We start from the raw sequence: 72,089 nt of genomic DNA, 5'->3' as shown, positions 1-72,089 counted from the left end.
CTCATTTACACATAATACCTATACCAGTACAAGATATGGAAACAACCCGCCCTAAACAGGGACATACGGGTGTAAAACATACATAATACTGATGTAAATGTCGCGGAAAAACATAAACATCCATTGGGATTTCTACTAGTCTTATACCAGAGTTCACTAATATATCCATAATTTACATAAATTCGGACTTAGAACAATCGTCATTTTACAACCCTCCAAAAAGGACTTTCATCAAGTTTAATACAAGATTTAGATGCTTATGTAAGCTAACCAAAATAACCTCCCCGGTCCCTTTATCTACTAGGATAGACGCACGGACGGACTTGAAAACAAAGGTTGTAAGATAGGGTGAGACATCTCTCAGTAAGGAAGAAGGAGTTACAACAGTGTGTGACTGCATACATGCATATTTTCATTCAACATTTGGAATGTAAATCAAATATTTTCAATACAGTTATGCATCAGGTATATCATTATTCATATTACAAAATTCCCACATCTGTCTTTCGACCATTTAATGATTTATCAGATGACCAACACCAAAATATCCCTATAACCAGTTTTATCCTGTGGCTCGGGTTGTGCACTGATTACGCGCCGAAACAGCGTAATTGGACGTTTAACCCGGGTTTTACGGTTTATATTTTTAATTAAATGTCCAAAATTGTCCAATATTTTAATAAAGTGCCAAAATCATCATTCCTGAACTTTATTGTACTATTTATGAAGTTTTGGTAATTTTTTGTCGCTGGAAAATTCCCGAGAACCAAAACCAACACCTGTTTGTATTTTGTGCATAACTTTTCCATCCGAACTCCGATTGAGACGATTCAAATTTATGGAGAAATAGAAAATGATTATCTACAACTTTTGTGTTTTAAGTTTTGTGAGATACAGGCTCCAGAAGAGTCAGATTTGCGATGAACAGAGAATGAAAAAAATGAAAAAAAATATAGCAATTCGGGTCTCCTATGCGGGTCTAGGGCTTTCCCCCCCCTATCCTATTTAACCCTTCTCTTTCTCTTCCTGCGTAGGCAGCCCCCATGGCTCCCCATTCTTCTCTTCCCCTTCTTCTTCTTTTTCTTCTTCTTCTTTAGTTTGTTTTATTTGTTCTTTTCAATTCTGCTTTGCTCCTTGTCTCTTCTCTCTTATTCTTCCCTGCTCTCCTTCTTCTCTTCTCTCCAATTTCTCTGCTTTCTCTTGCCTAACCTCCAGCCTCTCTGCTGTACTTGAATCAGCAAACCACCCGTGAGCCTCCACGAGCTGCTGCACAGTCCATAGACCAGCAGCCACACCAACACCAACTGCAGACCCGAGAGCACCAGCAGCAGCTACCAGCAAACACAGCAACAGATCTTCCAGCCACTTCTGTTCCATGCTCCAAAGAACAGCAGCTGGCCTTCTTCCCCGCGAAGCAGCCTTGCTTCCACCCCAGCACAGCCCGAGCACAGCAGCCTGCTGCCACTACCAGTGACCTCTACTGTCTACAGCAGCCGAGATACACTCTCACCATCTATCTCTCCTTTTTATTTTCTTTCGTTATTCTTCTTTCTTCATTAAGTTAATTCTTGTTTTATTTATTGAAAAAGATTGGATTTTGAATGTTATTTTAATTTGTTTACTGTTATTAGATTTTAATTAATTGTTTGAATTCTCAAGTATTTTTACAGTAAATTTTATTCATAGTATTCAATTGATTTAAGATCCGGAGTAGTTCTAAAATAAAAAAATAAAAAAGGAGAATAAAAAAATATGTTTCTATTAAATTAGTCGTCTTTTCCTCTTAAAATTTAATTTCTAAATGAAGATTGGTTTAGTTAGGTCCCTTTTTGTTAAAGTTCATACTTTTACTTTTTGGTATCGTTCAAGCTTAGATTTTTTTTTATGTATTTACATTTTGGTTCGGGTTCTTGATTTGTGTTAAAGTCTTGGTTTTTATTGTATGCTTTGAATCGGATTAAGTTTCCATTACATGCTTTAATTCCATGATTAATGTTACCATTTTTAATTAGAGCGTGTTTCGATGTTTCCTTAGGTAGATTAGAGTTTCCATTCTTGCATGTTTTAGTTCCATGTTTTAGGTTTCCGGTTTTTATTAACGCGTGTCCCAGTGTTTCCTTAAGTAGACTAGGGTTTTCATTATTGTTATTTTAATTCCATGTTTAAAGTTTCCATTTTTAGTTAGTATGATCTAGTGTTTCCTTAAGTAGACTAGGGTTTTCATTATTGTTATTTAATTCCATGAGTGATAGTTTTAGGACTTTAATTTGTGTTTTCATTTAAGTCTCCACAATCTTGAAAACCCGAATCTGAATTGAGTTCAGTACCTTTTTAATTTCGATTGGAAGAAAGTAAAATCTGAGATTAAAACGCATTCCCTGAGGAGACGATCTAGCCCTTGGGCTTAATATTACACGATAGAACTCCTATACTTGGGATAGCTTTCGAGCTGCTCATTTTTTGAGTGAGTCAAGTTTTTGGCGCCGTTGCCGGGGAATGTCGTCTTAGTCTTAAATTTGCATTTTTCCCTTCATTTTTGTTAGTTTTATGAAAAATAAAAAAAAATAGAAAAAAAATAGAAAAAAATCGAGTTTTGAAAAATGGCTGCACTTGCACAATGCACGATAATGGATTTTTTGCAGCTTAAATATGCCACTGCATCCTCTTCCACTGTTTTGCCTTATAACGAGCTTAATTTCATGATGCAGCGCGGGAGGACGTCATTGCTACCTGAGTTCTACGGAACGGAATCTGGGTGCCCATATCAGCACCTAGTAGAGTTTGAATTAACCTGCAACATGTTCTTATCTCATGCTAAAACTGATGAATCTATTCAACTGAATTTATTTCTTGCTACTTTGCAGGATAGGGCACTGATTTGGTTTCATTCGATGAGACCTCATTCTATCACTAATTGGTCTGATATGGAGCGTGAATTCCAGCATACATTTTGTCCCTTACAGAAAACTCAATTTTTGTAGGAATAGATTCTTAATTTTGTGCAACATGATGATGAGACATTTGGGGCTTGCTGGGAGCGATTCAAGGATCTACTACGCACTTATCCACATCACGGGTTCGACTCATGGAGGTTAGCTGATTATTTTTATACTGCTCTTACCCCTGATTGCAAGTATTTTGTCCAGACTATGTCTAATGGAGAGCTCGTCAGCGAGGATCCAGATCAGGTATTATCTTTCTTTGATTACTTAGCTGACCATGTCCCAGAGTGGAACACACGATGCACTCAGGCACCCATAATTGCACACCTTATCAGCACAATCGGTGGTAGAGATGTATACGAGCCACCAAATTGCCCAAACAACCCTTCGCCTCAATATCAGCCACAACAGATCTCTCCGAGCTGTACGTCATCAGACCTTTTCGAGGATAGCATAACACAGATGGCGAACATGCTCCAACAATTCATGCAAACTCAAGTCGATCATAATAATGAATTGTGGGATACCATTAATGCGATAAGCACGCAGTTGGACATCTTAGAAAACGAAGAATTGCCCGTGAAACCTCAGCCTAGTCCTCAAGAGTACCAACAGCCACACCAACAAATACACGATGTTTCTCTTGAGACAACAGAGGCCACCACTACTTCGAGAAGCGAGAAAGAATTTCCCCAACCTGAGATGCTCATCGTCGAACAACCAGTTGTCCCAGCACTAGAAGTCATGGCTGAACCAGAAGAGGTCAAAGAAAAATCAGAGGAAACGGGGCCACAAGCGAAGCAGTTAGTCGATGAGGAGACTGATACTCATACGGAGTACCAACCTATGGTACCTCATACTCCGAGCTTAGAAATCATGAAATCGTCACTCCCTCCTGAATCAGATGTTAAGGAGTCTAGTGTGGAGGCAGACTCTTGTAGTGGTATAATGATATGTACACCCGATAAAGAGGGTGACCAGTCTGGTGAGCATATAATTTTCAAAGAACCAGGTAAAACCTTTAATATTAATGCTTCTGAAGAACTGCAGGTAATTATTCCGTCACTTTCTCTCAACCGTTAGTTCGTAAAGAAGCACATTTCCTGGACACAATGTTGAATAAAGACCATTTCTTATCCACACACGAGGGTCAACCTGCGCACGTATTGTTTGGTATTTTGACATGCATTTATTCATTTAAGGCTGATTTTCGTGCAGGTATGAAGACTGATCCACTGTGGCGGCTCAAATTTGGAGACCCGCCGAAGCAATTTATAGACCTGCGGCCACCAGACGAAATTCCCCCTGAGCCTCCGCCAGACAATTGTGATGTTTTCTTTCCCTTATTTTACTTTTATTTTATCTTATTTTATTTTTAGTTAGTTTTCAGGTCCATTTTCTCGTAGTTCGATTTTTGTTTTCCATTATTTCATCACTCAGGTACGCCTTACTTTTCCCGTGCACAGTATTTTCTATTTTCCCTATGCTTTCACATTGAGGACAACGTTCCACTTTAGTTGGGGGGGGGAATGAGCATTCGCATGTGACACCGTGCACGTACACGTACTAGGTTTAAAAAAAAAACAAAAAACAATAAAAAAAATCCAAAAAAATCCAAAAATCAAAAAGAAAGAGAGAAAGAAAGGAGGAGCACTGAGAAATTACATTGCATTGTGCCATGCTTAACATTACGTATACCTTTCGCATACTTGCATAAAACTTAAGAATGACACACTTGAGTCAATCATGCGTAGTTTCTCTTTATATGATCTTATGACTCCATGAAGAATTGATTGGTAATACATTCGTGTTAATTTGACTATATAATTTCCTGTATTTACACGGCATCTCACGAGACTGAATAAACACATTCACGTGATTCATTGCACTTAGGGTTTCCTGTGAGCACTGAGAGAGCACCCATGGAGACTATGACACCTTGTGATATATCCTTGAGCTATTTATCGTCCTTTTGAGCGTTAATATCAAATCAGAGTTCATGGAACTCAATTCTCTTTTTCTAGATGATTCCTTATACACTAGTCTATGTTTTGATTTGCTAGCCTAGAGGTGACACCTAGTGGGGAGATAGAAACCTAGGTCTTGTAGCCTACTCAAAATGTGAAGGCTGAGCCACCCCTAGAGATAGACTTAATTCATGAACTCTTATTCGAGCTCAATTCCCATTGATTGTTTGAAGATTACAAAAGAAGTGTTATGATTGTCCTAATTGATCAAGAAAAGACAGAAAATAAAGAATGAGCAAAATAAAGAATAAGCAATACACATGCGCATGAAATGAAATGTCAATGCCAGCCCAAATACATATCACAAAAAGTCAAGAACGACACATATTTTCCACGTATGAAGATTCTTTAACCGATTAATGCCTCAGATGTATTCACGACAATTTTGTAAGTAAGTTGATCTAGGGTGGTCTCAGTTGGATATGGCGAGTAGGTGAGAAGATGTTAGGGTGAAGGACCTGACACCTCATAGATAGGCTAGATCCTTTCCAGACTAGTCCACTCCATATACTTAGCGTTGTTCCTTTTAATATGTGGGATGTTTGATCGCGACACTCCTCCTCACATATGATGAGTGAACCCATTTTCGTTGAGTGTTCTTGAGGGTATACCAGTTAGGTTGAGTCAAAACGACCGTTCTGTAGGTGTCCACTGGCGTCCTAGGTGTACTGAGTCACACACATCACACACACCTTGAGAGTTTACCTGTTTATACTCGAACTTATATGATTGCATTAACTCTGAATGTGCCTCTAATTAACTTTATGTGAGTATACTACTCTCAAATGACATATAAACGATGAAACTTGCATGAATGACGTGCTTTGGAGTCGTGTGCATTGAATATGAACGAGCTTGTGTGAAATTCAATTATGTTCTTGTATGTGAAATGGTATAATATTGTCGCATGTGCATTGATTTCATGATTACTGAAGTATGTAGTTGTAGATACCACCCTGACATTCATTCACGTCATTTGCTAGAGACTAGCAAAACGTTAGTTGGGGGTGTGATTACGCGCCGAAACTGCGTAATTGGACGTTTAACCTGGGCTTTACGGTTTATATTTTTAATTAAATGTTCAAAATTATCCAATATTTTAATAAAGTGCCAAAATCATCATTCTTGAACTTTATTGCACTATTTATGAAGTTTTGGTAATTTTTTGTCGCAGAAAAATTCTCGGGAATCAAAACCAACACCTGTTCGGATTTTATGCATAAATTTTCCGTACAAGCTTCGATTGGGACGATTCAAATTTCTAGAGAAAGAGAAAAGGATTATATACAACTTTTGTGTTTTGAGTTTTATTAGATACAGGCTCCAAAAGAGTCAGATTTGCGATGAACAGAGAATGAAAAAAATATAGCAATTTGGGTCTAGGGCTTTCCCCCCCTATCCTATTTAACCATTCTCTTTCTCTTTCTGCGTAGGCAGCCCCCATGGCTCCCCATTCTCCTCTTCTCCTTCTTCTTCTTTTTCTTCTTCTTCTTTAGTTTGTTTTATTTGTTCTTTTCAATTCTGCTTTGCTCCTTGTCTCTTCTCTCTTATTCTTCCCTGCTCTCCTTCTTCTCTTCTCTCCAATTTCTCTGCTTTCTCTTGCCCAACCTCCAGCCTCTCTGCTGTACTTGAATCAGAAAACCACCTATGAGCCTCCACGAGCTGCTGCACAGTCCATAGACCAGCAGCCACACCAACACCAACTACAGACCCGAGAGCACCAGCAGCAGCTACCAGCAAACACAGCAACAGATCTTCCAGCCACTTCTGTTCCATGCTCCAAAGAACAGCAGCTGGCCTTCTTCCCCGCGAAGCAGCCTTGCTTCCACCCTAGCACAGCCCGAGCACAGCAGCCTGCTGCCACTACCAATGACCTCTACTGTCTACAGCAGCCGAGATACACTCTCACCATCTATCTCTCCTTTTTATTTTCTTTCGTTATTCTTCTTTCTTCATTAAGTTAATTCTTGTTTTATTTATTGAAAAAGATTGGATTTTGAATGTTATTTTAATTTGTTTACTATTATTAGATTTCAATTAATTGTTTGAATTCTCAAGTATTTTTTACAGTAAAGTATTCAATTGATTTAAGATCCGGAGTAGTTCTAAAATAAAAAAAAATAAAAAATGAGAATAAAAAAATATGTTTCTATTAAATTAGTCGTCTTTTCCTCTTAAAATTTAATTTCTAAATGAAGATTGATTTAGTTAGGTTCCTTTTTGTTAAAGTTCATACTTTTACATTTTGGTATCGTTCAAGCTTAGATTTTTTTTTATGTATTTACATTTTGGTTCGGGTTCTTGATTTGTGTTAAAGTCTTGGTTTTTATTGTATGCTTTGAATCTGATTGAGTTTCCATTACATACTTTAATTCCATGATTAATGTTACCATTTTTAATTAGAGTGTATTTCGATGTTTCCTTAGGTAGATTAGAGTTTCCATTCTTGCATGTTTTAGTTCCATGTTTTAGGTTTCCAGTTTTTATTAACGCGTGTCCCAGTGTTTCCTTAAGTAGATTAGGGTTTTCATTATTGTTATTTTAATTCCATGTTTAAAGTTTCCATTTTTAGTTAGTATGATCTAGTGTTTCCTTAAGTAGACTAGGGTTTTCATTATTGTTATTTAATTCCGTGCGTGATAGTTTTAGGACTTTAATTTGTGTTTTCATTTAAGTCTCCACAATCTTGAAAACCCGAATCTGAATTGAGTTCAGTACCTTTTTAATTTCGATTGGAAGAAAGTAAAATCTGAGATTAAAACGCATTCCCTGAGGAGACGATCTAGTCCTTGGGCTTAATATTACACGATAGAACTCTTATACTTGGGATAGCTTTCGAGCTGCTCATTTTTCGAGTGAGTCATGCACTGATACTCGTCCAATGCCCTGTTCGTGCAGACACTGCCGAGTACCTACATACGATCCAACTACCTCCATTGGCCCAATATCAGCTAATGGTTTCACCCTGCTAGCCGACCATCTTGGTACCCACATCGTTTAATATGTGTGGTTGCACATGTACATCTAGCTACGATATCGCGTTGTATCATATAACAGTAGTTTATTTTAACCCTGCAAAGAAAGTATTTTTCAACCCTATATCAATAGTATAGAACTAATCCCAGCGGGTTCAAACCGGCGTCTTTCCACTCAATTTACCTGTAACACCCCGACCCCGAGGGGCCTGGAATATTAACTTTTTACTACTAATTTATAGCGGAAGCAAAATAAACTCAATTATTATTAAACCAGAGCACTAATTATCCATATTACAATCATTTATTTCAAAATAAGAAAAATTACACAAGTATAAATATCTGACATCATACTAATATTTCTAAGCAAATCTTTATTTTTCTATCCACACCCGCATGCTTGCTAAGCCTGATTTCCAACATGCTCTTCAGAGTTATCTGAAATAAAAATATGATTGGAGTGAGACGACGCTCAGTAAGTAAATAAGATTATTATTAGTGTGTGGCAAAAATGAGTTTTTTTTAAAAATTTCGTAAAACAATATTTAACATTATAACTTCAAAATTGTCTCTAGAATAAATATAAATTTAAAAATTTCTACATAAAACTTTTACCATCAACTATAACAGTAAAATTTTATAATCATATACTATAACTGTTAAATTAAATTTTTAACTTTAAAACTATATAAATATTTAACGATAAATATACATATACTTTTCCTTATACGTTTTCTTTATATCGTCATTTAAGCACTAAAATGATCATTTTCATGTAAACTTATACTTTTCCTTCAAATCATCAGTAACTTTGTACACGTAATTAAATATGTATAAACATATATTGTAAAAACCACCCTTAGGCCTGTTTATCGTAAGTCATGTTTACCCCCATGACTGGGTTGTGCGGTCTGAAGACTGGACTTAGCTGGCTGGCCGACCAAACTAAATCAACGTACGTAAACTTTAAGTGAGATTTTCCTTATTAAGTCCTGGTCCGGAACCAGGTGTGCACTCAGGAGAAATCCACTAACATAAATAACCACCCTGTAAACAGCGTGGGTGCACTCTGATCCGTATAAACTTTAAGCTGTGGTACCGAGCATCTGTAACTTTGAACTTTCGTTGCCATAAGGGGTTTTAAAATCATCTTATTATAATTTATGTAATTTAAAATAATAACATGAAAATCTCATCTTTACTTATATTTTCATAAAAAAAATGTAACATACAAATAAACTCATGCCACACAATTTTTGTGTTAAAAATATATATAATTTTATTTTTGAATAGAAATAAATACTGAAAATTTACCCGAGAGGATTAGAACATTTCTTAACCCAAAAATAGATGCAAGTATATTAAAGATAGAACTGGTATAATTAAATATGCGTAAAAATAAACTCATGGAAATTTTGTGGAACTAATTAACATAATTGAAATTTACTTATAAAGTAAACTCGGGTATGAATTTTAAATAAAAAAAACTAACATAATCAAAATTTACTTACAAATAAATTCGAGTATAAATTTTGAATAAAAATACTAACATAATCAAATTTTACTTACCTTCTTCCTTACGAACACTGTAACTATCTCTAAGAAATGAGATCGAAAAGAGTGGGTGATTGAGAACTTACTCAAAAATTCTCTCTCCACCATAATTTCTTTCACTCACTAATTCTTCTCTTCCTTGAAAAATTTTTGTGAAAAATGAAGGTTGAGAGCTCCCTATTTATAGGAAAATTTTGGGGAAGAAATGAAATTTATGAAAGTGTGGAGAGATTGGTGAAATTATAATTTAAAAAAAAAAAAAATTAAAGAATGGGCAAGGTATGGGTTGAGTGGAGGCCATTTGGGAGTGCTTGCCACCATTCCCACTAAATAAATTTTTAATTAATTATTTACCTAATTAATTATTTTATTATTTTATTATTTTATTATTTTTCTTAATCATTATTATTATCATTGTTATTAATTTTAAACTACTTTTAGTATTTATTTTATTTTTATTTTTGAACAAGAATTAAATGTAAATTTTGAAAACTTATGTGGGCCCCACGTAATCTTGTGGGCCCCACACAGTCTTGTGGGCCCCGCATAAGATACCTATATTATTATTATTTTATCATATATTTCTACAAATTATATCAGTCAAAACATTATTTTATATACTTTTTTACATGTACAAACAGTGTCTATCCTGTTTATCCTATGAAATTCCATTTTGACCAGGCCAACCTCCAGGGAGCAACTAAGCCGCAATGGTTTCTGAGCACTCGCTAAGACAAGGTCTTTCTTAGGCATCAAACATGGAATCAAGGATCCTAACAGAGAAACACTTTCATTTTTAATACTAACTATTATTATTATTATTTTTTCTTGGGTTATTACATTACCCCTCTTTGTTTACTGATTCAGCTCGGTGTATCACCGGCCTCAATTTTTCACATTCTCAGTATAACAAATTGGAATTTCATTCCCATATTCTATATCAGTAGTATAGAAAAATACATTCATTTCCATTTCAACATATATCACACCAGTTTGCTTCAAAAACCCGCTAAATGATAGAAATTCAATATACATAGTTTAACTGAATAAATAAAGTATTCGAGCCTCTCCTGCTATAGTATAAATACAAATAAACAATATTTTTAAAATTTGGAGATTACACGTCGAAATCCTCGTTTTTACCAAAAATAGTAAAATCGTCAAACCGGCATTTCTACTCTGTAGAATTTCACAAATAAGAAGTTAAATCATACATAATAACATAAACTAACTTTTTAGCAGTTTAGTTTTCCAAAAATGTTGTTGTAATCAAATTCCCTTTACCTTATACTCGAAATGAAAGTTCGTATGAAAACTGTCCAAATCGACAACCCAAGATCCTGAAAACCTAAAACCACAGAACATAATCTTACTATGTTTTCTACTGCTATCCAAATATCCAATGAAAATTAGGATCAAATTCCTACCTCGATTCTTGGGAAAACCCAAAACTTTCCGAAACGACGATCCGATCCACTAAAAGTGTAGAGTTTCCTCTTCTGATCCACGCAGTACCCTCCGTTTTTGGAAACAGACGACAAATGGCGAAGGATCTTAGAGAGAGAGAGAGAGAGAATAAGAGAATTTATAGAATAAAACCTAACTTAGCCCTTAAGTTGTAATGACCCGAATAAAAATGGAATTTAGATAATTAAGCGTAAGGAAAAATAGAAACAGGAACAGAAGGAAAGCTGCCAAGCTTTGTCGACGAACATACGGTTTTGTCGACGAAGGCTTTAAGAATTTCGTCGACGAACACAGGGCTTCGTCGACGAGAAAATACCGAGAGAGAGGCAGCTTGAATTTCGTCGACAAACACAGGGCTTCGTCGACGAATTCATTGAAGGATTCGTTGACGAATCTGGCAGTACAAATAGTGGAAAACCAGGATATTTTGTCATTTTCAGCGCCCCTCTCTCTCTCTCTCTCTCTCTCTCTCTCTACGACTCTCTCTCACTTCTCTCTTTGATTTTGGCCCCACCAGTCGCTGGATAGAAGATTTGAGGCTACCATGACGCTCCTGACGAAGTTCTCTATGAGTTTGCCGGAGCGGATCGTTGAGAAAACGAAGTTGGAAATCATCCTTAAATTGAGGTAATGCTTTTTAAGCCAAATTAGACTTTATGGTAGTTATAGAAATTGATGTACGCATGAAAATACTGAAGTTTAATACTTGGAGTTTTGAGTTTCAGGGTATCGATCAGGAAATCATACGAGGGTTAGCCTAGGATATTTTGGGGGTTTCCTCAGTAGTCAGGTAAGGGAATAAACTAAAGTAGTTATTTTCCATGCAAGTTATTATTAATTATGAGCACATTTATTTTCAGAAAAGCATATGCTATATTTGTTTATCACATATGAAATGTATGTTTGGAAAATACTGCTATTATGATTAAAAAGTATATGTATGTATAAGATGCTAGAAATGATGATTTTAGAATATGAGGTATGACTTTTAACGGCACATGTGTGGCATGAACATTATTTTTATGTGAAGTGAATCATGATATGAATGATTTTAGTAAAGCATATTTTCAGGTATTTTGAAAAGACGAGTTATGTTATATTGAGTTTGATGAATATATGATAAATGAGTTATTTTCAGAATGTAAATACTTGAAATGATTCTAGTGCGAGGCCATACTTATGTTATCGGCGCGAGGCCGTATTTACGATTTCGGCACGAGGCTGTATTTATTATGTTTTCAGCACGAGGCCGTATTTACGATTTCGGCACGAGGCCGTATTTATTATGTTATCGGCGCGAGACCATATTTACTATGATTTCGGCATGAGGCCGTATTTACGAAATTATGTACTATATGTTATCAAAATTCGGATGTTAGTTTAGTTCAGTTCAGGAGTTCGGTAACGTAACTATATGTAGATCAGATATCTACGTTTAGATTAGTGCTAACCATCCCATGAAGGGATGAAAGATGGATAGTCGATGTGGCTTTCAGTAGAGTGTGGACGTCCACCTGGCAGTCCGGACCAAGGTGTGGCCGGTCCATCGTACTTACAGACATATTTGATTCGGCAGTGGTCAGCCAGCCATTGTTGGGTACCGCCTTCGGGCTGCACAACCCATCATGGGGGGTAATACATGACATTACTAGCTATTCATCCTGAGTATATTTTCAGTGCTATTCAGCTATAGCAGACGTTTTATGCATGATATTACTTATTAGAAAATATGAAAGCGTATGATTATTTAGTATGATATGATGAATTTTATAAAATATGAAATGCACTGTATATGTATAAATGCCTTAAATGTTCATGTTGCCACACAGCTGTTTTTAGTTTATTTTCCCTAACTGAGAAGTGTCTCACCCCCAAACTTAATTAATTTTTCAGGAGCCCCTCAGAGACCGGCGGATTAAGGCCGCCGTTAAGTTAGTGAGATTACCCTGTGAGGAGGGTAAGATTTTGTAATAGGATCAGAGTTATTTTGTGTTTGTTCCTAGAGATATTTTGATGTATATGAGGATGTATAGAAGTACAGTTTTATAATGTTATAGAAAGCTCTAGTATTATGCTTTATGGATGAATGTTGGATTTTATGTTTACTGCTGTGTAGATTTTCGCTGTGTTTGACAGATGTCCCCGTTACCCATGGGTTCGGGATGACCATTTTTATTTATTATGTTATATTTTATTGAGGATCACTACATTTGGTATCAGAGCTTAGGATATTAGGTTCTGTAGACTCTAGAGTGCAGCAGTAATAATATAGGAGTATAGGATAAGGGGATTTAAGGTCTAGTTTTATAGTCTAGATGCAGGACTTCCATGGTGGTTTGTGTGATTTTCTTGGGGTGACGATTGTCGTTGTAAACTATCGTCGGGTCGGGTATCTAGGTTGCAGGATTGAGCCTTGAATAAAGATCAGGAATGACGAGTTAATTAGGAGAAAAATATTATATATGTTGAGTGATAAGTATATAGAAGGAGGTTTTGAGTTAAGTTACTTGTTTTTTAGGATGGACCTTGGTGGCAATAGTGCCCACGCCAGTGGGAGTGAGGGTGTTGGACCCTCAGGCGCTGCGGGTAGTGATTCAGGTGCCGTTTTACGCAGCGTAGCACAACAAGTTATGGCAGAAATTGCTAGGAGTTCGAGGGAACAGGGTGGTCCATCAGTAGGCCACGGTAATTCGATTGAGAAGTTTATTAAGATGAGTCCTCTAGCTTTCTCAGGAGGGACGGATCCTGCAGTCGCTGAAAATTGGGTGCATGAGGAACAGTGGGTACTATTTGCCACATATAAACTGACCGGGGAGGCCGAGAGATGGTGGTCAACAGTGAAATTGTTAGAGCAACAGAGGACTGTTCCTGTGGAGATGACATGAGAGTGGTTTAAAGAGATATTTTTCGACAGATATTTTCCAGCCTCTTCCAAGGAGGCTAAGATTGCAGAGTTTTTGAATCAGAAGCAAGGACAGCTGTCAGTACAACAATACGCGGCGAGGTTCATTGAGCTATCTCGCTTCGCCCCGTACATCATTCCGGATGAGACGAGAAAAGTACGACTGTTTAAGAGAGGTCTAAGAAGGGAGATATACAAACAAGTATCAATTCTGAAGTTGCAGGATTTTGCAGAGTTAGTGGATAGAGCCACTATAGCAGAGATTGGAGAGCGGTTTGAGGCTGAGGAGCAGAGGCAGAAGAAAAGGTCTACACCTTCTGGTTAGCAGGGAGTCGGCCGTGCCGTGTGGAAGAGAGGTGGCTATTATAGGGACCGAAGATAGGAGACCAAGAATCGGGGTTTCCAGGGTGTGCAACCATCTCCAGCTTGCCCATCTTGTGGGAAGAGACACCTAGGGGAGTGTCGTGCCGAGCAAGGTGTCTGCTACAGGTGCGGGGAGCCAGGACATATGATGAGGGAGTGTTCGACACAGACTGGTACTGCTCCTGCTCCTAGACTTGCACGAGGAGGGTACCAGGCACCACGAGGTGGCCAGCAGAGGAATACGGCCCCAGCTAGAGTTTTCGCTTTGATGCCGGGTGACGCTGAGGCGGCCGGCGATGTGGTGACAGGTACTGTTAGTATGTTTTCATTTAAAGTTATTACACTTTTTGATTATGGTGCCACACATTCGTTTGTGTCCTTGGAGTGTGTTAAGTTATGTGGGGCAAAAACGCAATCATTAGATGTCGAGTTATTAGTGGCTACACCGACCGGGTCAGCGGTGAGATGTAGTAGGGTACTCTGTGGTTGTCCAGTTGATGTTCATGGGAAGATTTTATATGCTGATTTGGTGGTATTAGATATGCACGGGTTTGACATTATCTTCGGCATGGATTGGCTAGTAGCTAATTCTGCTATTATAGACTCCTGTGCTAGAGAAGTGATATTCACACCTCCAGGGAAATCAGAATTTAAATTTACAGGGTCACGAGTGCAATCCTTACCTCAGATGGTCTCAGCTGTTTAGGCGAGGAGACTGCTTCAGAATGGCTGTCTGGGATTTGTGGCTTTTATGAAAGAAATGTCAAAAAATAAATTAAAGTTTATCAATACGGTTGTGGTGAAAGAATTTATAGACGTGTTTAAACGAATTACCAGGTTTGCCGCCTGATCGTGAAGTATATTTTCCTATTGATCTACTTCCAGGTACATCACCTATCTCTAAAGCACCGTATCGAATGGCGCCAGCAGAGTTGGCAGAATTGAAAGACCAGTTGCAAGATTTGCTTGATAAGGACTTCATACGACCTAGTGTATCACCGTGGGGAGCTCCAATGCTGTTTGTAAAGAAGAAAGACAGGTCTATGAGGATGTGCATAGATTATATAGAGATTAATAAGGTGACCATCAAGAACAAGTATCCTCTACCCCGTATCGATGATTTATTTGATCAGCTCCAGGGTACACGAGTTTGTTCCAAGATCGATCTTAGATCAGGTTACCATCAGGTAAAAGTGAGAGCAGAAGATGTATCAAAGACAGCTTTCAGGACCAGGTATGGGCATTATAAGTTTCTTGTCATGCCATTTGGTCTGACAAATGCTCTTGCGGTATTTATAGACTTGATGAATAGAGTCTTCCACCAATACCTAGACCAGTTTGTGGTTGTTTTTATTGATGATGTACTAGTCTATTCGAGAAGCTATAAGGAGCATGAGATACATTTAAGACGGGTTTAACAGATGCTCTAACTCGAGAAAATTGTGTTTTTGGGACACGTTATTTCAGGAGACGAAATTTCTGTAGATTTGAGTAAGATTGAGGCGGTAGTGAATTGGGTTAGACCGAGGAACGTCCAGGAGATTAGGAGTTTCTTGGGGTTAGCCGGTTACTATTGTCGTTTCGTTGAGGGGTTCTCAGCTTTATCAGGACCTCTGACAAGACTGACTAAGAAGAATGTCAAATTTGAATGGAATGGTAGCTATGAGCAGAGTTTTCAGGAGTTGAAGCAGAGGTTAGTCATGGCACCAGTACTGATCATCCCATCTAGGGGTGAGGGGTACACTATTTACAGTGATGTGTCCTTGAAGGGATTTGGCTGTGTATTGATGCAGCATGGCAGGGTAGTGGCGTATGCATCCAGGTAGTTGAAAGAATATGAAAAGAACCACCCCACCTATGATCTTGAGTTGGATGCAGTAGTACACGCACTGAAAATTTGGAGGCATTACCTATACGGCGAGTGATTACGCGTGCAAACTGCGTAATTAGGCACTTTAACCCGGTCTTTACGCCTTATATTTTTAATTAAATATCCAAATTTGTACAATATTTTAATAAAGTGCTGAAATTATCATTCTTGAGTTTTATTGTGCAATTTACAAGTTTTTGATAATTTTTTATCGCAGGAAAAGACTCGGGAACTAAAATTGACACCTGTTCGTATTTCATGCATAAATTTTCCATCCAAACTCCGATCGAGGTAATTCAAATTTTTGGAGAAAGAGGAAAGGATTATATACAGCTCTCATGTTTTGAGTTTTGTGAGAAACTAGCTTCAGAAGGGTCAAATATTGCGGTGAACAGAGAGCAAAAATGTGACCCGGCCATGCAGGCCGGGTCGGGTCAAGTTGTCGGGTTGGGTTGGCTAAACCGGGTCTAGGGCTTCCCCCAATCTATTTTAAATTCTTCTTCTTCTCCCCCTTCTTTCCTAGGCAGCTCGAGGGCTTTCCTCCTCTTCTTCCTTCTTCCAATTCCCTTCCTCTTTATCTTTTCCTTCTTCTTGGTTTTTCCTGTCCTTCTATTCTCGCTCTCTTTTTCTCTTTTCTCTATTCTCTGCTCCAGCCACAACACTGCCTCATCCTCTACAAAACACCAGTAGCTCCAACTCCCTCAGCATCCCGAGCACCAGCCACCGGCAGACCCCTTGTGGCCACAACACGGCACCAACTTCTCGACCACCACAACAGCGGCTCTTCTCCAACAGCTTACTGGCAGCCAAAGCTCAAGGCTTCCCTTTGCAGCAACCGAAGCTCCATCTCCAGCCCCTCCATAGTACCAGCCGAAGCCCACACCAGCAGCAGAGCTTTGAAGACCCCAGAAGCTCCTCCATAGCACAGCCAGGCTAGCCGAGCACCACTCCAACTGCAACTCCCATGGCTCTCTTTATCTCTCTCTCTTTTTCTATCTCTTTCTTTTATTTATTTATTTATTTACCTTTTTGTATTGAAAGTTGGACATGGTTAAATTAATATTAAGGTTTATTTTAGATTTTAAATAATTGTTAAGTTGTTTTTGCCTTTGGAAAATTAAATTAGTTGTGTTTTTTGTTCAAGATTTATTTTTATTTTTTTGTTGAAACTCAATTTAGATTAGGTTCGGTTTTATCAAAGTTTGTATTTTTCTTATGGTTTTTCGTTTTATTGATGCAGTGAGCCACCGTGGAATTAATTTGACCCGGAAATTGTATATTGTGAGCATGAGTGGCTAAATTCGGTAACTCGGGTTGTGGGTCAATGTCGTTTGTTTTCCATGGTTTATTAGTTCTCCTAAGAAATTATTATTAAACTTTTATTTTGTTAAAACCGAATATTGAAGGCATCGTTGATAAATCGCTGGCTCTTATTTCTTGTTTTGTTGTTGACGATAGGCACATCAAAACCTTGATTTAATCTAGGATTTTAATCAACTAATTTTTACATAAAATTCGGTCATTGCTTAATGAGATTTTTTATTTTCTTCCGTTTGGATGTGGCCAATTTGCTCGATCTTTAGTAATAAAATTTCATCTTATTAATGCCTTGATTGGATTAACAAGAAGAGGAGTAAGACCTAGGAAATTAGTAAACGGTGGAAGCAAATAGACGTTGAACCCGTAACTCGAGTGTTTGGTAAAATTGTTTCAATTAATATGTTTAGTTTTAGTTGCGTTATTAGATTTACATTTTTGGAAAATTGATAAAATTTCAGTTTCATTTTGATAGTTTACTCAAGCTTCTCTCACTTTGTTTATTGTTTTCAAAATCGTAAAAGACAAAAAAGATTTTCAAACTCCATTTTTCAGCAACAGGATTTCACTAAACTTGCATAAATAGTTTGATACTCAATGGTCCCTGTGGAATACGATCTTGGACTCATCCTTGATACAACTTGATACTTTTGCACTTGGAAGCACAACTCAGAACGAGTCAGCGAGCAGTGTGAGATTTTCTCCGACCACAAGAGTTTGAAGTATTTCTTCACTTAGAAGGAATTGAATATGAGACAGAGAAGGTGGTTAGAGTTGATTAAAGATTTTGATTGCACTATCAGTTACCACCCAGGGAAAGCAAACGTGGTAGCTGATGCACTGAACAGGAAGTCTGGAGTATCAGCGTTGGCAGCTATGGAGATCTAGCGTCCGATCATAATGGATCTAGAGAGACTCAGCATTGAATTGATGGAGAGTAATGCTCCAGTATGTATTGCCAGCCTAGTGGTACAGCCTACTCTGCAGGAGAGAATTAAAGCTGCCCAGAAAGAAGATCCAGAATTGTTAGAGGTGATAGACAGAGTGCAGAGTGGTAAGGGGGAGGAATTCAATATCGCAAATGATGGAACTTTGCGGTTCCGTTCTAAATTATGTGTTCCTGCTGATACCGAGATCAGGAAGACCATTCCAGAGGAGGCTCACAGATCTTTGTACACGGCTCATCCCGGGAGTATGAAGATGTACAGAGATCTGCGAGAGTTGTACTGGTAGAGTGGTATGAAGAGAGAGATCGCCAAGTATGTAGCCCAGTGTTTGATGTGCCAGCAGGTGAAGGCTGAGCACCAGAGACCGGTAGGGCAGTTGCAGCCGTTATTTATCCCGGAGTGGAAGTGGGATCACATATCGATGGACTTTTTGTCAGGACTGCCGACAACATTACATGGCCAGATTGCATCTGGGTGATTGTTGATCGGTTGACGAAAACTGCCCACTTTATTCCTATCAAGATCAGCTACTCCCTCAGCCGTTTAGCGGAGATTTACATTCAGGAAATAGTTCATTCTCATGGGGTGCATGTATCTATTGTGTCAGATCGAGACCCGCGATTCACGTCACGATTTTGGAGGAGCTTACAGGAGACTCTGGTGTCTCAATTATTATTTAGTATGGCATTCCATCCCCAGCCAGATGGTCAGACTGAGAGGACAATTTAGACACTAGAAGATATGCTCCGTGCATGTTTTCTAGATTTTGGGGGTAGTTGGACTCAGTTCATGTCATTAGTAGAGTTTGTGTATAATAACAGTTATCAGTCCAGCATTGACATGGCACCGTTTGAGGCCCTGTACGGTAGGAGATGTCGATCTCCTTTGTTTTGGGATGAAGTGGGCGAGCAGCGAGTAGTAGGGCCAGTGCTTGTGCAACAAGCAAGTGATAAAGTTCGGCTTATCAGAGATAGGATCAGTGCAGCTCAGAGCCGACAGAAGAGTTATGCCGACAATCGCCACAGGAATTTAGAGTTTGACGTGGGTGATCACGTATTTTTGAAGATAGCTCCGTTAAAAGGAGTTATGAGATTTGGTAGGAAGGGTAAACTTAGCCCTAGGTTCATCGGTCCGTTTGAGATTTTAGAGAAAGTGAGACCGGTGGCCTACAAATTAGCTTTACCACCTTCATTATCCAGAATTCACGACGTATTCCACGTATCGATGTTGAGGAAATACGTCCCAAATCCTTCTTATGTCATTAGTTATGACGAGTTGGAGTTTAGTGATTCACTAGGGTATGAGGAGGTACTGGTACGGATTCTGGATAGGAAAGTACAGGAGCTACATAAAAAGAAGATTCCTCAGGTAAAGGTTTTGTGGAGGAATCATGCGGTAGAAGACGCTTCGTGGGAATCCGAGGAGCAAATGAGACAGAAGTATCAACATCTATTCCCAGAAGTTTGATTCGGTAAAATGTAAATAGTTAAGTTATATTTCTTATTGCAGGTACATGTAATGGTTAATTAGTGTAGCATTTTAGTTTTGGGAGAGTTTTGTTTTGGTATATGTAACCTCCCAAGACTTGAGTAGTAACCACAGTATTCCTCCATCATAAGTGAGGGTAAATAATAAAACAAGTAGACCGTTTTGCCTCATGAGGGATGATGAATTACATGAATAACAAATTTTGAGGATGAAATTTTATAAGGAGGGGAGAATGTAACGACTCGAATAAAAATGGAATTTAGATAATTAAGAGGGAGGAAAAATGGAAATAAGAACAGAAGGAAAGCTGCCAAGCTTTGTCGATGAATACAGGGTTTTGTCGACAAAGGCTTTAAGAATTTCGTCGACAAACATAGTGCTTCGTCAACGAGAAAATACCGAGAGAGAGGCAGCCTAAATTTCGTCGACGAACACAGGACTTCGTTGACGAATTCATTGAAGGATTCGTCGACAAAGTGACGTGTCTCGTCGACGAATCTAGCAGTATAAATAGTGTAAAATTAGGATATTTTTTCAAATTAGACTTTATGATAGTTATAGAAATTGATGTACGCATGAAAATACTTATGTTTAATACTTGGAGTTTTGAGTTTCAGGGTATCGATTAGGAAATCATATGAGGGTTAGCCTAGGATATTTTGGGGGCTTCCTCAGTAGCCAGGTAAGGGAATAAACTAAAGTAGTTATTTTCCATGCAAGTTATTATTAATTATGAGCACATTTATTTTCAGAAAAGCATATGCTATATTTTTTTATCACATATAAAATGTATGTTTGGAAAATACTGTTATTATGATTAAAAAGTATATGTATGTATAAGATGCTAGAAATGATGATTTTAGAATATGAGGTATGACTTTAAACGGCACATGTGTGGCATGAACATTATTTTTATGTGAAGTGAATCATGATATGAATGATTTTACGAGTAAAGCATATTATCAGGTATTTTGAAAAGATGAGTTATGCTATATTGAGTTTGATAAATATATGATAAATGAGTTATTTTCAAAATGTAAATACCTGAAACGATTCTGGCTCGAGGCCATACTTATGTTATCGGCGCGAGACCGTATTTATGATTTCAGCACGAGACCATATTTATTATGTTTTCGGCGCGAGGCCGTATTTACGATTTCAGCACGAGGCCGTATTTACAAAATTATGTATTATATGTTATCAGAACCCGGATGTTAGTTTAGTTCAGTTCAGGAGTTCGGTACCGTAGCTATATGTAGATCAGATATCTACGTTCAGATTAGTGCTAACCATCCCACGAGGGGATGGGAAATGGATAGTCGATGTGGCTTTCAATAGAGTGTGGACGTCCACCTGACAGTCCGGACCAGCCATTGGCAGGTCCCGCCTTCGGGCTGCATAACCCGTCATGGGGGGTAATACATGACATTGCTAGCTATTCATCTTGGGTATATTTTCAGTACTATTCAGCTATAGCAGATGTTTTATGCATGATATGACTTATTAGAAAATATGAAAGCATATGATTATTCAGTATGATGTGATGAATTTTATAAAATATGAAATGCACTGTATATGTATAAATGCCTTAAATGTTCATGTTGTCACACAGCTATATTTAGTTTATTTTCCCTTACTGAGAAGTGTCTCACTTCCAAACTTAATTAATTTTTTAGGAGCCCCCGAGAGACCGACGGGTCAAGGCCGCCGTTAAGTTAGCAAGATTACCCTGTGAGGAGGGTAAGATTTTGTAATAGGATCAGAGTTATTTTGTGTTTGTTCCTAGAGATATTTTGATGTATATGAGGATGTATAGAAGTACAGTTTTATAATGTTATAAAAAGCTCTGGTATTATGCTTTATGGATGAATGTTGGATTTTATGTTTACTGCTGTTGCGTAGATTTTCGTTGTGTTTGACAGATGTCCCCGTTACCCACAGGTTCGGGTTGACCATTTTTATTTATTATGTTATATTTTATTGAGGGTCGCTACATAGAAATCTAAATAAATATCTCCTCCAAGATATTTATATATAAATATCTCAAAATATCTCTTTGCAAAATATCTTCTCCAAAATAACTATTTATTTATTTATTTATTTTATGTTTATTTATTATTTATTTATTTATTATTATAATTATTATTTTATTATTTTATTTTATTTATTTATTTATTTTATTTTTTTTCTCCGATTCGGGTTACTACAGGATATATATATATATGCACAAGTCTTTTAGATAAAAATGTTTTACAATTATTAAAGGCAATTTTTAATAGTTAAATTATTAATTGAGTTATTTTTACACGAAATCTCATTTGTGCCACACACTGGTAATAAGCTAGTTCATACTTACTGAAAGGTGTCTCACCCAATTATTATTATACATTTTAGATATCTTGAAGAGCATAGTCGAAATCAGAATAGCGCAGTGGAAGCATAAGTGAGATTAGAAAGAGAGGTTTAGATTAAATGTTAATTTTGTTATTTTTGATTTATCTTGAAATTTCTTAAGGATGTATTAAATTTGATATTGGAGATATTGTTGTAATAAAAGGTTTTTAGTACTCTGGTAAATATATTTGAGATATTCCGCGGTATAAAATTTCGAATCACTATAGTTAGTATTAGAGCATAAAATTTCGGATACTACAGTTGGTATCAGAGCATAAAATTTCGAATACTATAGTTTGGATCAAGGATTTTGCTGGAAAAGGGAATAGAATGGAAAATGAGAAGGAAAGTCATTTGTCATTATATATTTTTTATATCAAATACTACTAAAAATAAAAGTTTGTTATAATATGATTAAAAATTAAGAAAAATTAAATGTGAGTGGTGTTTTTTCCAAGTCCCAAATAGGTCCTTAAAATCCTAAATTTTATCAACATGCCTTAGAGAATCGAACATTAATAATTATAAATTAAATGTTAGTTAAGAAGCTTATTCCTCAATGTTGTCAAAAAAATTAATGCTATGTTGTATCTAAATCAATCTTACCTCATGTTTTCATATCTATCTCTATTTTTTTTTGTCATCATGTTATTTCCTAAACATTTTTCAAATTTTGTATCTAAATTATCAAGTAATCATTCTATGCATTACATGTATCTCTAGTTCGATTTAATTTAAAAAATTCACCTTCCTAACTCCTTTATTTTCTTTATCTTCCCACTAGTCATCTTGAATCCCTACTCTTAACTCAACTTTCACCTAGGATCAAAAAATGTCCTTCCATAGTTGATACACATAGATTTACGTCGAGAAAGGTACAAAGAGCTTCGGGATAACTTGTGATATACCTCAAATATATCACTTACCATAAATCCAAAAGAGATTAGAGCCCAGCATTGATGAGGGTAATTACCACCTAAGTCAACTGCTCAGGCAGAGCAATTGACACCAGTTCCATGATGACTAGAGCAATCTACGCCAACGTTATAACAATTGGAGCGATTCACGTTTGTGTCATAATTCGCTAATAAATGGCACATCACCCTTGGGTAAAACTCTATCACTATAAATGGGGATTCAGAGAAGAGGTTAAGGTATCTCATTCTAAACTTTACTTTACTGTTGCATAAAAAACCTCTCAAGTCAATCCCTGACTTAGGCATTGGAGCGATCCCCCAGAGTACACCCCGGGTCCTCCAAGCCTTGCTTATTTATCTCTTTTCAGGTGGTCGTGATCAAGGATTGTGAATGTCATTCAATTTTTGGCTACAACAGTTGGCGCCGTCTGTGGGAACTTCTTGAGAGGTTTTCTCTTTCAATCCTTGATCATGACTACATCAGATAATTGAAGGTCGATGCGTTGGCTCAATTAAGATCGTCCAAAATACCATTGTCCGACACCTAGACGTACTCGATGCCGTCTGATCCATCGCCAATTGGGAACCTACCCAGTGCAAACTCTTCATTCGTGGAATTAGATGGGACACTACCATCAAGAACCTCCACAATCTCTTCTCCACCTATGGTGACCTCGAAGAAGCCATCGCGATCCTTGGCAAGGTCATCGGGAAAAGTAAAGGGTACGGGTTTATTACGTTCAAGCACATCAATGACGCTTTACTCGCATTGAAAAAGCCAAGTAATAAAATTGACGGACGAATAACCGGGACCTAGCTTGCGATATTGGGAAATTTCGGATCTAATACGAATCTGACTACAATTGATGTTTCTATGCGCAAGATTTATGTAGCCAACGTGCCTATTCTCAAGGTATGATTTTTTCTCCATCATACAATAATAATTCTAAAAAAAAAAAAACAAATTGATGTCATAGTTTCAACCCTTGAAAAGCTCCATCTTAATGGCTAATAATAATTAATAGGATGTTCAAGTTATTTAATTATTTGAACAATGACCTATGCACCAAATGCATAGTGGGGTCTTGATAGCTGCATTGCAAGTCAAATAAACAAAGCCAAACTTTGAAATTCCAATTGGTTGGCCGAATGCACCATGGGTTTGGCAATAATGACTTTTGCACATTCATGTGCGTTGAACAGTGCTCTGAATAGTGAATTTGAAATTGCTATTGGGAATTTGAGTTGAAATTACAACGCACATTGAAATTGCACAATTGTAGTAACTACAATCGGCAAAACCTCAAACAGAAAAATCAAGCTCCTTAGTGACATTCTATCGAGCACCTGGAGCCCAATCAGCTGAACAATCCACACCATAATCAAAACAAACAGTAACAAAATCACCGTCGTCAATGGTAGACATCTCGCAGATCTCAATCTCAAACTTCAATCTACCATTGCACTCACAACCCCATCCAACATGGGACTCACGAATCAACTGGAATACAATTGAATAATCTGAGTTTATAGGCCCCACATATGACACAGACAACACAAAAATAGTCTGCGAAATCTATAACATTGCACGCTTACTTGCAGTTCCCTTTGCCATAAATGATCGAACACTTGGTGCATACACATCCAAACCCTTTGAAACAAATCCATCTCGAATCGATTAAGAATCCTAACTGATATTGAAAATACCATAACTCACATCTTTAACCCCAATGAAATCAAAACTGCAAGAACCTGTCGAATTGAACAACCATCCCAACATCATAAATTATCAAAATGTTACTGAAGATATTGCCCAAAAAATGAGCACATCTCATTAGGTAAGGAAGAATCGGCCCAACTGATGAACAACGCTCGTGAGGTCAGAAGACTGCCCAAAAAATGAGCACGACTCATTAGGCAAAGAAGAATCAGCCCAACTGACGAACAACGCTCGTGAGGCTAGAAAACTGCCCAAAAAATGAGCACATCTCATTAGGCAAAGAAGAATCGGCCCAACTGACGAGCAATGCTCATGAGGCCAGAAGACTGCCCAAAAAATGAGCACAACTCATTAGGCAAAGAAGAATTGGCCCAACTGACGAGCAACGCTCGTGAGGCCTAAAAACAGCCCAAAATATGAGCATAACTCATTAGGCCAAAAATGAAAAAAAAGAAGAGCACGACTCATGAAACCACAAGCAGCCCAAAATGCCTCAAGAAGAGCTGCTCGAAAAAAAAATAAAAATAAAAAAAAATACAACTTTCGAACTCTGGAAGCCAGCTTCAAAAATTTGAAACTAAAGGGGGGACAACTAATATACCTCAAATATATCACTTACCATAAATCCAAAAGAGATTAGAGCCCAGCATTGATGAGGGCAATTACCACCTAAGTCAACTACTCAGGCAGAGCAATTGACGCCAGCTCCATGATGACTAGAGCAATCTACGCCAACGTTATAACAACTGGAGCGATTCATGTTTGCGTCATAATTCGCTAATAAATGGCACATCATCCTTGGGTAAAACTCCATCATTATAAATAGGGATTCAGAGAAGAGATTAAGGTATCTCATTCTAAACTTTACTTTACTGTTGCATAAAAAACCTCTCAAGTCAATCCCTGACTTAGGCATTGGAGCGATCCCCCAGAGTACACCCCGGGTCCTCCAAGCCTTACTTATTTATTTCTTTTCAGGTGGTTGTGATCAGGGATCGTGAAGGTCATTCAATTTTTGGCTGCAACAACTTGATTTTCCAAATAAAAAAAATTTATTATTAAAAAATTAAAATCAATTGAATAAAATTAATTATAATGTCACAACTAAAGATAACATTTCCTTGATTAAATTCATTACTAAATTATGCTCTAATTAAGGATTAGGGTTTTCTAAATTAAATGTTATGTAACGACAGCGATGTTTCTTATTTAAAAAACTTATCCATAATTAGAGAGTTTCTTTTTTAACAAACCATGTGTGAGGATTTCAACATTCAATATTTATAGTTAATAATATTTATTAACAATAGTCATTAAGTGCAATATGCTTTTTTCAATGTGGTAAGTACCAATAAATGGTATCAAATGAAGACTAAGCCACTAGTATTTATTTATTTATTACCCCTACTAAATTCTTTCACTTGCTGGCTCTAATGCCTAATAAATTGTTTCATATATGTCTACTATTAAATTATTAATTAGAGAAAGAAGAAACAATTATAAATCATCCTCTTTTACTGTTTGTATTTAAAATTTTCCTTCTATTTTCACGAATGTTCTTCGAAAAATGTCCTTTTATAATAAAATAACTCCATTTTCTTACTCATCTTAGAAAATGGTACTTGGGTTCATTGTAATACCTCAAATCCCGAAAGATCTGGAATGTTTACTTTTTATCATTAATTTATAGCGAAAGTAAATAAACTCGATTATTATTAAACCACAACATTAATTAACCGTATTACAATCATTTATTCCAAAAGAAGAAAAATTACACAAACATAATCATTTGACATCATACTAATATTACTAATCAAGTGTTTTTTTTTCCTATTCCCACTCGCATGTTTGTTTTGCCTGATTTTTGATACGTCATTCAGAGTTATCTAAAATGTAAAATATGATTGAAGTGAAACGACGCTCAGTAAGTAAATAAAATTATTATTAGTATATGATCAAAATGAGCTTTTATAATTTCGTAGAATAATATTTAATACTATAACTTCAAAACTGCTTTTAAAATAAATATAAATTTAAAAATTTCTACATAAAACTTTTACCATCAACTATAACAGTAAAATCTAATAATTATAACTTTAAAACTGTAACAAAAATATTTAATTATATACATATATATACTTTTCCTTATACGTTTCCTTTAGATCATCATTTAGACACAAGAATGACCCTATTCATATAAACGTACATTTTTCCTTCAAATCATCAATAACTTTATACACGTAATTAAATATGTATAAACATATATTGTAAAAAAAAATTACTCTTAGATCTATTAGCCGTAAGTCATGTTTACCCTCATGATTGGGTTGTGCGGTCCAAAAACTGGACTTAATTGGCTGGTCGGTCAAACTAAATCAGCGTACATCATCATTAAATAAGATTTTCCTTATTAAGTTTTGATCCGGAATTAGGTGTGCACTCAAAAGAAATTCACTATCATACCTAACCATTCTGTAAACAGTGTGGGTGCACTCTGATCCTTTTAAATTTTAAGTTATGGTACCAAGTATTTGTAATTTTCTATATAGTTTGAATCATAAAAGATTTTAAAAATATTTTTATTACATAATTTGTACAATTAAAATAATATCATGAAAATCTCATTTTTATTCATATTTTCGTGAAATACGTAACGTAAAAAAAATCAACTCATGTAATTTTTACTCATATTTTCATGAAATATACAACATATAAATAAACTCATGCCACACAATTTTCGTGTTAAAAATATTTTCTTGAATAGAAATTAATGATGTAAAATATTCAAGGGGTTTAGAACATTTCTTAACTCAAAAATAAATACAAGTATATTAAAGATAAAACTAGTATAATTAAATATGCGAAAAAAATAAATTCAGAAAAATTTTATGAAACTAACTAACATAATCGAAATGTACTTTCAAATAAATTCGCGTATAAATTTTAAATAAAAATATAACATAATCAAATTTACTAACCTCTTCCTTTACCTTGTGTTACGAACACAATGAATATCTCTAAAAAATGAGATCGAAAAGAGTGGGTGAGTGAAAATTTAATTATAACAAAAATTCTCCCTCCATCACTAATTCTTTCACTCACTAATCATTCTCTTCTTTTAAAAATTTTTTGTGAAAAATGAAAGTTGAGAGTTTCCTATTTATAGGAAAATTTTGGAGAAAAAAATGGAATTTGTAAAAATGTGAGGAAATGGGTGAAATTATATTTTTTTTTAAATTAAGTAATGGGCATGAGCAGAGGTGGCAAAACGGGTAGGCGGGCCGGGTCTGGGCGGGTCACCAGTGGGCCGGGTCGTAAACGGATCGGGTCTTTAACGGGGTGGAGGTTAAACGGGTGCCAATCATATAAACCCTAACCCGCCCGTTTAATAAACGGGCGGATCGCGGGTTACCCATTTAAAAATATATATATATATATATATATTATTTTAAAATTTTAAAACCCCAGCACATCTCTTTTACTTATTTAAAAAATTAAAATCCCAAATTTCATCACATCTCACTCTCATGGCTGAAGGGGTATCAAGCTTCCTCAATCAGTCTCTCTCAGAGTCTCTCTCTCTCTCTCGGCTTCCTCACTTATCAGATTCAAACAAGATCAGTAAACTAAGCGAGCAAAGCCTGAATGACCACGAGTCAGCTGGATACAGAGACGAAGACGGAGACGAAAAATTGGGATGGAGACTACGGCGAGTCCCGAGAATGACCAGATCTGTTCTGGCAGATCAGACCAGACATGAGTGGAGAACTGCGAAGTCAAAGTTCGAACTGACTTATCACCTGCGAGGTTGTGAGGTTGCGATTGCGAGAGTAAAGAGCGAGAGTCGAGGGCTTGAGAGGCGAGAGGATATGCCGTAGGAGAGGAGACTATTTGTGAGAGAGAGGCGAAGCCGTGGAGTCGGGATTGGGATTTTGTGGGAGAGGGAAGGATATTGTAACTGTGCAAGTCTGCAACTGGATGATGATTGATGAAGATGGCCACCCATCTCCCACGCGACGAAGCAGAAGGGACGAGGGTAGTGAAACCCAGCAGGACGCAGCTGCGGCCACAAGGAAATTTAGGGTTTAAGGTTTATGTGTAATATATATATAGGAATAGGAGCCAAATAAATGGGTCACCCATTGGGCGACCCGATCCAAACCCGGTTGACCAATGTATAAACTGGTCAACCCGTGACCCGCCCATTTATTAAATGGGTTGACTTTCTTAAACCCGAACCCGTTTAAAACGAACGGGTCTGAGTGACCCAACGGGTTATGACCCGTTTTGCCACCCCTAGGCATGAGATGAGTTAGGTTTGGGCTAAATATGGGATGGGGATGAGAATCATATGGGAGAAATGGGAGTACTTGCCAACACTCACACTTAATTAATTAATTATTTTTTTAAATCATTATTATTATCATTGTTATTATTTTTAAACTATATTTTAGTGTTTTTTTTTAAAAAAATTTTGAAAAAGAAATTAAGTTTGAATTTCGAAAACTCATGTGAGCCCCAAATGGTCTTGTGGACTCCACACAATTTTGAGACCCAAGTGGGTCTTATCATCTTATGTAACTCCAATAGTCCTCATACCATTTTATAAGTTTTATACCGTTTCGACACTCATGTGGATCCCCACACGACTTCAGGACTCATGTGAGCCCTACACGATCTTGTGAGCCTCGTATAAGATACATATATTATTATTATTTTATCATATATTTCTACAGATTATGTTAGTTAAAACATTATTTTATATATATATATATACTTATTATGTATACAAACAGTATTTTTATCCTATGAAATTTCATTTGGACCAAGTCGACCTCTAGGGAGCGACTGAACCGCAATAGTTTCTAAGCACTCGTTTAGATAAGATCTTTCTTAGGCATCATCAAACATGGAATCAAGGATCCTAAGAGAAAAATACTTTCGTTTTGATACTAACTAAATAACCATTATTATTATTCTATATTTTTTTTGGATTATTACATTTATGGTTTATTTTTTTAATATATTAGTAAACATGTCATGTGCGCCGCAGATGATAGTATGGGAATAATATATATATATATATATATATATATGATAGTATGAGGATAATATATATGAAATACTATTATGGCGCCATGTAGATGCAAAAATAAAAAAATAAAAATTTACAAATATAATATGCTAATTAAAATTGTGCAAAATATTAAATCTTAGCATTTACATATAATTATGGGTAAAAAAATTTTAAAAACACATTTTTTTTTATTTTTGTAAAAAATCTCAATTAAATAACTTCTTTAAAAATATTAATAAATATTGAAAATTTTAAATTATGATTTGATATCTAAAATCTTTATACTTATTATTTTTATTTACTTATTTATCAATTAAGTGATGTTTTAAATTTCAATAAATTTGAAAATTTATTATTTGGGGTACTTCTAGGTCGCCTATAATTTTAGTTATAAAATTTATTTTTTCAAATTTATATTATTATTTATCTAAATAATACTACCACTTTGCATTTTTTTTTTAATATTTCCTAGGTTCAATGTTAAGGGCAAGCTTAATGAAAAAGTTCATTGTAACAACAAAAAATTGCAAATTTCATTTGCTACAAGTTTTTGTTTAAATAAAATTGCACACCAATAATTATTACATGCAAAATATAAGCATATTTATGAATTATGATAAACATACTGAAACATTTATCATTCAACAAATTTGTCTCTTCTTAATTTTGAGCAAATTAGGCATCCCTAGCTAAATTGTAAAACTGCTGCTCTACTCATTTGATTCTTTAGGGTGCGATGCTTGTAGCTCTGAGGGTTGCAAGACAGATGAAAAGTTCTATCAGCTTTTGAACTTTCATTATATACACAATTGTACTGATTGGACCTAGTTATTGAGCCAACACTGAATAATTGTGTAGTATAATGGCATATTTCACTAATCAACTACTGCGTTTCACTGAAATTTATTAATTTACAGAAAGAACACCAGTAAAAAAATAAAAATAAAAATAAAAATAAAAAATCTTCAAGGTCACAAGCTGGCGACAACAGAAGGGAGCTCCGGTTCAACCTCAGGTTCACCGTCAGACCCCTCCGGGGTAGTCTGTAACACAACACCAAAGCACTAGAATGTAAAATTTTATCTTACAAGGAGATTTTAAGCAGGAACAGGCAAGAAAAAGTATCCAGATGAACCATGCACACACCTCTGTATCTTTTGAACTGTGTTGTGAAAGATAGCGATCCAATGCACCCTTACTGTGAAGAATTTTAGCACTGGCCCCGCACTCATCGCATCCAACAGCCTCTTCATCTACAACAACGGCATCAATTATATCATCACCTGTTCTCGTGTCAGGAATCTGCAGAACGATTTAAATTGTTGAAATTATTAGCATTTTGTTTCCGGAAAGGAAAAAAAACTTGTAACTCAATAGCGAGTTATTTCTGTCGTCTTCCAGCAGGCCGAAGAATGCTAAGGCAAAAATGAGAGAAAATTGAAAATAAACAGGTAAAAAAATTTTGTTCGAAAAAGATATCAGGAGGAAAGAGAAGAAATGCAAAAAGTGAGGGCAAGAATAAAATGTAAACATGTATTGATAGTTTTTGAGTTATATATCCTGCTAGGCTGTGGGTTAGATTCAGAGTGCGAGCTCTTGATGTTCCCTTGGGGGCTTCTAAGGCATAATTGGAAGATCTATTGGTCATCCACTTAATGCCAACAAAGTATTGCAAAGTAGGAGGCCTTTTAAGGCACTAACCCCCTATGTACTATATCCTTTAAAAAGTTCAGTCTGGTTCCCATCTTTTCCTATGCTGTTCTTGGCAGGCTTTACTACTATTTGACATGGCTCTCTGGTTTCTATTCCATGTTGGGAGGATTCTCGTACTCTGCATATTCTTTACCATTTAGTGAACTCTCTTCTTATTGTACAGAAGAAAAATTTATCGTTGTTAATGGCTATTTTGGTCATTTAGCATTGTTAGTATGTGCTAGTGTTAAGTTAATGTGTTAGCATTGTGCTAGTGTTAGCAATGTTTGTATGTGCTAGCATTGTGATTAGGTCTTCCATTTTACTCGATACTTCAACATGGTATCAGAGTAGATCTGACCTAAATCCTACTTGCCAAACTAAACCCTAAACCTTAAATCTGATCATTCTATGTGAATTTGCTATCTTAGGAGGATCAGCCACACATCTATAGATCTTAAACAAGTCTAGAGGTCACCGGAAAACACAGCAGTCACCAAAAACTCCCTGGACAGTGCTGCTTTTCCAAAATCACAACAACCCCTCCATATTTCACAAAACCAACACCATAGCCAGCCACGAAATCCTCCGATCTGTAAGTGGTCAAATTCCATTGCTGGAGGATCAGCCATGCACCCCTCCATATTTCGCAAAAGCAACACCATAGCCAGTCACAAAATCCCCAGATTTGTAAGTGCTGAAATTTCATCGCCGGAGGATCAGCCACGAGCCCCCATGTACTTTCCAACTGCCGGAAGGTCCATCCCCACACACAAGCACATGAGAGCACTTTCCGGGCAATTTTGCCTCCTATTTCCTCCAAAATGATTTAAATCCTTCCGTAGACCATAATATAAAGTTGTCGGTCACGTATTTTGGTCAAAGATACAACCTTTTTTTAGTCGTTCACTCGCGGCAATTAGTTAGCTGTTGTTCATTACTATTAAGGCGATCGGTTGGACCCTTGTGGCAGTGGCAGTGTGTGTAGGCTAATTTTGGAGACTCTGGCAGTTCTATGTCGGGCTGTTGGTTACTTGTTCATTGTTGAGCCACCAGTTATAACCTTATTTGTGATTGTTCTGGTTGTTCTGGAAGCTCACCTTGTTTGTTGTTGCATTCATTTGTGAGTGTTCAGATGAAGTCTATGGATCCCGAAGTTATGTTCCCTTTATCACTGTCACAGAACAACCAAATAGTTGGATCGAAAGAATTATATTCAGTGGTCTGAGGCTATTAAGATCTAAGTGACATGCTTAGGAAAATCTGAACACTTGTTCCAATCCAAGCCCTTTGATAATAAAAAAGAAAAGAAGTGTGGATTCAGGAAGATGCATTTACTGTTTTTTCCAACAGCAAAAGAAAAGATTTCATTAATAGAAGAATTTACAAAAATGAGAATAAAACATCTCCCAAAAAAATCTGGAACAAGCCAAAGGGAAAAAAATTAAAAAACAACAAAGAAAGAAAAGAAAAGAAAAAAATCAAGCCATCTGATTCCTCCAATCTCAAACTTCCAGAAAGCTTACTTTCCTGGAAAACCCAAACCCAACACACCGCAACCAGGCCATATATTGAATCTCTTCCAACACCGCTAGCCAATCCAACTTCTTCCCCAGAAAGATCCGTGCATTATGGTCCAACCATAACCCCCACAAAACTGCAAAGACACCACATTCCCATCACGCAGACCTATCCTTCTTCCAAACCCACAAATGAAATAGCCAAAAATTCCTACACCAATATTGGACAAACCCAACCTTCTCCCAGAACACCAAGCAACTCATTCCAAACCCTCTTGAGTAATCGCAATGCAAAAAAAATATGAGATGCTGTCTCTGAATTATTATAGCAAAGCACACAAACATCTAGAGAGAAAGCCTCCTAACTTGCAACAAGTTATCGTACGTGCACCCATTGTTTAAGTGGAAGATGCACTTATTGTTTGCCTCTTGTGGAACTTGATGGAACCCCAAATTGCACGGATGTGCATGCATTTGGATGTATCCAAGGAGATTTGGGATTATGTCAAGCTCTTGTATTTCAATAACATTAAACGTATGTCGTATACATGATCTATCCTTGGAGTACTTTCAGTTACAACATGGAGATAGGAGTACCATAGAGTCATTTGCAAAGATGAAGCGAATTCATAAGGAGCTTAACATCATGCAACCCATAATTGCCGATGTTCACAAGATGTAGAAGCAGAAGCAGAGAAAGCAGATGATAGCTCTTCAGGTTCTAGTGAGTTTGAAACCCGAGTTTGAGGCAGCTTAGCCCCAGATACTTCATAGTGCAAAGTTGCCATCCTTTGCCAATGTTTATTCTCGCATACTTTGTGCTTCTTCTGGCACACATTCCCTAGTCCTTGCATCTAGTGTTTCAACCCCTAAGTCTAAGAGGATTACTTTTGTTACATAGGGAGATTTTGATTTTCTACCAAGCAACCACAAAAGCTCTCAAGGAGGTTCAAGTGTGCAATGGAAGAAATAGATGAGGTATAGGCCCTCCTTGCAAGTGCATTGATTGTGGGCGAGAAGGTCATACTATAAGCAATGTTTGGATCTCCATGGTAAACCGTCTTGCATCACCAATGCAGCCATCATATATCCCAAACTATTGTGCAATATTGGGATCTCAACGGTAGTTCTCGGGTTATAGATTCAACTATCATTGATCAGATAGGTATACCTAATTTCTTCTCTATTACCTTGCATAACCCTTGCTAATGGCTTCAGTAATGTTGTTTAAAGAACCAAGGACTATAAATCCCATTTTCTCTATTTATCTTCCTTTAATTTTGAATATTCCCAAGATCCCTTTCAATTTTATGTCAACTAGCAAGATTACCAAATCATAAATTGTTCAACTTTAAACAATTAGTTTCTACTTTGAGTCCTATGTCTAGTCTTGAGTGGGAGTCTTGTCAGTTGGAAAAGCATCATTATGTTCCTTTTGCTTCTTGAGTCAATAAATGCACAATAGGCCTTTTGGTATTGGTCCATCTTGATGTTTGGGGTCCTAGGGGTTGCATCCAAGTTGGGTTTCCTATATTCAGTAACTTATTATTCAAGCATGACTTGGCTCTATTTAATAAAAGTTCTTTCTAAGTTGTTTCATATCTTTTGTGCCTTTTTTTTTTAAATCAAGACTCAATTTGGTTTGCTTGTTTGGATACTTCGGAGTGATAACGCTAAAGAGTACTTCAGTACCCAATTCACTACTTCTATGACTCAGTTTGGTATTGTTCATTAGTCATTTAGTGCCCACACTCCATGGCGAAACGGGGTTGCAAATAGGAAAAATAAGCATAACCTTGAAGCCCCTTTTACCTTTATCAAATGAATGTTTATAAAGTCTTTTGGAGAGATGTTGTACTATTTGCCCACTATCCTATCAATAGGATGTCGTCTTCTGTTCTTGGCGGCAAAATTCCCTATCTCTTCATGAATGCTCCTTTATTTTGTTTACCTCCTCATACATTTGGTTGCGTATCCTTTCTTCATGAGTAAACCCCTAGGATAGATAAGTTGGATCCTCATGTTATAACATGTGTATTTCTGAGCTACTCTCGCACTCAAAAGGATATCATTGTTATAATCCAACTCTTCATCTCTTCTTTTGTTTTTGCTGATGTTATCTTCTTTGAGTATGTTCTCAGTCCTTGAGTGCTTCTCACCTTAATGAGCCTCTTCCTCTACCTAACTTTCCAAAATCTAGCTTGTTGTCTGTGTCCAATCATCCACTTATGTTTCAATGTAGTTTGAATCATTCTCATTGTCTCAATTATTCTAATTTTCAAAGGAATTTAGGACAATGGCTCAAGGGAAGAGAGTCCCTCCAACTTCTACTGATATGCCTTTGGTGTTCTTGTCCGATGATCCCAGTTCCCACAATGTTGATCCTCTCCTTATTGTTCAGAGGTGAATGCACGTGTGCACAAAATCCCATCTCCAACATTGTTTGCTATGATTTCTTGTCACTCTCTTATTATTGTTTTGTTACTACTCTCACTTAAATTGCTCTTCCTAAATTTGTCTATGAAACCTTAGCCCACTCTAGATGGAGGAACGCAATGGTTGAAGAGATGAATGCATTAAAGGAAAATGATACATGAGATTTGGCATCTCATCCTTCTGAAAGATATATGGTTGGTTGTTTCTGAATATATACTATGAAAGTCAACCATGATGATTCTATGGCTCGCCTAAAGGCATATCTTGTTGCTAAGGGATATACTCAAGTGTATAGTTTGAATTATTCAGACACATTCTCCTCAATCTCTCAACTCACCTTAGTACCTCTATTCATCTCTTTGGCCACTACTTGTCACTGGCTTTTGTATCAGTTTGATGTGATGAATGTCTTCTTGCATGGAGATCATCAAGAGAAGGTTTATATGGCACAACCACCTGGGTTTGTTGCTCAAGGGGAGTCAAGCTTAGAGTGCTAGCTTTAGAAATCATTAGTTTGAAACAGTCTCCCAGAGCATGCTTTGGTCAATTTAGTGCTATAGTACTTGAGTTTGGCCTTCAATAGTGTGTAGTAGATCACTCTGTGTTTTATTGTCATACTCTATGATGGGGATCAACATGCACCCAGAGTATCCTTCACAGATATTATGACATGTGGACAACCACCTGAAGTTCACCATTAGATGTGAACTTTATTTGCAACAATTGTAAACTTTATGCAATTGAAGACTTTAGCTGCAGCAATTGCAAACTTTATGCAATTGAAGACTTTTGTTGCAGCAATTGCAGACTTTATTTACAACAATTAAAGCTTCTCTTAGAAGCTAGCTTGGAAACTTGCAAGTCAAAGAACTTTAGTCATAGCAATTGAAGACTTTAGTTGCAGCAAGTGTAAACTTTATGCAATTGAAGACTTTAGTTACAACAATTGAAGAGAGGATGACAACTTGCAAGTCAGAGTGTCTTGCCTTCTATATTTTACTTTTGTATTATCTTTAAATCTCTTAAGAAGCCATGTGCAAGTCATGTGCATGCTCATATAAGGCTATAAATATGTCATCACTTGTATTGTAAAGATCATAGCATTATCAATTAAAAAAAGAAGCCTTTGTTTAGACTTGTGAATCTTGTTCTTCTCCTTGTGAGTTAGTGTGAGACTACATTCCATCTCCCCGGAGATTAGGTGGTGAGAGACCACGACAACATCAACGTCATCATCAACACTACACGCCCACTTCTCTTTCATAGCCCACAGCCACAACCTTCCTCAAGATTCATTATTGTCTCAAAATTCCAAAGGATCAACAAGCTTGTTCATGGTGTGAATCGAGTACTCGTGTGTCTTGGTGTTTGTCATTTCGAATCTTTTGATAAGCTCGTTTCAATTCCTTGTTTGTGACCATCTAAGACAGCCCCCAAAGGTACCTTGTAAGCCTTGAAACTCTATCCAAATACTTGATTGAAAAACCTTATTCATTCTCTTTGAATCTTCCTAGATTTTCAGCATGAACATGCTAGCTAGTACCGTGCTTAGGGATATTTGATTTGTATGCTTGGACTTGTGATCTAAAACTTTTAATATAACATCTTTTAAGTGAACTTGATTACTAGAATGAAATGATCAACTAAGGATTTCTAACCAAATCACATGCGTTTTCAAAAGCTGAACAACTTGTGATCATTAGAATATGTTTGTGATGTTCATGCTTGGTTGATTCAATTCTTCCCATAGATTGTGATATTGTGTGTGCTACAAAGAGGGTCAACCGTAGGACTAGGGCTACTTAGAACCGTCCTACATCACTCTAGTTAGTAGGATTTTGCATATTGTTTATGTAGATGAAATTGTGATTACTAGTGATAATAATCAAGGTATCCAATGCCTAAAACACTATCAACATATAAGTTTCAAACCAAAGATTTGGAATCATTAAAGTACTTCTTATAAAAGTATTTAGATCTTGTATAGGAACCTTTTTGTTACCAAGAAAGTACGTTCTTTATCTTTTGGATGAGACTCAACAGTTGGGATCCAAACTTGTGGATACACCCATGGATCCTAATAGTAAGTTAGTGTCAGATATGGGTGTTTTGTTGGCCAAAGACTTGTTGGAAATTCAAATTCTCTCACGGTTACTTGACCACATATATCTTTTGCAAACAAGTGTTGCGAGTCAATTTTTGGATTATTTAAGAACAAGTCATTTGTATGTAGTAATTCGCATATTGAGATATCTAAAAGGTGCACTTGGGAGAGGTCTCTTATATTAAGATCAAGGTCACACTCATATTTAGGGGTATACAGATAAAAATTGGGTTGAATCACCTTAAAAAAGGGCAGCCCGGTGCACAAACCTCCCGCGTATGCGAGGTCCGGGGAGGGGCGGACCACAAAGGGTCTATAGTATGCAGCCTTACCTTGCATTTTTGCAAGAGGCTGTTTCCACGCTCCCCTTCCAACAAAAAAATCCCCAACCAGGTATTGTATCTTTGTTAGTGGTAATTTGGCTTCCTGGAAAAGTAAGAAACAAATAGAGGTATCCAAATATAGTGTTGAATTAGAGTGTAAAGTCATGACTCACACCACATGTGAACTTGTTTGATTGAAAAACATGTTGGACGAACTAGGTTTTCCACATTCTAGATCCATGGAGTTGATGTGTGATAACCAAACTACTATTCATATTAACTCCACCAATCTTCCATGAATGGATGAAACACATTGGAGTTGATTGCAGCTTTGTTCAAAAGAAACTGGTGCAGAAGCTCATTACAACCACTTATGTGAAGTCTGATGTGCAACTTGCTAACTTGTTCACTAAAGCTTTGGGAGTGCTCATGTTACATTCATTTGTAACAAGCTAGGAGCATATGATATCTATGCTCCAACGTGAGCGGGCGTGTTAATGGTTATTTTGGTCATTTAGCATTATTAGTGTATGCTAGAGTTATATTAAAAGTGTGAGTAATGGTATTGCGGTTATTAGTATGTATTTGGCAAATATTATAAATAGAGGGAGAGACCTATTGTTGTTATTAGATCTTCTGTTTTACTCAATACTTCAGCAAAGATCTTACAAGTTAAAGTTAATTTATAATTGTAGCTCTGAAAATTCCTCTCCCCCCCCCCCCCCCCGGGGGGCCCCCCAAAAAAAAGAAATCCCCCAAATGAGTAAAACAACTTTAGTATCTAAATAAATTTATATTCATATTTACCATGAGATTAAATGCATTAAACATATAAAACATCCAGATATTTATAAACAAGCTAATTATGAATATCCAAATATTCTAAGGTGAGGATTATGGACTTGAGTTTGTGCATTTTTTAAAGTTCGAATTGGTTATAAATTAGCCTGAAAATTTTGATTAGATGTATATAATACATGACCAAGGAATGATCTAATTTGTATGAATCTACTCTTGAATGTAAACCTTTCCAAAACAATTGAATGTAGCATGTTGTATCATTCACACATTTTGAATTTGTCATGTTATGGTTTCTATCAGCATGGTTTTCTAAAATGATTTTATGTTTGTATGCTTAAAATGATTTGTGAGTAGTTTATAAATCATATTTGATTTTTTTTTTTTTTTTGAAATTTCATCTGTAATTTTCCTTATATTCTAATATATAAGTAATTTCTTCATTTATAAAAAATAAAATTTCTAAAAAGTTTTAAGCTTTAACACCTTGAGGCTCACACCTCACTTTATGTGTTAAAACCCCTCCCATTACACTTTCACCTTTTAGAACACTGGTTCCAATAATCCAATCTATTCAAAGACATATCTTCCCTTTGGCTTGAAAGCTTTTAGTTTCATTTAGCAGCTTCTGTTGACAATAGTTTGGTCTTTTCTTTACTAGAAAATATTATTTGTTCTAATGGTACATCCCTGTGACACAAAACACAGACACAGACACACACACAGAGGTTTACGGCCTAATAACATCCTTCATGTCCAATACATCTGGGTCCTCTGTCCCTCATATTTCATAACTACTTTCAGTTACTTTTGGGTTGGTCCCCAGAGACACAAAGACACACTACACCGCACACACACACACAGAGTGGTTTATTAATCCATCCTTCATGTCCAATACATCTGAGTCCTCTGTCCCTCATATTGCGCTACTACTTCCAGTTACTTTTGGGTTCTCTTACTTAGTATCAATAGTCATTATCTCTGCTGTCCCATGAAACTCTCCTTCCAAAGCAGTTTTTGATTAAGCCAGTTCTAACGTTACGGGCAACATCCTCAGCAATCTCCCAACTTCATATTAATCCTAAGAACATTAAGTACAGGAGGGATCAGATACCTCATACATAGCATCCATCAAAATATTCTCCAATATAGATCGTAAGCCCCGAGCACCAGTATTCTTAGACATTGCTTTTCTAGCAATTATTCTCAAAGCATTTTTCGTGAAGTGCAGCTTAACCTGAGAAAAATGAGAATAATTCAATCAATATAGGTTAAGAAATAATGTCCACAGGCCAAAGAAACGATGCATGACACGTCTCGGGAAGAAAAGAGCAAGGTTCCACAGAACAACCAAATCCAGTACAATAATGCATGGACTCAATATTTAAAGTGGATGGCTCGACTTTCCTAGATGCTTTCTAGGAAGAAGGGTAACTTAGAAGATAAACTTACTCCATTCATATGAAACAACTTCTTGTACTGCTTCCCCAATGCATTTTTCGGTTCTGTTAACACCTACAGAGAAAAAAATGTCAGTGTCTGTTAGGAATTAAAATAAAAAAGAATATTCGGTTGATCGTTAATTCAATCAAATGTTTTCCCAATGAAAAAGTTTCAAATGGAAGAAGGGAAAATATGAAACTGAAAGTTATGGTCATGTCAAAACAAGTAGATGCAAACTCAAAATGATTTTTAATTCCAATTTGCTCATACATCTGGGTTTCATAATTTCTGCAAATTTATCAGTGACGAATATTTAAAAAAAAAATAGTTTTCAAATTATAATAAAAGTAGCAAAATAATTACATCAATCAATTAAAATAGTTGGGATACAAGGACTACCTGGACAAGTTGATTCTCATTGAGAGCTGACAAGCTAACAAGGATTGGAAAACGTCCAACAAACTCAGGTATTAAACCATATGCAATAAGATCACTGCTTTCAACCTGGCAAACATGACAAAATACATATAGGGAATGAGCTGGGTAAAACTAGGGTCTTTCATAAATAAATATAATCTTATAATTGTTAGTCAAAATCACGTATGCACTTACACTCTCCAATAAAGATGATGCCACAGAAGCATCAATAGGACCACCAGATCTCATATTAGCACGAACTGGTGCACCAAACCCTATAGATGAATCTTGGCGCCTGGAATTAATAAAAACCACTTCAGTATAGCAGTTCTACAGGGGTTAAAGCCACTAAAAAAGAGAAAAATGGGGAGGGGGTGAAATTTTTTAACAAATTAACCTCTCTGAGATTGCTTTCTCTAGGTCAATAAATGCACCCCCACATATGAAGAGAATATCCTTTGTGTCAATCTGTGGTGAAACATAAAACAGCATAAACAGTTGAAAAAAAACAAAAAAACAAAAATCCTGCTCTTATAGCTAAAGTAAGCATATTTGATTGCCAAGGGAAAAATTATGATGTCTATGGCAACTAAGAAACACCATGTACAAAAAGTAAAAGTTGCTGAAATGGGAATGTCAAGGTGGATGAATGGTTTAACATTAAAAGATGAAGTAAGAAATGAGCATATATGGATGAAAACAAAATAAGGGACGGGTGGCTTAGATGGTTTGGACTTTTGAAACGCAGGCTTAGTAAAGCACCTGTGAGAAGGAGTGCTAGAAAAAGGATAGGGGTAGATCTAAAATAACTTGGAATGCGGTAGCGAGGAAAAATTTAACAGCCCTTAATCTAATAGAGGAAAAAACTCTCGATCGGGTGAAATTCCCTCGTGAGAATTGTCTGACAAGTTCTGCAAACACATTAAATCCACAAGTGACAAGTTTCAATGTTGTTTGGGTGATAAAAAAATGGTTCTATATTGTTTGACTGATCAACAAAATGTTACTATATTGTTTCAAGATTTCTTTTTGAAATATATTATGCTGATCTGTAAAAAAATTATAAACTACAAAGCATACATACCTGAATACTGTCACCTCTGGGGTGCTTGCGAGCTCCCTTCTCTGGAACATTCACAACCTGTGCAGAAACAGCTCTGTAGATCAGCAGTTTTTTCAATCTTCAATAGAGTAAATCTTCTGTAAAATAAGGACTCCTGATAGCTTTGAAAGAGCATTCAAAAGAGCAAACCATCATGCATATATTGCAAGTAACAGGATATTCACCCTAATTTCTGGAATATGAAGTGAAAAGTGAGCTTACCGTTCCTTCCAGCATTTTCAATAATGCTTGTTGGACACCCTCCCCTGATACATCTCTACTGATGTTAAGGCTCTCAGCCTGCATATGCAAAAAGGAAGATGCAAAGAGAGTGCAAAAAAGAATCTACATGAATATTCCACTAATAAATAAATTTTCAAACCATTCAAAAGCATTTGACGAACCTTTTTAGTAATCTTGTCAACTTCATCAATGTAAACAATGCCCTGCTGAGCTGCAGCCACATTATAGTCGGCAACCTAAGACACAAACAATGCACATCGCAAATCTTGACTAAGCACAGAATTACATACTCCTGCCAATTTTTCACGACAAATAATTAAGTTAAAATATGTGGAAAGCAACTTAATGGTCCATGGGGTCCACTGCACAACATTCATATGCCACTTTAAATCAGTGAGTTTTTGACATAAAGCCTTACAAAGTTCTTATTTCTTCTACTTCAAGTAAAGATTAAAATGCAATAGATTCTAAAGCAACCAACTCCTCAAATAAACAACTGACGTCAGAAGCTAGAGAGATGAACTATTGTTTTTCTGACAAGAAGAGCAAAAAGTTGCCCCAACAAAAGAATAAAGGCAAAATACAAATTTTGGAGGGAGACCTGATGAAATTGCACCCTCACTCCTCCAAACAAGTGAAGCCATCTTTTATTTATTTATTTATGGAAACTCCATGCTTTTTTGAGAGTGAGCCTTCACCCAACAAATACAGGACTCAAACCTAAAGGTGATAGGTTCAACTCACAGAAAGGAGCCTTCCAGATTGCAAGGTAAGGCTTTGCACATCGCCCTTTTCATTTGGCATCAAAGCCTTGTGGGTGTTGCATTTAAAATTTAATGCCATATATATTATTAAAGCTGGGGAAAAGAACAGTTTTTCTCCTCCAACTTGATATCAGCATTCAATATCAGTATATTTGTGTCGAAGTGAGAAAGAGGACCAAAAACTTTTAATAAAAAGAGATAGGAGTACAAAGCATGATCTAACAGAGTGTGCAGATGTACCAAAGAACATCACATTCAGTTATACCACAACATACAAATATCCAAAGCATGTTCATAGCAAAGGCCTGCACTGACTTACAGTTAGGAGCTTGTATAATATGGATTCCACATCTTCCCCTACATATCCAGCCTGCAAGGCAGTGCAAGCAATATGCTGTCATGGTCATCCCTCAAAATAAATGAATGAATGAATAAATAAATATATAGAACAATGGAAAACATAGCAAAGATGATAGATAAACCAAGATTTTTCTTCTTCAGCTAAATGTTAAACCTAAACTCATACACAGAGGGAGAGAGGGTCCTAACTAAATTTGGACTCTGAACTAGAAAAAATAATGATATTTTTACACCTCCATCTGACATTGATGCCCACCAATGAGAGAAAGAGCTCAAGCAAGCAGACTCATTCCCAAAATTAATATCAGACAAAACAATGAAAAAGAAAAAGAATAAGCTCATTCCATAGTATTTTTGGAGTGAAAAAAGGTCATGCCAGACACCCATATGCCCTGAGTATGTGTTCTAGCATTCTAAGCAACACATTGAATAAACTTATAAATCTATTTTAGGAAATAAGAGAACAACAAATGAATGAAAAATTCATTGAGATTAAAATATTTTTTTTCCAGAACTTATAACACACAAACATACGCACACCATGAGAGAAAAATGTATGCAGCAAAAGTGGTATCCAACTACAAAATAAGCAGTGGAAAGTTGCCGACTTGCCTGAGTCAATGTAGTTGCATCTGCAATAACAAAAGGGACATTCACAAACCGTGCCAAAGTTTTGGCAAGTAATGTCTTCCCTGTCCTTGAAACAACATCAAAATTGAACAATGAGAATAATAAGAATCAATGAAACTCTATTTATATTCTCTTGGCTAAAATTTCTTCTTTTTCTATTAAAAAAAGTGAGATATTTCAGGTACATGTGCTATGGTTTATTGAGCCATTTAAAGAAAACGATGTTTCAAATGGTGAGGACTATTTGCTGAGAAGAACATCCTACTCAATTTTTTTAATGGAGATGGATGTTGGTTTTTGGCCCCCTTGTAGCTGATGAAAAGAAACTTTAAAAAGGAACTAGTGAAATGGAGCTAAATCCAGTAATTATAAATATTATTTGTCCCACCTATGAAGAAGGATTTTTTTTAAACGAAAAAGTGAATTCTTGAGTGTTTGGCAGAAAAGTTGCAAGGTGACTGAAATTGTTTTAAATGACAATTGATATGTAGTATTAGGAAATGTAATTAATGCATTGATAACTCAGTAATATTTGAAAGAAACAAAGGACACCAATGGAGTAGAATAATCTGTTAGAAATCAGCTAGCTTTTATCTTTTAAAAATTAGCCTGCAACTTCTAAAAGTTCCCAACAAACGCTAAAAGCTAGCTTTTTAAAAGCTGAAAAGCTACTTATCAAACGAGTTATACCCAACTTTTAGAAAGCTACTTACCAAATGAGTATACCCAACTTTTACATTTTAAAAGGAGAAGTTCAACCATAAATGGAAGGCCAACCTCATACTAAGTCAACTATCATCTTTCTTGGTTGGTTACTTGTCATGTTGACATTAAAATAATTAGCAGAACAAGGATCCATAAAGATTAATAAGCCCACATTTCCAGCCATGGCAGTTGAGTTTGTGATTGTTTTGTTCAGGTGCTCAGGTTTTTTCAACCTTTAACTTCCTTGTTCGTTTTATAATATTTTTTAAGAGAGGAAAGTGATAATTGTTCTGCACTAAAGCATGGAGGCATACTTTGTAGTTTTAGCTTTGCTTAAAACATTCAGACAAAGCGTGTTAAAATATTAAACTGTAATACTTAAAAACAGGGATTCCAGGTAAAAGAAACCACAAAACTTATTTACCTGATCCTGTTGGCCCCATTAGAAGAATATTGCTTTTCTCAAGTTCTACAGAATCATCATCCATTTCATTTGCAAAGTTATTACACGAATCTCCTGCAGGCCTAACTTTGCAAATCACATTAATTAATGTTAAAGAAAGGACTGGATTCTAAAATTGAGCAAAAGTAAAAAACAGCACCATACACCATCAATGGCATTCATATTTTTGACATCTTATGTTCACACTTGAATTTAATGACTCAGACAGGACTAGCATATTAAACCTAAAATTTTAAATTGCAGGCCTAACAATTAAATTACTGTAACAAAATCACATTCAAAAAAGCCCAAGAACTTAACTGGAGGCCAAAGAAAAGTCACTGCTTGAAGTGAAAAGGAGGAAGCCCCATTATTATGAACAAAGAAATTAGAAGTTACAAAAAAAAAAAGTACAGCAGAGAAGGTGCCCTAAATTCAATCCAGCTTAGCTCAGATCAAACCAAAAACACATCACCTGGTGCACAAGCCTTCCCAATCACATTAGCACCACTACAGAGATATGATGTACATCATCCTTGCATTTGGAGGTTCTGACGAATTGAACCTAACACTCAAGGCCTGGGTATACCACCCTTAGCAGGACTAGAAAATAATTAACACTTAGGAAAGCACTATAGGAAGCACCTCACACGTGGCCTTTCATAGTACAGGGGATTATGGAAGTAAAAACAAATAACTATTAGGAGCACCATGTGATTAACCCATTGTAATTTTTTTTATGAATAAAGATATATGATTAAAAAAATACACCAAGAAGGCAATACCCAAATACAAAAAGGAGAAGGATCAAGCAACAACCCTTGCTCAAGAAATTCAATGTCGCTTCCAAGCTAGTTCACCTAAAGCAGAAGGGTGGCTCTAAACTTTGAAGTTGAATTTTTTCCATACATAGAAAACAAAAGAGTCCACAACTCATATTATTGTTATTAACACTTATATTTGTAAACAGAGGAATGATGCAAAGTCAAACCTGTATCTTCTTACAGATTTTACAGTTTTTTATTTGAAATTTCAGGAGGAAATCATTAGTTTTATGCTTAATCATTAAAGTCACAAATCCATTCAGCCCAGCCCCAACAAGTTTCACAATGTGAATTAAAGAACTATAACATTGTTGACAAATACAGCAAAAATGTGCATACTGCCTTTAGATTCCATAAAACGTGTATCTTGTATTGACACAGTGCTGCATTGTCAATAAAAGAAAGAAAGTAGTTGCCACATACAGCAAAATGCCCATATTGCCTTTAGATTCCATAAAACCCGTATCTTGGATTGGCAAAATGCGGCATTGTCGAAAAAAGGAAAGAAAGTAGATTCAAATTGAAGGTTAGATCTAACCGCTTCTGTATGGACTCATTACAAATTCTCTTATAGTGATTGTAAACTGCAACAGACAGCACCTGCATTCAGCATATGCAAATAATGCAAATGTAAAAGCATTATTTCAGCACAGAATAATTTGCTTAAAATTTAAATTAAAATGATAGTTTAAAGAACTGGAAATCAATCACCAAAGGTGCAAATGGAAACACGCAGAACATGACATAAAGCAAGCACAATTTTCAAAATAAATTGAAAATCCATTTCCCACACAGGCAGATAACTTTTCTGCTTGAAACCATAGCTTATTCAAGAAATTCATCAAACTTTGGCCGCTTATACAAATAATTACGCAGCCATATAAACCGCAATTCAACAACAGAACTTGTCATGAATTTCACAATATGTAAACTGCATTAAACTATCCAAAAACTTCATATGACACAACTGCATTAAACTATCCAAAAACTTCATATCACACACATGCGTTTACAATTCGACTTAACCTGGTCATGAATTTTTCTGGATAAAAAACTGCACTACTATATTATCCAACGTCTTCATAAAACATACACACATGCATAAATGTTTCAAAACAAATAAACAATAATAAAGCAATGATACTCCAGAAAAACTACCTTCTTCGCTTTCTCCTGTCCAATAACAAACTTATCAAGCCCCTTACAGATCTCCTTAGGGGTTGGAAAATTGTGACCCAGATTCGAGCCTCCCCACGATCCATCTCCTGAATTTGACACGAACCCACCTCCGGAACCCGAGCTTGCACCACCACCACCACCCCCACGAACGAAAGACACACTCCCCGCCCCTGGTGGCTGCCAGACCTCCGGTGGGTCACCATAGGTATTATTAAAGTCATTGCGCAGAATAACTCTCAGTTTTTTGCTCTCATTTTTTGGCGAAAACCGCTGATTTTCGAGATATCCGAGACCTTTATCGACAAAGTCGCCACGGAGCGAGATGGGCTTGAAGGAGGTGCAGTGGTATGGGGATAGGGTTACAAAGTCGTCCAATTTGGTCCGATAAGGGAAGTGAGTATTGGGCATACGACCCGCGTGCATGTGATTCAACAAAAAGTACCTGAACTGGAAAGCCGTAAGAGAAGCTGTTCGTTTCGAAGATTGTGATCTTATTGCAGCAGCCATGTTCGAAATTTTCCGGGAAAGTGAGAAGTTTAGGAAATTAAGATTAAACGAGGAGAGATTTTGGGTTCACAGGTGACAGACGAGAGAAAAATCGAAATTGAAGAATTGGGTATTGAGGACTGGAGAAGAATTGGAGTGGGCTTCTGTTAGATTTTAGAATTAGCATCTGCAGTTGAGGAGATTTGCAGGTGAAATTGAAGAAGAACAGAGAATTTCTAGTAGCGAAGATAAAATCAGTGTATAGTGCTGGTCCGTTGGTGCTCGCGAATAAATATCTAATCGATTGATCTAAGAGAAACGATGCCGTTTTATGATTAGATTAGCAGCGACATTGCTTTTAGCGGCGGCTTTCTTAAATCTTAGAGAAATGGATTTAGCGCCAGTAAATGTTCCTTCACATTTCCTAAACGACGTCATTTTAGTTGTTTCTTTATTTATCTAAAATTGTTTATTTAAATTGTACACCTATTTATAAAAATTTTTTGCAAATATTGTATTTATAAATGAAAGTTGGTAGTTCGCTTCTCCCAACATTTTTTTAAAAAAAATTTCAAAGGTGATTATTAGTGCCAATAGATGTCAATCTAATTATAAAAAAAAATTTAAGTGGCAAAATTTTTAATTTCATTTCATTTATGAAAAAAGATCAAAAAACATTGTCCATCGTTGCCTCCCTCCCCCATTATGAAAAATTTCAACATATATCAGCGTTTTCTTAATTTATTTCATCATATGGTAGCATTATTAATAGTAAACGTTTACAATTAATATATTATCTTTTGAAAGTGTTTTCAATTTTTTTATTTTCTTAATTTTTATTTCAGCATACAGTGGCATTTAGCATTAGTAAATTCTCTATCAAGGTGATCTTTTATTTCCTTACTTTTTCATCATTTTCTTTGCTTGACATCGTCGTGGGCCTTTGATGATTTCATATATCTCGTTTGTTAATGATCATTTTTTATTCACAAAGGTTGAAAAATTGTTCGTGACAAAAATCCTTCAAATACTCATGTACAGATGTACTTCAAGAAGTAATAAGAATCTTTTCTTACAAAACTTAACCTAGCTGAGGAGGATGGGATCTATTCTTTGGCATTGACTAAAGCTAATGAAATAAATATAAAAGGAAATGAGAAATGCCTTTGCCTACCCAGTTGGAGGATATCGTGCAGGGGATGGATGATCACCTTGGAAAGAAGAAATCCTTGTTGGGGTTTCTCCCACATCGGTTGTGGAAGGGACTTGATGGTCAGTTATTAAGTGTAAGGGAAAACCTCATCCCATAAGCTACCTTTTGGGGTTGAGAAGGTTCAAGACCACCCAACATTAGTATCAGAGCCCATGATTTCTCCCTGGGATGCTAACCATGTGGTGCTGCCAATTTGGTGAGCCCAATTCAAATAGAGTTTGAAGCCCGATGTGTGAGGGAGAGATTGTTGGGGTTTGTCCCACATCGGTTGCGGAAGAGGTTTGGTGGTCAGTTATTAAGTGTGAGAAAAAGTCTCACCCCATGAGCTAACTTTTAGGGGTTGAGAAGACTCAAGACCACCCAATAACATCTGTAGCTTCTAGGATGCCAACATTTGCTGTGTCTTGTTTAGCTTCACAATCCATCAGTTGTACAGAGAAATTAGGAAACTTTTTATGGGTGATTCTGACTAGAGGTGGAAAATCCATTGGGTTGCTTGGGACAATATTGCTCAGCCCAAGGCCATAAGCGTGCCATACTATTGAACAATGTATGGAAATTGAAAGTGGCATATTGGATCAAAATTTTCATTCGAAAGTGTCTCATTAGGGCTATGATAAATCTTGAATACTTATTTGTCCTTTTTAGTCATCTGTGTGTGTGCGCTGATTTATGACCATGATAGGGTTATCTTTTCATGATAAGTATTGTACTTCTAATTGATAATTGGAGCTCAACTACAATCAACTCAATGCTGAATGGGTCATGTATTCCAAAAATAAAAATTACTAATACAGATCTAAACTCTAAAGTAGCATGGCAACCTTCCATATGGGCATTGCAACGGTGAAACATACACCCAACAGAATTTTGTTTTTTGGGGACAGTACAACAGTGCAGAATTATTACAAAATTACAGCCTTAGTCTAACAAGAATAGCTAGTGAACATGACTATAATATACATGAGCAGGACTATTTCTCAAATGGGATGCCTCATTCATCGCAGTTATTCTTCTATGGTTGTGCTTTTGGTCATGAACGCCTATTTGTACAGATATGGTAAAAAGGGAATTGAAACACGCAGTGCAGAAAGCTCCCACGCCATATTGAGGGTGTGAGAGAACAGGGTGTTTGCAGCCTTAACTCCAAAATTGGAGAAGCTGTTCAAGTGGCTTGAACCTATGGCCTTCTCATTTGAGTGGTTCGACACGCTTACCATTGCGTCAACGCTTGCCAACTGCAAAAGGCATGAGCATGTTCAAATTTAATAGCTGGTCCTAATGCTTCTTGTTCCCTTCTGATGAACTGCAAGAAGGTGACTTGTATGAACAGTCAAAAGCAAGAAGAAAATTACAAAATGATCTCGACAAAATGACATTTTTCTATGTGATCTCATTTGAGTTACAATGACAACTGCCTGGATGTGCTTTATAATTTTCAACGTTTGCAGTGTAATGTCAATTCACATCAGTGAATATACTAAAAAATTTTTTAAGGCGGTTCATAGAAAAATGAGACAAATCAAGAGAAATTTAAACACCATTAAGACAGTTAACCAAGTGAATTTTCAAGGAAACACAAGACAAATTTGTTTTCCTGTAACATTGAGGTTTGAAGAGGCAAACAAATTAATTTCTTTAAATCAATAATTTGCCACATTAATATGCCATTTCCAGGGTGCAACAGGGGAGCACAATCATATAATGTCCATATCGACAAAAAATAGTACAAGAAAATAAACACAGAATCTAAATATTTGCCCAAAAACAATGAAAAGTCATAGAGATTTTTGCCGAAAAAAAGAATTTGAAAATCAAGCCAGATGTACAATACAGCTAACCAAGTATTTTTCAATTAGAGGAGGCCCGTTTTTCTGAAAGTGAAAAAAGCAACCCATGAATTAAAACAAAGTATGAGAACAGCAGGCATTGGCTAAGTTTTGTTAAGTTAATGGACCCAAGGAAACTATTGCGAAACTTTGGAATGGTCACTTGGGTAGCCACAAGCTATGCATACCGAAGATGTCTTCAACCTAAAGTAGGAATTCTCCATTTTATTTTAATTTTGTTATTTTTCTGAGAAGGAAGAAAACCTTCATGGTAAAAGCAAGCCTATTAATAACTCATGCTAGATAACCTCCAGTTATTGGCATTGGACACATAAAAACACCAGAAAAATCCCAAAAGTTAGTCAAATATAATTTTGGAAGGAGCTAGAAACATCTTAGATAAGATTGATATTAAACAAGTTTAGATCAATACAGTGAGAGATATCACTTGAGGAGTTTTAAGTGTCAGCTTGGGTGGAGTTAGTGCCTTTAGCTTGTGACTGAATGTCTAATGATCTGATTGCCAAAAAGATACATCTAAGATTGGACTGATAATAAACAATGCACAACCATTCAGGAGCAAGAAAAAATGTAAAGAAAATCAGATCAAGAGAGGAGAAAAAAAAAAACTTACTCAAGTTTTGACATCAGATCTGTGACTTCACTTACAGCATTACTAACAGCATAGAGTGCCAACTTCTTCACCTATAAAAAGATTGAAGTCCTTGATATGCAAGAATCATTCTAAATATAGCACAGATATCTTTATTGATTTAATCTATAGACAATAAACTTTAAAATACCCAGCCCATATATCATATCTGTGTGACTTAAGGGAGAATGTCTGGTAGCATCTCCTAGAAAGTAGCTAGTACAGATACGAGGAGCAAGAAAAATTATCAAGGAAAGATTTTCAGAAACAAGAGGATATACATTCAAAACAAAATAGAAGAATGACAGGCCAAAATTTCATCAGCAAATGAAGAAGGAAATATAAGCATATTATCATGTTAAATTCATCAGTTTGCAGATGAATCAAGAAATTCACTCACAAGTTTTAACCCAATCGGCATCAAAAGACCATCAATAACTTTTGAGGTGTGCACATGTGAAGACCCCTCCCAAGATAGACATATAAAGTTCTTCAACCCCATTTCACCAAAGCCAACAGTGTATCCAGCATGAGCCAACGTATACAAGCATTCCAAACTGCAAACTATTACTTTGCATTTACCTTCTGCAAGCTAGAATACTATCAGTCACCCAGCAGAGAGGCATACTTAGAAATTACTTCTCTGTTCAATGTACATTGCTAATTATCCACCATTAAGATGCACCTATGTCATATTTAATTTGCATTAGGTAGTTACTTGATGTCATTCAATATTTACCATGCCTTCGGAGCTCGATTTCAGAGTTTGAATTTGGATTTATATGGATTTGGACAAAGTACAATACAAAATTGTGTTTCCATCCAAATCAACTCAAATCCAAATCAAAATCCATGCTCCCCAACACAACCTTTATGATGTTCATTGTCAGATTATCACCAAACTTCATTTTCAGTACTGAAAGCAATGTTCCATAACTTATGTACTGGTTCTGGTATGTAAATCTCAGTAGTCAAAACAGGTATGAGATCGATTCAATTCTTCATTTGCTATCCTATAAACCTCCATGTCCCAAGCGGTTAATTTTTTCAAACCATTTGCATTACATCTTCCATTTCAAGTTTTGCTGTCCTATAAACATTCATGTCCCAAGTGGTCAAGTTTTTCAAACCATTTGCATTACATCTTCCATTTCAAGTTTAGAAGAAACAAATGGAATCTGGTGCAATGGCCCTCTTGCTGGGACAAGTGATTCCTTTTTCTGGGTTTTTTCAGTCCACTGTTAATAAACTTCAACATGAGACTTTCCTAGCAGATTAAATAACATACTGTGAGTTGTTCTCTATTAAGCACAGACCAGCCCTCATTGATCTGAAAACGTCATTACAATCTAGCAGATGAATGAAATGTGTTGTCCTGCTAGACACACTTCCATTCTCATCACATGAACATTTAAATTCCATGCATGCCTACTCTGTTCATGCTGGGCAGCCTAACAATGGTGCGTAAGGATCACAGCAAGCGAACCTATTGTTGTGGTATAATTCACTTAATTAGTCATTATAAACAGCAATTCAATATTTTTTTTTTTTATCATGTTAGCACCTTCCGTACTCCCCACAAAAAAACATTGGCAGAATAGAATTTTTTAAGCTTCATCCAAACAAATTTTAGAGAGCTTATCTTATCAAAGCACATAAACATGAAAATTTAGGTACTAGAAAGCAGAAGCAGGGAAAAGAGGTAAATCGATGTGTTTTTTCTTTGTTGTAACATGCAAACATACACATCAGCCAGTGCATAATGCTCCCAATGCTGAATCAGGGGTGTGGAAAGAGCATAGTGCAGTGAAAGAGCCAATCTGGTTTTTAACAACTTGGTGGCTTGGCTTGATAAGGGCTCATTCAGACTTGTCTGTTCACATAAATCAATGGTTCTCAAGCCTAATTTTAAGGTGCATTTGTTAAACAAGACATGCCTGAGCAAGGCTGATCTCAGCTCATTTTAGGGTCACGAACAAGCTTGTTTTGGGCTTGTTTATAGGCTTAATTTAAGCCTTTTAGAAGCTCATTAAGGGGCTCATTTAGAGGATGACAATTTGCAGCCCCACTTAGCAGGCCCACATGAACTGAGCCCTTCATGACCAGGTTTGTATTCCACTTGTGTAATCTCACAAAAATGCGCATTATGGGGTTATTTGGCGTGGGTGTCAAAAATTATGAAAATGAAACTAGAAACAAAAACTAAAAATTAAAAACCGGCAACCTATTTGGTTAATGTTTCTAAAACTACAACAATTAAAAACTTGATTTTATCCTTGCATTAAAATAAAATAGCTGTTTAAAATATGATCAAAATAATAAAAATGCAAAAGAACACAAATTAAAAAATATTATAATAGAAGTAGAATTTATTATAATTATCTTAATTAATTAATATATTTTTAAAAAAAAACTTACATTTTAGTGTCACAAAGACAAACTTTTATTACATGACAATTGAAACAACAGCCATAATGTCAGCGCAATCTGAAAATAGTGAAAATATATATATTTTTTAATGACTTCTTTACAATTTTTAGAAATTTTATGGATATTTATTTTAATTATATTTTTAAAATTATGTATAAGATGAATGATTTAATCCACAAAAGTTCATTCTAGATATTAAAGTATTCTGGTAACACGTTGCAGAGCAACTTAACACCACAAAAATCAAGTTTTTCAAATTTTTTTAAAAATTGCTTAAAACTGAAACAAAGCAACTTTAAAAAGTGCATTATCATAATCTATTTGTTCACTATACAAAAAACCAAAACAGAGAACAGCAATCATACCAGGCCCAGGTGTTCCCAAACAAGCTCGTTTGAGTGTTTGTGAACAAGCTCAAGTGTTATGAACAGGCTCATGAATGGGCCCATTATTGGTTCATTATACATAAAATTGCATGATTTTAACTAGAAAACATGCTAGAACATATTTTTTGATCATTTAATAACCTTGTTAGAATTCTTTAAAATAAATGAATTTTTTTCTAATATCCTTGTTACTTTCTGTTTGCTCATAATATTGTAGAATACAACAACAAAACCAAATCTTAGTCCCGCTAGGTGGGGTCGGCTATATGAATCCTTTTCCGCCAATTTATGCGATCATGGACCATTTCTTTTGATAGATTCAAGGATATTAAATCCTTACTCACTATCTCCTCACAAGTTATTTTAGGTCTATCCCTACCCCTTCTATTGCCCCCCACAATAATTAAGTCACTCTTCCTCATAGGTGCTCATAATATTGTAGAATGATGATGAAAATTATTTACAAATTATTTTTATTTGATAATTTTATTTATAAAAAATGCTTATACAGGTTTGATTAACATATTTCTCAAATAAAATTTTCTTTAATTAAAACTAAACAAAGCTAGGCACTGAGTTCGAGACATAGGTTAATAACTTTATTGAACAAAGCTTGGCTTAAGCTCAGTTGAGCTCAAAGCTAGCTTAAAAATTACATGAACAAGCTTGAACATGGTAAAGCTTTGCTCAACTGGTCTGCTTTGCTCAACTGGTCTCCTTTGCAGCCCTAAATGTATGCAACCATAATTCCACATCATATTGGATAAAATAAAAACCATTCCACAGACATCATGCTTTCTTCCCATCATGCTAAGTATATTAATATGAAGGCAAGAAAAATATTAGTCTCTACACATTAAATTTTAAACAGCTGATGTTTGTTATCCATGCACAATAAGAATTAAGTGAATGCAATCTGGGCAATGATTTTCTGATAGAAAGCAATTTGAAATGATGTACCTCCAATTTATCTTCCTTAGCTCTGTGGTTTTTGGGGAGCAAACGGAACTCCTCTGTCAACCGAATACATTCTTGAACATTATCAGGGGATACAAAGTCGAGAGCCACTTTAATGCATGACTGGAAAAAATAAGAGAAAGAACTAAATGAATTAATTAAAAAAAGGAGAGAAATCTATGAGGACCACATGTTACAAAGTATCAAAGCACTCTTTCTTGGATCATAATGCAAACACGCATACAACGTGCACCATGGGGATGCATGTATATATCCATGAAAAATGGCGTTAGTTCCAATTGGAGGCAAGACCAAGTAAAAATGGAAGATCAAGATACTTTTTCCAGGTAGAAGGAAGACCATAAGCACCAATAAGGAGGAAATACTTGACTCAGGTGGGAGTGCTGCAAAGACCAACGAGAAGATGAAAAGGGAGAGGTTTGAGGTAATGGGAAAATATATGTTTGTGGAAGAAATTTTGTCCCAAGACAAAGTAGAATGGACAAAACAGATCACCCATGCCAAAATGTTGGTACAGGCTGTCTTTAAGTTTTGAGCGAGTTGGATTTCACAAAACTCAGTTATCGTCCGTACTCTAAAGAACCAGAGGACCAAACCAGAACCCACCAAATTAAGATTGGCCACATTTGTAAGGTGGAGAACAACAACAAAAAAGCACATTGTCAGTGGAACATTCGGAAATTTTGATACATTTGCATTCAAAAGGGAAAAGCAGCTCGTCATTATGGGTGGAATTTTGATTCCATGACAACCTCACCTGTCTATTTCTTACTTGATGCGGGCATCCTGCAGGAATGAAAACAGCTTCACCAAGGTATTGCTCAAATGTCCAAGGTTCAACACCTAAAACAACTCACCGCACTGCATCAGTTCGTGCACGTGTGGTTATATTACTGAATTCAGCAAAGTACACAATTTCTTACCAAACTCCTCCTTCAGTTGCTTTTTATGCATTTCAGTCAGATAAAAGTTCTGGTCATGAATAGGATGAAAAATCTGGAGCAAATGCGGTAAAGTTAGAAATTTGACTCGAAATAATATTGTCATGTGTTGGTAAACAGCAATACTCACAGAATTCACAGGGTTATTATTGATGTGACGAAACTCTTTCTGATGCTTCTGAATATACTCATTTAATTTGGGTACATCCTGCCTGCGAAAAATGTCCCAGACAGCACCTCCAAATGCAACATCTGGAATGGCATTATTTTCCTGAGAATCTGTCAATGCAACTGAATCTTGCCTTAGTGACTTAAAATCATTAGCGCAATTTCCTGAAGATCTCTGGAAATCTTCTTGATTGCACAAGTTTCTCTCTGTTATTTTATTTTCAGCATCAAGTTCATGAGCTGAACCAGGTTTTTCCCGTGCTACACAGTGGGGGCTTGCATCTATTTCATTTTGTGAAGATGAATTATTTGTAGCAGCATCCCTATCTTTACCAGAACAGATTGCATTTGCATCTGACTCACATGGATCTACCACTGGACCATTATTCTTGTAGTTGCCCAAAAAAGTCATCCCCAAACCATCTTTCCCATTTATAAGTTCTCTTATCAACGGTAAAGCAGGCTGTGTGCACTCTTGATTGCGTGAACAGAGTTCTTTGGCAGCAGGATGGTTGGTACAGGAACTTGTCTCATGATGAGAGCAAAGATTATTCTCATCGACATCATATCTGCTCATGCAAGATTCTCTTTCAGCCTGCCCTGTTACCTGTATATTTAACTCTCTATCACTGCTTTTAGGAAAAATGCATGAATTCCTCTCATTAAGGCCTAAGCATGCATGTGATTGATTGTTCATAATGCAATGTTTGTCTTCTTCAGCCTTAATGGTGGCCATTTTTTGTACACTGTAGTTAGTCAGTTCGCCTTTTCCAGAATCCTTACTTTCAGCTAAGGATTTATCCTTAACAAGAGCACTACAGAACAATGAACATTTTTTTGACTCAACCAGTTTGTTAACCAATTGATTTGTTTTCTCACAGGGGCCAGATTCTTTCAACTCATACATCTGGAGGTCAACAATTTGACTGTTAGTATTCAAATTTTGAACAGATTGCCCTTCAGTATTAATATTCGTCGCATTCTCAGGAGGAGGATATCCTGCAACATACACTGCTTTCTCCAAGCCCGTAGTTCCCAAATATGTTGAGTCTAATAATGGCAAGGTGCTATCTTTTTGTTTAATCAGTCCATCCTCTTCTATAGTTTGCACTTTTATAAGTGGCTTAATGGTGTTCTCAGAATTTACAGGATCATCTGTGCGAGCCCTCTTTTGCGGTTTCCCTTCAAATGTATCTGAAGCCTCATTAGTCCCACAAGGCTCGTCCAAATCTTCAGCTTCAAATTCTTTTTGCAGTGCCTTCATAGCTCTGCACTGCCAGGGTAAAATTTTCACCTTGGCTGTGTGCGTCAGCACATTTACCTAAACAAAAAATTGAAAACAAAAATGGAAGTGGAATCAACAAACACTTACTTTGAAAAGGTTCCATTGAAAAAATTAAATTTTATCACATGACTGAACAGGTGTAGTTGGAATTTTGTTGAGAAGAAAAGAATTCTGCATCAAAATTTTCCAAGAAATTGCCACAACAACAATATACTTTCTGCAAGCAACACATGAGAATGGAGAAGAGTTCTAATACACTAGATCTTCCAATCTGCTATATCCACAAGGGTACCCCAAGAAAAGACTAGATGGTTCTACATCCCAAAGTAACAATATTTCTTGGTGGCTACAAAATTCAAGCAATGACAACCACAGTAATCCTACTATGAAGATAACTTAAATAAATATATAGCCATAATTGCACTTGACAACTCCCATAGTCCATAAAAGCTTCAAAATTAAGAATAAACCCGCATTAAATTTTCAAATTTCACAACCACACCATTGCATCAAATTAGTGTTGTAATAACAGTAGCCTTGGAACATTTACAAGACAAAGTGAAGTGGTGCATATTAGCACAACCTTAAAGCAAAGACAGTGTATGGGCCAGTGAAATTTTAAACAAAAGTCACCAGAAGTCCATAAAGGTTCTAAGTTGTTGAAGCACCATACTATGTGCCCTTGTCTACATACTAACTAAGCTTCATTAACAATGATCAAGTCATCTAACAGTGCACATGCATTCAGTACATGTAGGGAAAGATGACCAAATGCAACAAAACTACAACAAGGAAAGTCAAGCACAGGCTTTTTCGGATTAAATATTACCGCATCAGACATGTCACAGTGTAGCTTTGTCACTGAATCACCTCTGCCAAGCTCTTCCTGACATCCATAAGCAATATATGTCTTCGGTCCCAAGTCTGGTTTTAAAGCAACATCAGGAAGTTTTGTTGCAAGATTCAAAAGACCAGATTTTGGATGAGTATAGTCACAAAAGGGAAGCATAGAAATAAATTCAGCATCATGCCGTGGCAAACAGTCTTCAAATGTATTTGATGGAGGCCAATCTTTTAGCTTCAACATCTCCGGCCACCCATTGCTATGCGTACGACCCGTTAAGTAGCCCATAAAAAAATGGTAAATATCTATCTCAACCTGCAATGCGAATAGAAAATATACACAGTACACAACTGGAAGTTCTTGAAAAAATGTTTCAAGCTAGAAATTATGTTCAGCTGGAATGTCACAGATGCCACTGACCAGTGCAAATAGCATATAGCAAATGATCTAACATATCACAAACTCCAAGAAAATCAATAATGCCAATTGCATTTCAGGTACCCAAGGTATTAAATTTCAATTTTCATGGAAATTCCAATTTCATATATAATTTGGAAATTAGTGGAAATTTGTTGTTTGACAGAGAAATTTATAATTTAACTTTTGAAAATGATAATGTGGATAATCATGCATGATTTGGAATAAAAATATTGTATATAAAATATATAGATGATAAGCCTGTGTCATATTGGATGTATAAACTGCAATGATAAATATCTGGCATATAGGATGTATAAAATGCATGCTGCTCAGCCAAAAAAAAAAATCATTGAATGCAACTCATAGAAAACGTCTAAATATGAATGTTATAAGTAAAAAAAAATATTCAATCCCCATGCAAATGAAAATCAAAAGTAACATAAAATCTAACTGATCAATCTAGTTAAAAGGAATAAATCAGACTAAGCACTATCTCGTTCTGCTAGCCTTAAATTTCCAGGTAGATGCAAAGTAAAAACTTAAGAGAAAATGAACCAGCATCTTTTAGCTATTTAGAAAGCCTCCAAACAAAAAAACAAAGTTTATGGTAGTAGATGGGAGATGAACTTGTTATAGTTAGAAAATAGTGGATCATTTGAAATTCAAGCAGATAAAGTCAACAGACCAGATTTAACTTTGTTCAGAGCTTGACTTTTAATCAGCTGCACAATGATATATGACACATCTTGGTTTCCCCAGAAATGAGGTCACCAAGATAAAAAATTACCATCTAGGATTAAAGTATGAATAGGCAAATAGGAAAATGGGCTAGAAATTCAAACCGCAACAACCAAAAAACGTACCTCACACCAATCAAAGCAATCAATGGCCCTGACACTGAAAGCCTCCTCTTTTAATATTTTTTTGGCACCTCTAAAAGCTCTCCACATGACCATTGGTTCCCAGCTAAGACCAGATGACTTTTCAAGTACATTTCTAACTATGACAGGTTCACCTCTCATCCAATGCAATTGAAAATGTTCTATATCATGTTCTACCAAGTCAAGAGCATTTGGGCAGTACAGAAAGTTATCATGACTCTCCTTCCTAAAAGCTGCCTGTCTTACTTCAGAACCTTTTCCTACATTTCCTGAAGATCTGACAGGAAGACACAATGAACAACCCTGAGAAAAATCAATATCTGGCATCTGGTAATTAATGGTCAAATTCTCTGCCTTCTGAATTAGTTTGGTTGCCCAATCCGGTTCAAAGATGCGCCTCAATTCAAGTGTCTCTGTCCCACAACCTCCATGTGCCTTTGGAGGACAAGGAATCCGACCACTTGTCTCTGCTCTCCAATCAGGAAAATTGCAGTACATATTAGCTGCGCATTTGTTTTCTGGGAGGTCCGCTTGGATCTCCTGGTGACAATCTTTCATGCTGGCAAGAATCTGGCCATTCAAATCCAAATCTTGACCATTTACTCTTCTGTTATATTGTCTTTGAGAGGATTCTTCTTTCTTATCTCCAGGCCAGGATCCCTTTCTTAGTTCCAAACAACAGGTGATACAAAGATCATATGAACAATCAGGATTGGGGCAGCTTCTGTGGAAATTGACAATGGATGTATTGCAATTGTCACTGTTGAAAATTGACAATGGTTACAACTTACATGCTTGTACCCTTCTGAATTAGAAAGCAAAAAAAAAAAAAAAAACATGCTTATTGTCTGAGGAATTAAGGCCACTCAAATCCAGGAAGATTTGCAGTTAAGATAGTTCTTAGTCTGGCAAATGTATGGGATACAATTTATAGCTAAAACTAGAATTAATACTGTACATATCAACACACATTTATATACACATACATTAAAGTACACTTGAATATAATGTATATATGAAAGCATGTTTGCATGAGAAAGTGTGTGTGCATATGTGCGCACTCGTGTGTGTACTTGTATGGCCAAAAAAAAAAATTCCATTCTAGCAATTAATAACAAATGACCATCCTAGAGAACATCAATTTATAACAGATGGCTGGATTTATAACAGATGTTTAGTTCCAAGAACCGAGGGGTGGGGGATAGTACCAAAATACTCGGTCATCATCATCAAGAATAGCTCTAGTTATATCCTCCTCTGTCAACAGAACCCCTGCAAACAGAAGGTAAAAGTACACTGTTAAGGAGTTCTTAAACCCCTATGCTTTAAGAGCTGAAACCTCGGATAATAATGGGAGTATAAAAAATATACCACGTATTCTGGCTTCCACATCTAATTCAGAGCTCTGCTCTCTGTGAATATGCTTGAGAAGAGGCAAACTTTTATTTAGCAAGTAAAGCAACTTCTGAAATCTACGCTTTATATCTACTTCTTCACGACTATCCTGTCAGAATGGAATTATAAATATGCTGAGCAACAGGGAGAAAAAAGGAGAAAAAATAATAAGGAGGCACACACCATCACTACGAAGTCTTCCTGGAGGCATGCTTTGCAATTGCAATTGCCGAGACAATATGGACAAGCAATCTCAAAATCTGCTCTCTTTTTCTCCGGATACCTATTTCATAACTTTATCATTAGAACCTGGATGAAACCACTTTGTGCTCATTGAAAAAAACTAACGAACTTTAAACGAATGTTTCAACTTAAAGAAGCTATGGACTATTTATAGTAATTCAGTCGATCAACTAGATTCTCGAAGTTGTGGTTGTTTACTGATTGACCATGAGAAGTAAAGCTTCAAAAAGTTCTCATTACCACTTGGCAACACACTCATAGCAATAGCGCTTTCTTTTGCAACTGGAACAAATGACGACACCCCTCTTATCACTCCTCAAGCATTGGTGACACATTAAACCCCTTTGCTCCTTTTTCCTACCCGTGGCGTCCTAAAACAGAAACCTTGTTAGTATGGATTGATGTTGAAAGTCTGAATGCAGAATACCAAGAGTAACTTCAAGATAACAGTTAACAAAATTCTCTGGCATTTTCTAGGGATTCTGAAGTATCCTCTTTCCCAACCTTCATAGAAACATAATAGGCTCAATCCTTGTCAAAATCATAGATGCTTGGTTTAAGTGCTGACTGCTGAGAAGAGAAGGGGGCAACAGAACACAAAAACTTGCAACTTGGCTGTGTTTGAAGCAGTTGCTCCTGATTCCATGTCCCCTTTTCTTCCATTAGGATATCTCAACAATCAAAAGGAGCATCAACAAATATACACAATAAATGCATGAAATGCAAAAATTTGCCTTACAGAAGATGCATATACCATTCAAAGAAATTCAGTTGCAACCCATTTCCATCATAGGTTGAAAACTTTGCTTGGGATGGACTAGCAGTATAGTCAGTGTTCTAGCTCTTTTAGTTCTTGAAAAATATCGGTCCTAGATTATAGGCAACCGTTCAATGATCAATTGATACATTGGAAGCACTATGAAATTTAAGTCACCATCGGCAAATATGACACTCCACACTTTAATAAGTTGATCATGTACTTTAGGATGCAAAACAAGCTACCATGGTAGTGAATTACATCTAATTTGTGGACCATGTACCTTGGGGTGCAAAACAAACTACCATGGTAGTAAATTACATCGAATTTGTTGGGCTCACAGCCATGTGAGAGTTTCTCTCGATATTGATAATATAATGTATATGGTTTTTGTTTGGTCTGCTTATATTGATATAATCATCATCAAAAGAAAGAAGGATAAAAAAGAACTCACTGATAATCCTGATTCTTCGAATGCAAAAGGAGCTTCTCCCTGTCCAGCACAAGTAGATTTATCATGTTGGTTGTTAATCTTCCTCGGCCGTCCTCTAGGTCGCTTCTGAACATTGCCGGATTCAGCTAATCCTCCTCTGTTGTTCATCCGTGTATAATCAGAATCTTTTGCATTCTCAACCAGCAACCCTGGGTCCTTTTTCAAATCATTTTCTCCTATTTTAATGAGAGAGATCTGATTCTGTTGCTTCTGCACTAAAATCCTACTCAGGGATTTACCAGCAAGAACTATCCTCTTATTCTTTGAACCCTTGGGTCGACCTAGCTTACGTTTCGGAGGTACATTCCCATCTACCAGAACATTTTCACCTTCAACTTCATTGCCCAGGCTCCGATGATTTATTTTCTTGTTCTTCGAACCCTTCGGTCGACCTAACTTCCTTTTCTGAGGTACATTGTCATCTCTTGGAACATTTTTGCCTCCAACTTCATCAGCGAGGCTCTTCCCATCTTCATCACCAAGAACTGGCTTCTTACTCTTCAAACCCTTTGGTCGACCTCTCTTAGACTTCAGTGGAACACCCCCATCTTTGCTGCCGGTAACTTCAACAGATAGAGCTCCATCTCCACCCTTATTGCCAGAGGCTAATTCAATGGACACAATCCCATTTCCATCCCCATTGCCATCGATAACTTCATCAGACATGCCCACACTTTCTTTTATAATCTTGTTGTTTTTTGAACCCTGGGCTCGCCCTCGCCTGCCCTTTGAGCCAATGACCTGATCACCAGCACTGTTATTACCGGCAGTATCTGAAGCTGGTTGGTGATCTTCCTGGCCGTCAGGAACCACCTTTATTCTGCTCTTTGAACCTTTTGGCCGGCCACATTTTCCTTTAGATCCATCTGTCTCATCTCCAACATTTCCACCACCACTTTCTATGGACTGACCACAATTTTTTGCAGTGGCAGGAACCAAAATGTCATTTCCTCCGGCAGCCTTGCCGGATTGGCCTTGAACTTCTTCACCAGCAACAATCTTCTTCTTATTCTTTGAACCCTTTGGCCTACCACGCTTACCCTTTTGAGAAGGGGTCTCCTCCCTGCCACCATTACCGGTGGCTGGATTATTGGAAAAACCTTCAATTCCTTTACCAGCAAGATTCATTTGACCATTTTCGCCACTGGCTGCACCAGCCTGCTCACCAAATCCTTCGCCATGAAGAACCAGACTGCCAGTTCCACAACCCACTTCACTGAACCGGCCAAGGGCTTCACCACCAAGGCTACTGCCGCCATTGCGACCTGCAAATTGTCCGTAGCAACCTTGAAACTTTTCACCACCGGAAAAGCTACTATCATTTCCAGAAACAGCTTGACCAAACCAACCCAGTCCTTCGCCGGAAGTCCAACCGAACCAGCCACAACCGAAAACTCCTGCACCTGCAGGAACAGGACTGCCGTTTCCGCCAGCAACTCCACCGAACCGGCTTGGAACACCTCCACCAAGAACTTGACTGCCATTTCCACCAGAAACTCCGCCGAACCGGCTCGGAACTCCACCGCCACCAAAAACCAGACCGCCACTTCCACCAGCAATTCCCCCAAAAGCTCCACCGAACCGGCTGGGAACTCCACCTCCACCAAGAACCAGACCGGCATAACCACCGGTAACTCCGCCGAACCGGCTTGGGACTCCTCCACCAAGAACCAGACCGCCGTTTCCACCTGCAATTCCGCCAAAACGGCTCGGAACACCACCTACACCAAGACCAAGACCGCCGTTCCCCCCCGCAATTCCGCAGAACTGGGTCGGAACGCCGCCCCCGCCAAGACCCTGACTGCCATCGCCACTACCAATTCCGCCGAATGTGCTCGGAACCCCGCCACCACCAGGACCTGCACCACCATTTCCATACCCCGTTTCACCAAACCAGCCATTACCCACAATTCCTCCTCCTCCACCACCACTAGCACCACCACCGCCAACCAAACCCCCATTTTCATGGCTCGGGCCCTCATCGCCGGCAAGCCCCAAAACCTCATTTCCACCCTCAATTTGACCAAACCAGCCCCGACCCACATTTCCTTCCTCGGCGAGTTCTGACCCCCCGCCGCCGCCGGTGGGCTGAACAGGCGGCGCCGGCACGTACACATCGTGAGGAACAGAACACTCCTCCTCGCAGGCACCGGCGACCACAATCTCCCCAATTCCCGCTCTCTTACGCCGCCGCCTACGAACGCCGCCCCCCTCAGCCTCCTGTTTCATCATGTTCCTCTTAACCTGCATCAAATAATGCTTCTCACAAAAGGATCGTCCCTTCAAAGCCTTCTCATTACACCGCCAATTGGGAGTACCCCTCCTCGTACACCTCTTCTCCTCCCCAGACATAATTTTCTCTTTTCTTTCAAAATTTGAAAATCTCCCAGAAAACAAACCAAATCAAATCAAATCAAATCAACATTGCTGACAAAATTTCCCATCTGGGTCGTCTAACATTAAAACCCGTATGTTTGCTCCCCCCATCTGCTCGAATTTCAAAGAGGGACACGAAAGATCTGTGCCGGAGAGGGGAAGGAAAATCGGAACAGCCTCGCAGTGGCTGTGAGGGGAAACGGACAGAGAGGTCGAGCGATGAAATATTTGAGAGGGACCCACTGAGGACAGTGAGAACAGGGGAGGGACAGTCCTAGATATAGCTGTGGAGTCCAGTCAATTGTCCTACTGGGGCTATCACGTGGAGGATTCGCCATCAAAGACGTGACTATGATCCTCTAATGGTGGGTATCTCCGCCTTATCGGACGGCGGTGATGGGTCCTAATCCGGTAATGGGGGTTTTGTAGCTTTTCTGAGATGACGATGAGACCCTGAGTAAGGTAACCCAGCGAGGAAGGGGATTCGCCAAAGCTTACCGCTTTGGAAGAGCCCATGCCGATTGATTTACACGTCTTTCCCAGAAATAAAAGTTGCCCACATTGGACGCATGAATTCCTCCATATTGGGTCTTAGTATTTTCTTCTCTTTTCTTTTCTTTTCTTTTCTTTTCTTTCTTCTGAAAGAATTTTTCTCGTGTTCTAATTCAACACAGATTTGGTTTCTTAAATTTAAACGGCATAAATTTTACTTCAAGTTTTAGAAATTGAAATAAAAAATAGAAAGTTTAAAACCCAAATACATTATCATATGAATTCACATTTTAATGCATATAAAAGACAAATTTTTAATTGAGTCTTGTTTGTTGATGAAAATACAAATGCTGAATAATATTGTCGGTGTATTATGAATTTTACAATTTTTTTATTTTAAATGAAATACTATTATTAGTTATATTACAGTAAAAAAGAGTCAATTTTTTTTCTTACAAAAATTGCATTTAGAAACATAATTTTTTTATTTTGGATTTAAATAAAATTTAATATAATTTTAAAATACAAACTCATATTTTAGTTCTTAAATTATAAAAATTTCATAAAAATATTTTTACAATTAGGTGTTTTTTGCCTTAAATTTTTTACATATATAGCCAAATAAAAATTACATTTTCTTCAATAAATCTTTCATAAAATTTTGGTCAACAAAAAATATTTTTTCCTTTAATACAAAAATTATTTTTGACATAAATTTAAAAATCAACGACTTCTGCGGCATTTAGTGGGCCAACATTTAACGGTTGTGATTGATTGAAAACAGAGTTGGAGACAATATAACCCTATGGGTCTTTATGACCTGTCCTAAGTGGGCCATTGGATCTGTGGGGCCCACACTTTTGAGGCCCATGATTTCCCATCATCGGGCCCACTTCAAAAACCAACCAACCAGCCTGAATTAAGGTGAAATTAAAATAAAAAATAAAAAAATAAAAAATAAAAAAATAAAACAGGGGAGAGAGGATCTTGTTTCCTCGCAGGTTCTATTAATAACTTAATATTATATTTTTTTTTGTTCTTTTTTGTCTCCTCCTTTCTTCTTATTCGTACATCCGTATTCAAATTTTTAACTTTGAAATATGGGAGCTCCCACATGAACTATTTAATTTTTAAAAAATATTTTTTAATTTTAATAACGTAAAAGGTAATTCGATGCATTTTCAAATTTTTAAAAACGTAAATGGGTATACCTTTGAAAGAAGTGAGCTCGTCATAATTGTAGAACTGTTTTTTGTCATTCACGTATCAAAGGGTAATAATTTTACACCTATTAACTTTGTCACGGATTAAAAGTAGGAGGGCTTCTTTGAAGAACAAGTTATTTCTTTCGCAAAATGTATGTAGTTTTGATGTTTAGAGTAAGTTTCTTTCGGATCGAGTCTTGTTTTTGTCATTATTTCGCATGCCTAATTTTATTTTTTCAACTAGAGTCAACATTTACAATTGTAATTGTAGTGATTAAAGAATTTATGCCGAAAGTTTTAGGTTTAATTGTGAGATTGTTATATCTTTTATCTATTGGAGGATAACTGTTTTGCACCAATTAATTTTACCTTTATTTAAAAGCGGGAGGATTCTTTTGAAGAATGAGTTTTTTCTTTTGCAAAATGTACCTACGAGTTAATTTCTTTCAAAGTCTCGTTTTCTCGTTACTTTTCATGCCTAATTTTACTTTTCTCATGCCCACAAAAAACTTCTTCAATATAACCAACATTTACAAAAATAGTTGTAGTGATTAAATAATTTATGCCATCATTTTTAGGTTTAATTGTGAGATTTTTTTTTATCATTTTTCTATCGAAAGGTAACCGTTGTGCGCCAATTAACTTATCGCTGCTTAAAAGCAGAAGGATTCTTTTAAAGAACGAATTATTTCTTTTGCAAAATGCATTTTATTAGCTTCAGTATCTAGAGTTAAGACTTTACCTTATTTTGTTTTTCAAAATTTGTATTAAAATTTTGAAAAAATAAATAATTTGTTTAGTTTTGAAAAATAATTTTTAATTTTAAATATTTAGCTTTAAAAATATTTACAAAAAGCAACTTATTTTTTCAATTTCTTAAAAAAGGCTGGATTTGGTTTTGGAAGCAATTCAATATATAATTCATACAAATCAAAGTCCAAAATCTGAGATCTCATGCTCTCATACACAAAATAAGAAATTAAAATTTTTAAAAATTACAAAAATATGTTTTTTGACCTTGTTGTAGTCGAAAATTTAACGACCTTCACGATCCTTGATCATGACCACCTAAAAAAAGATAAATAAGCAGAGCTTGGAGGACCCGGGGTGTACTCCGGAGGATCTCTCTGATGCCTAAGTCAAGGATTAGCTTGAGAGATTTTTTATGCAACAGAAAAGTAGAGTTTAGAATGAGATACTTTAATCTCTTCTCCAAATCCCTAGTTATAGTGACAGAGGTTAACCCAAGGGGGTATTGCCATTTATTAAAGAGTTATAGTGCGGGTGTGAATCGCTCTCGTTCTTACCTCGTTGACGTGAATCACTCTGCTTATTATAAGGCAGGCGTCAATTGCTCCGATCGGGCGGTTGACTTGGGCGGTAATTGCCCTCATAATGTTGCGTTTTGGTCTCTTCTAGGCAGGTGATATATTTGGGTTATATCAGTTGCCCCCCTTTAGGTTCAAATTTTTGAAGCTGGTTTCTAAAGTTCGAAAGTTGTTGGTTTTTTTTTTTTTTTTTGGTCAAGCAGCTTTTCTTAAGGCATTTTGGGCTGCTTGTAGCTTAATGAGTCGCGCTTTTTTTTTTTTTATCGTTTTTGGCCTAATGAGTAATGCTCATATTTTGAGCCGCTTTTGGGTCTCACGAGCATTGCTTGTGAATTGAGTCAATTCTTCTTTGCCTAATGACCTATACTCATTTTTTGGACAGTCTTCTGGGCTCACGAGCGTTGCTCGTCAGTTGGGCCGATTCTTCTTTGCCCAATGAGTTGTACTCTTTTTTTGGACAGTCTTCTAACCTCACGAGCGTTGCTTGTCAATTGGACCGATTCTTCCTTGCCTAATGAGCTGTGCTCATTTTTTGGGCAGTCTTCTAACCTCACAAAAGTTGTTCTTCAGTTGGGTCGATTCTTCTTTGCCTAATAAGTTGTACTCATTTTTTGGGCAATCTTCTAGCCTCACAAGCAATGCTCGTCAATTGAGCCGATTCTTCCTTGCCTAATGAGTTATGCTTATTTTTTGGGCAGTCTTCTGGCCTTACGAGTGTTGCTCATCAATTGGGTCAATTCTTCTTTGCCTAATGAATTGTGCTCATCTTTTAGGCTATATCTTCAATAACATTTTGGTAATTTATGATGCCGAGATGGTTGTTCAATTCAACAGATTCTTACAGTTTTGATTTCATTGGGGTTAAAAATGTGAGTTCTAGCATTTTCAAATATCAATTAGGATTCGAAATCGGTTCGGGATGGATTTGTTTCAAAGGGTTTAGACGTGAATGCACCAAGTGTTCGATCATTTGCACCAAAGGGAACTGCAGGTGAGCGTGCAGTGTTATAGATTTCACAGACTATTTTCTTGTTGTCTGTGTCATTTGTGGGGTCCATAAACTCAGATTATTCGATTGTATTACAGTTGATCTGTGAGTCCCATGTTGAATTTTTTGGACATGGGGTTGTGAGTGAAGTGGCAGATTGAAGTTTGAGATTGAGATCAGCGAAATGTCTACCATTGACGACAGTGATTTTGTTACTGTTTGTTTTGATTATAGTGTGGGTTGTTCAACTGATTGGGCTTCAGGTGTTCGACAGAATGTCACTAAGGAGCTTGGTTTTGTTGTGTGGGGTTTTGCCAATTGTAGTTGCTACAATTGTGCAATTTCATTATGTGCTGTAATTTCAACTCAAATTTCCAATTGCAATTTCAAATTCTTGTTCAAAGCACTGTTCAGCGCACATGAATGTGCAATAGTCATTATTGCCGACCCCGTGGTGCATTCGGCCAACCCATTGGATTTTCAAAGCTTGGCTTTGTTTATTTGACTGACAGTGTAGTTGTCATGACTTCACTATGCATTTGGTGCATGGGTCATTGTTCAATCAATTAAATAACTTAAACATCCTATTAATTATTATTAGCCATTAAGGCGGAGCTCTTCAAGCATTGAAATTGTGTCATCTATTTGTTTTTTTTAAATAATTATTATTGTATAATGGAAAAAAAAAATCATACCTTGAGAATAGGCACGTTGGCTATATAAATCTTGTGCATAGAAACATCAATTGTAGTCGGATTCGCATTAGATCTGGAATTTCCCAATATCCCAATATAGTCCGATTGGCGATGGATCGGACGGCATCGAGTACATCTAGATGTCGGATAGCGGCATTTCAGACGATCTCAATCGAGCCAATGCATCAACCTTCAATTATTTGATGTAGTCATGACAAATGATTGAAAGAGAAAACCTCTCAATAAGTTCCCACAAACGGCGCCAACTGTTGCAACCTAAAATTGAACGACTTTCACGATCCCTGATCACGACCACTTGAAAAGAGATAACTAAGTAAGACTTGGAGGACCCGGGGTGTACTCTAAGGGATCTCTCCGATGCCTAAGTCAAGGATTGGTTTGAGAAGTTTTTTATGCAACAATAAAGTAGAGTTTAGAATGAGATACCTTAGTCTTTTTTCCAAATCCCTATTTATAGGAATGGAGGTTGACCCAAGGGTGTAATGTCATTTATTAGCAAGTTATAGTGCGGGCGTGAATCGCTCTGATTCTTACCATGCTGGCGTGAATTACTCTACTTATTATAAGGTGGCCGTCAATTGCTCCGGTCGGGCAGTTGATTTGGACGGTAACTGCCTTCATAATGCTGCGCTCTGGTCTCTTTTAGGTAGGTGATATATTTGGGGTATATCAGACCTTTTTACATAAATTTAGAAAATTGAAAAATAGGGAGGCATTTTTTAAAAATTATAAGAAAATTTAAAATGGAAAATAAAATATATCCACAAGCAAATAGTACCAAATTTTTTTTATTGTTATACATTAAATATTATAAAATTGAAAAATTAGCTTACTTTCTTTGCAATTTTTCGAAAAAAATTGTCACACCTGAAGGGGCCCTAGATCTTTACAAGGCAAAGATACTCACATCCCCTGTGTTTGTCTAGAAGACAATCACCTTAGTTTAGGTTTCAAAAATCTCAAGAACCTCCCTTAAAAGTTTAAGAATTCAACACACTTCCCTTGAGGATTATTAAAAAAATACAAATTGCCTCCTACATTTTGCAAAAAAAAAAAAAAAAATCAAAAATCCTTTCAAGGGGTAATAACTATTTTAAAAAATAATTATCAAGGGATGTTTGTGCAATTCTTGAAACCTTGAGGAGATTTTTGTAATTTTCAAAACCTCGGGCTAGGTGAGCTCTTAGCCAAAAAAGAAAAAAAAGAAAAAAAAGAGTTTCATAACCCCTCCAAAAAAATAGAAACAAGACATAATTCTTACTAAATGCTGTATAATTTACCCTAACTAAAATATTGCATAGTTAGTATTTGATTATTGTTGGTTATCATACATGGTTATATATAATATTTCTATTTTAAGTGTCACAAGCACAACGACATGTAGAAGAAGAGATCCCCTACACAATTTTCTCCCTTTTCATTATAAAATAAAGTTTGGTCGATAAGAATCCCCAACTTACATTTTTTTTAAGAAAAAAAAAATTAAAATTAAACGAATTTTCCATATATTAATATTTTATTTTTAAATTTTTTGATTATATCAAATACATTTTTATTTTTTAGTATTATTTGGCATAGAAAGAAAATATAATAAAAAATAAATTTTCTATCTATTTTCCTTTCTTTTTCCCATCAAAATTCTTTAATCAAACGGACCCTAAAAATACATGATTTGTGCCGTAGTCATTTTTGGAAACTAAATAAAGAAAATAAAGGAATTAAATGAACTTTATCAATAGCTTTTTACATTTCACCTTACCTACGAAAGTAACGGGCAAAGTTGATGTAATCTATTTTTGAAGTGCATTTATTTCTCTTTTTTTTAAAAAATAAAATAAAAATAAGGTACAGTTGACAATGGAATAATATTTTTAATTTATAGTAATATAATAATTTCAATAATTATTGTGTGTCTTTTATTTATAATAAAATTTACTATACATTGACTGTTTATTAAGATAAAGTTATTCAAACATGTAGGGTTAATTTCTCCATGTTGCTCTTCCTCAATTCAAACTGGTCATTGAATTTGGACAGGCAAGGATTTCCAAGCTTGAATTTTGATCAAGAATTTCTCTCTTCTTCAAAAAAAGTCAAACCAAAAATTACCCCTCTATTAAAAGAATAAAATATAAACCCTAGAGCAGTAAAAAGTGCTGCCTGGTTTCTTTGGGGGATGCTCCAACTTTAGTAAAAAGTTTATGGATATCCATAATGGAAGGATTTTTCCCATGCCAAATATAAAAATTGCTACATTTTTTTTTTAAAAAAAGCCCATAAATGAAAATAATATATTTAATAAAACCATAGCACCGATAAAATTAGAATGCAAAATAAAATTTATTATATATTAATTTATAAAAAAAAAAAATGAGCATATTTGACGCAAATTATCGATTAAGTTATAATATTTGAAACGAATGTCGGGATGAAATGAGATTTAGAGGGGCTAATACCAAAGACACGATAAATAGAAAGAAAATTATAATATAGCATTCAAGCTAATTGTTATGAATGCAAATGAGATAAATTGAAATAATATATATATATATATATATATATATATATTGATTTGCTGTATGTTCAAGTTCTTATTTGACTTTTGCAATTAGGCTAGACAAATTAATTATTAACAGAGAGA

At 36.4% G+C, this 72,089-nt stretch overlaps 2 protein-coding genes across 5 annotated transcripts; both read right to left on the bottom strand.

Annotated features, from left to right (window-relative positions):
• Positions 1–30,725: 30,725 nt before the first annotated feature.
• On the bottom strand, positions 30,726–47,730 carry LOC131146197 (CLP protease regulatory subunit CLPX1, mitochondrial). The gene is made up of 15 exons (XM_058095602.1): positions 46,922–47,730; positions 46,302–46,363; positions 44,922–45,022; positions 43,775–43,854; positions 43,122–43,172; positions 42,200–42,274; positions 42,018–42,095; positions 41,778–41,834; positions 41,091–41,161; positions 40,889–40,988; positions 40,676–40,780; positions 40,286–40,348; positions 39,948–40,070; positions 31,107–31,262; positions 30,726–31,003 (listed from the first exon to the last, which is right to left on the bottom strand). The coding sequence occupies exons 1-15, from the start codon at positions 47,447–47,449 to the stop codon at positions 30,932–30,934; spliced, it is 1,722 nt and encodes a 573-aa protein (XP_057951585.1). The 5' UTR covers positions 47,450–47,730; the 3' UTR covers positions 30,726–30,931.
• A 1,663-nt stretch (positions 47,731–49,393) lies between these two features.
• Positions 49,394–65,281, bottom strand: LOC131146196 (uncharacterized). Of its 4 annotated transcripts, none has more exons than XM_058095597.1 (13): positions 62,305–65,281; positions 61,334–61,464; positions 61,034–61,133; positions 60,827–60,959; positions 60,664–60,727; positions 59,438–60,215; positions 58,140–58,469; positions 55,988–57,346; positions 55,840–55,912; positions 55,674–55,759; positions 54,899–55,018; positions 51,105–51,175; positions 49,394–50,986 (listed from the first exon to the last, which is right to left on the bottom strand). In XM_058095597.1, the coding sequence occupies exons 1-13, from the start codon at positions 64,693–64,695 to the stop codon at positions 50,929–50,931; spliced, it is 5,694 nt and encodes a 1,897-aa protein (XP_057951580.1). In that variant the 5' UTR covers positions 64,696–65,281; the 3' UTR covers positions 49,394–50,928. The 4 variants fall into 4 exon arrangements, with proteins under 4 accessions (XP_057951580.1, XP_057951581.1, XP_057951583.1 ...); XM_058095598.1 differs by having other exon boundaries at positions 49,394–49,961; XM_058095600.1 differs by having other exon boundaries at positions 49,394–49,947.
• Positions 65,282–72,089: the final 6,808 nt, after the last annotated feature.

The sequence above is a fragment of the Malania oleifera genome, chromosome 13 (genome assembly GCF_029873635.1).
Source record: "Malania oleifera isolate guangnan ecotype guangnan chromosome 13, ASM2987363v1, whole genome shotgun sequence".
NCBI classification, from domain to species: Eukaryota; Viridiplantae; Streptophyta; class Magnoliopsida; order Santalales; family Ximeniaceae; genus Malania; species Malania oleifera.
Note: the sequence above shows the minus strand (reverse complement) of the source record. Positions and strands in the feature narration are given on the sequence as shown.

Excerpts from the sequence above, each read along its gene's own strand:
- LOC131146197 (XM_058095602.1), bottom strand. The coding sequence starts at position 47,449 with ATGGCTGCTGCAATAAGATCACAATCTTCGAAACGAACAGCTTCTCTT. Across the intron at positions 43,173-43,774 it reads ATGCAACTACATTGACTCAG|GCTGGATATGTAGGGGAAGA; the intron begins GCAAGTCGGCAA and ends ACTGCCTTGCAG. Across the intron at positions 40,781-40,888 it reads CATCATCTTTATTGGAGAGT|GTTGAAAGCAGTGATCTTAT; the intron begins GTAAGTGCATAC and ends CATGTTTGCCAG.
- LOC131146196 (XM_058095597.1), bottom strand. The coding sequence starts at position 64,695 with ATGTCTGGGGAGGAGAAGAGGTGTACGAGGAGGGGTACTCCCAATTGG. Across the intron at positions 57,347-58,139 it reads ACTGTGACATGTCTGATGCG|GTAAATGTGCTGACGCACAC; the intron begins GTAATATTTAAT and ends TTTTTTGTTTAG. Across the intron at positions 55,760-55,839 it reads GCAACTGAAGGAGGAGTTTG|GTGTTGAACCTTGGACATTT; the intron begins GTAAGAAATTGT and ends GAGTTGTTTTAG.